Here is a 72,089-nt window from a genome sequence, read left to right on the forward strand (position 1 = left end):
GTATGTATCTGGTAGAACCACTCTGTCAGCTCCTACAAAGCTTTCATATCATTTACAGTCCATAGCAGCTTGGTTTGATAGCTCATGTCTCACACTTAACATCAAGAAAACTGTGTCTGTTTGCTTTTCTTCCAAAGCTCGGTCCTCATCAGAAGCCAAGGAGTTAAACCGAAAGATAAATGGACAATGTATTGAGCAGGCTCCAGAAGTAAAATCTCTCTGCCTTGTATTAGATTCCCACCTAAAATTTGACAAGCATGTGAAAACGGTGAGCAGAATCGCAAAAGCAAACTTACAGACATTTAAGCTTATCAGAGACTGTATCATTCTACGCTGCTAATAGCTTTATGCATTCTATGATTTTTCACATAATAGTTATTGTGTAACCTCCTGGTCACCAGCAGCATCTTCAACAATCAAGCCTCTGATGATGATATATAATAAAGCCATAAACATTTTAGACAGGAAGCCGATAAGATCACATCACTATGATATTCCAAAAGAATTAAATATGTGAAGCTTTGATCATTTTATTAAATTTGCTCATCTTAAACTCGTCCATAAATGCTTACATCATCAGGCTCCTCAGGTGCTCAGTGACCTCGTGGTTCCACTTAGAGTACCAGGCTCTGTAACACCTGGAGCATCTAATGGAGATTGTAAGGTGTCCTTTCATAAATTATCACTTGGACGAAGCGTTTTTTCTGTTCAGGGTCTCAATATGTGGAATGCCTTACCTGCAGAGCTCAAACTGGACCCTGACTGGGAGCATTTAAAACTTAAACTGAAACCGTTTTTGAAGCTGGCTCAGTCGTGTAGTCATGTTTGATTTTGTGCTTCCTGTTTAATTGTAGGATATTTTGTATCCTGTATTGTTATATCTGTTTTATGGTTGAGTCTGTTTTGTTCCGTCTCTTGTGCATTTGCCGTTTATTTTATATATTTTAAAGGCCCATCGAGGGACGGGCACTGCAAATTAGCTACTAAAGGCTGTAGTGTGTGGCATCAGTTTACTTGCTTCATACTTGTTCTTATACAAATAAACATTAAATAAATAAATAAATGTTTGCTCTCCAGTCTGCTGGCCAGTTGTACCATCATGGCTGATCCCAGTAAATGCCCGCCTGCACCAAGAATGGGGAATTAATTTACAAATGTACACTGATGGGTCAAAGCACCCAGACAGCAGGAAAGTGGCATTTGGTGTTTTCATACCCGAGTTAGGATTTGAAAAGGGTTGCAGGATTCCAGCTCACGTGTCAGTTTTCACAGCAGAGATGATGGCAGTACTATTGGCACTTAGGTGGGGTGAGGATAACAAACAAGGGCATTCAATCATATGCAACGATTCAGCTGTCATGAGTTATTCCAGTCTAGTTATGGTTTTGATTTGTATTTCGGTGTTCAGTTATTATTTCTTGTTTTACCTTGTCACTTTGTCTATTGTCATGAGTTCTCATTGTTTAGTTTTGTATTTAGTTTATTCTGTGTTCTGGTCACAATTTAGTCTTGCTTAGTTTTTCACTTGTGTCTCTTTGGTTAGATCATTTTCTGTTTTACTTTGACATCTTGTCTCTTGTGATATCCACTCCCTGCCCTTGTTTGTTTCCCGCTTTTGTGCGCCTTGCCCTTATTGTTTTCACCTGTGTCTAATTAGCCATTTAGCTTTTGTGCTCCCTTGTCTCGGTGTCAGTTTGTCGTCGTCTTTATCCCGAATCCTTGTCAGTCATCCTGTTTCACAAACCTGAACCTGGACTTTCTTGTGGCTCCCTATGTTTCTGTTGGATTTTTGGTTTTACCTTTCAGTTGGATATTTTTGTTGGATTTGTACCTGGACTGTTTCAAAGTAAGCTTTTGTTTGTTGCCGTTTTGTTAATTAAACTTTTAGTTTTGTCTGCACCTTGGGTCCCCTCCCTTTTTGTTTAAGTCCAAACCATGACATCAGTAGCAGTATTAACAATAAAAGAAACCAAATCCAAATCTAGACCTGATTTACTCTCAGAAGTCGTTAAGATTTTGTTCAGAATTCACAGAGCAGGGTGTGAGGTGGGTTTTCTTTGGGTTCCAGCACATATGGGTGTGGAGGGTAATGAGGTGGGAGATGAATTAGCAAAAAAGGCAGCACAGGAGGAAAGAATAGAAATCACTTTACACAATGGAATATACTGAAATCATAAATAAGTCAGCAAAAGAAATGTGGCAGAGCACATGGGGAAAGGGAGGCTTTATTTTGCAATACAAAGCACAGTGGGAAAAGGAAAATGCGCTTTTAAATGTAAAGGGAAAGATTCAGTTGTTATACATCCAGGTTGAGGCTTGGGCATTCTGGGCTGAGGAGTGGGTTGGCTTAGATTGCTCACTCTCTTCAACTGTTCAGAGAACATGGGAGCAGCTCAACCTGGACAACTATAATGAAGAAACTGATGGACCATCTGCACAGTATTGGATTATAAGAAAATATAAGTAACTGAAAGACTTAAATAATAAACAGTAGAGGGCAGCGATATGCCATTGATGCGTCTAGTCTGCCTTACCCGAAGAAGAAGAACAGACTGCAAGAACTCACGTCGTGAAATGCCAGAGAGTAGTCCTGACAGTTTGATAATCATAAGTGTAAGCTAACAAGCTATTCTTTGAATACGAGTCCAAACGGTGAACGAGAAAGAGACAGCTTTCTGTCGAGTTATTAACAGTTGAAAGTCCCGTAAAATACACATGTTGTTGTTGGTAGTCTGATGAGAGATATAGCCTACAAAACTTGCTGTTTAAGTCCAGATGCTGCTGATAAAAACCAATCAATGTTGTTTTGTAACGTATTTGTCAAACTTTGGTGTGTGTTTTATAATTGGTTTATGATGCTAAAAAGATCACTAATGCTAAGCGCTAGCTAACACTAATTAGATTGCTTACCGCTAGCTTAAGCTAACATCATTTATTCGTTAAAGTTAAAAAATTGTATTAATTGCATACAAGACCCTGCACGGCCTGGCTCCTGTGTACATAGCAGAACTATTGAACCCTTATTCTAGCGGCCGGCCTCTCTGTTCTTCGGATCAAGGCCTTTTATCAGTTCCTCAATCACACTTCAAATACAGAGGTGATCGTGCATTTGAAGTTGCAGCCCCTAAACTCTGGAACAGTCTACCCCAGAACGTTCGGTCTGCCAAATCGGTGGTCAGTTTTAACGACTGCAGTACTTGCCTCCTCAAGGCTGCTGACACCGTGGCTGATGGTTTCTCCTCTCTCAACAGGTACAGATCTCTGCACTGGATATGCCACCACGAGACATTATGTTTCACCACACTATCACGTTTCAGATGTGGGCTTCCTGACACGAACAACGAGTTGCCCGCCTGTGTCTGCCCTCTACAATATTTGCAGAACATGGCATTGTTTTCCACCTCTACCCATGGGAACATTTTAAGCCAATTCACATTAAATTTATATGTCCTCCCTCCACCGGCTCAGGTGGTCTTTGAAGTGACAGCGGGGGACACGGTAGCTTGGTTAACGTTGTTCCCAGCCACCCTGCCGTTACTAGCTGCAATGCTAACGTCAATATTAGCCGCCTCACTTAAGCCTTGCGAAGGCTCGTTAGTTGAAACCATAAAATCTATGGTTGAACTTTGCACTTCCCCCTTGCCCGATTCCTCCTTCTCCTCTTCTCCTTTTCGCCCAAAATAAAAGTGAATGAGCTTCATTTATAGTGTCTACAAAATAACATCAACTCCTATCACACCCCTTCTTTTCTGATTTGAATGACAGATCGCAAACCAACGTATATAGGTGTATACTGCCACCTACTGTATCGGAATGTAACATCAGGGCTTTACATACTTTAGGGTTAAAGAAACTAACAAAAAACAAACAAAACAGAACAAAAATTCACTATATCTTACAATTTAATCCTGTATTTTTAAAGAAAAATAAAAGCCTTGCAGCATTCTCCCATTACATCTACCTTCTTATATATACTATCGTATTATCGATACTACTTTTTGCAGCGTTCACCTTTCACTTGACACGGCTGCGTCATCACTTTTAAATGATTAGCAGGGGGGAAAAGATTAAGTTGGTGGTCATCTTTACTCGCACACTCACACACACCTATTTTTAGGGCAAATGAGAGAAACACTCGCACCGTAGAGCTCTGAGAGACGCTGTGTACGTGTGTCCCGTAGTGTCATTTTCACACAGAAACACAGCAGGCCGAAATGCACTGGCTGGTCTCCGCTGTGCACCTGATATCTCGTGCACATGGGACACCTTCTCGTGAGCACCAGAAACTTTTTTACTTAGGGGCTCCATACACTGCAGCCTTTTCTCTTGGAATTATTTGATATCCTCCCAAGGACAAAAAGATTACAGCTGCATACACAGTACATGTAACTATTTATTGAAAACAAATACACTCAACATAAATTGCATTTAAGAACAAAACAGACTTTGCTTTTTGATCATGTCAAAATAAATTATTTACATAAATACATTTCACAGTTTTAAACCCATTTGTCATTTGCACAGTTGGCATTCCCTGTTGGGACACTTGAGTTTCCTTGGTTTGGAAAACAAAACGTGTAATGCCTTTGTGTATGGGTATGCTTCAGGGGCAGGTCCATATATCGAGATCCTGAGGCATGCAGTCAGGTGCTCTCCTTTATGCAAGTTTGTTTCTATTTCAGGTCAAAACTGATTTAAGGAACGAGCTCAACCATTGAATACAACCATTATGAAACACGGCACAAGATAAAATTTACACCTCGTGCTCTCTTGCATGGTTGAAAATCACTTACCCTGTTCATTGCTGAAAAGTCTTGCTCGCTGTTAACGGTGGAGACAGGGATGACCAGGGCCACTGCAGCCAGACGACTCAGACCGGGGTAGATGTCTCATTAAATTCGCTGGCCAACTGTTGCATTATCTCTCCTTGGTTTTTGTCTTTCCAGGACAGAAAAGAGTAGACAACTAAATACAGAACCATTTAAAATGAAGTATGAATTATGCCCATATTAGCTTGGAATCCTGCTTTCCTGAGAAATCACATCCCCTTCAAATTGATTTTAGAGTGAAGTTTGGAGATCATTTTTGGAACAAACACAGAAATTACATCAATACATGCCTGAGTCATGTTTAAAATAACTGTTATTATTTACATTACAATTAGGTAATTATGTATGATCAAACTACTTGTACAGGATGGACAACTGAGGCATCCTGTCCAGGGAGGAATTTCCCGGTAAGGGTCTGCAGGTGAGCAATGTTGGTCGCGTCATCCAAGGTTAGGTGCCAATACATTTTTTGCAGCAAAATAAGGACAAATAATTAATTGAAAGTTATGGTGAAAATGTATGCACGTACATCTCTATGGAATTTGGTCCACTGCTCCTCCCGAGGCCGCTCCTGTGCTTCTCACCCTCTCCTGCTCCTCTCCTCCTCATGGGTGATATTTAAGGACCCTAGTCCATCCGGGTCATCAAGGCCTTGATGAAAGCAGGATAGTAGTGACCCAGGGGTTGGGGTGCCACCTGCCTCCATGATGCTCCTCAATGCTGCGATTGTGACAGGTACCTAAATGGAAAACACAAAAACAAAACAAACACAGCCATATGAGGATCATAGTTACTATGAGAGAATTCTCCTAAATCAAAATGCATCTGGACGCTCTCTGATGTGCAGAAAATTGACGTCTGCCTTCTGGAACACCTTGGACAGCCGTTCAAGGAGGCGATATTTTTAATGTCAGCCACCAGACATCCTTTACTTCCTAGAAGTAGAATATAGTTGAGTACCAAATAATAAGATTATAAAACTGTAAGCTCTTGAATACAAAAACCAGTTGAGAGCACACCTTTATTTTCAAGTCACTTGTGCCAAGGACGGTGGCTGCTGACCTCAGTGCTGCTGTTTGATTGGCACTGTTGCAGAAGTACAAATCGAGTTCCTGGAGATGGTCTCTGAATGTACTTGACCTCTTGAGATGAGCAGCGCATGCTTCTAAACGAGCTTGTGGAAGCTGTCAGTGAGTTGCTTTGCAACCCCATTCACCCGATCTTTGTGAAAAAGTGTCAAATAATATAGCAATATTTTCATACAGTGTACAATATTTATTAGTAATAAATTCAATACCTGTCAATACTGCTGCACCATCGGTTCTAAGACCACACAGTCTGTCTGTTGGGAGCTCCTTTTTCTGGATGATGTCCTTTGCAGCAGCAAGAACCGTGTCAGCTTTGTCATCCTCCAGGGATACCATGTCGAGGAACTGGTTAAACACTCGTCCCTCTTTGTCCAGGTATCTGAAATAAAGTGCTCTTCATTGGCACATGATCTTTTTTTTTATTCACTTTTCAACAGCTCCCATATTCATACCTGATTTGTATATCGAGCTGTCGGCTTATGGAGACATCCATGGTTTCATCTATTTCCAGGCTAATGGCTTGAGATGACTTCATATCCTCCTGGAGTGGCTCCTCAATTAACCTTGCCAGGATCTCCAGCATCCTGTCTACTGTTCTGTGTACTGTGGGATCTGTAATTGTTTCTCTGATCCTCCTTTGGAATTAAGAATTCATTATTTACGATCTACATCTTTCGTAATTGCCCATTTTCAAACATCAGCTCACAACTTGTGGGGTAAGTTGACCAACCAACCGTTTATTTGTCATGATTTGACCAAACTTTCAGGAAGCGTCCATCACTTTTATCAGTCTGTGATGGAGAGACACACACGGAAGAAGGCTTTATATTTTTGACACACATATCAGTTAAATGATATCAGTTACAAAAAAAGTGTTGTAGTTGGTGATTTTGCCAGCATATAAAACCATGTTTAGCTAAAGAGTAACTTTTTTTTCCAAAATGGTGGCTATGCGGTAAGGTGAGCTTCAGTGTAGTGAAGCTTCATTTAATGTAGAGTAACTGTTAGCTTAGATCACTACATTTTTAACTTAGCTTGCCAGAAGGGCTGCACGATTAATCGTTTAACCATTGCAAATGTGATGTGCGCATGTGCAATAGTCACATCATAGGACGTGTGACTGTGAAGCTGAACAAACGAAAAGATATTGCAATGTCAGTTTTTTCCAATATCGTGCAGCCCTACTTGCCAACCAAAACAGGTTTCACAGTCAGACCCTTTGTGGATGTTAACCTCTGCAGCCCGGCTGATGTCACTTGTTCTTGATCCCTGCTGTATGAATGGAGACTAATGAAGAGTTCTAGGTGAATGAAAAATGAGACATAGACTCTTAAGCTCTGTCTCATTAGCGTGCGTCTGCATGGAAGCTTGATTGTGTGCAGTTTAAAAGCGCGCAGGTGTCAAGTATGTGTCATGACTCGTATTAAAGCACGCAGCAGAGAAGCAGCGACACCACATTGCAGGTTCAATCGATTGAGACGTGCTCTCGGACCGAGGGATGGACGGCTGATTGATCGACAGCCCTTTCACCATCTAGATTTCCACTGTGTCTCCCGCCCTCCCGCTGAATCTGTTTCTCTCACCCTCTAACACGCCAGCATCCCTCAGAAGTCAATAAAAATAAATCCTCAGTATCCATCTCCACAGTTATTTCACACAATCCTTTTGCTGTAAAGTTAAAGGAAAATGACTACTGTTGGCGTGCAACAATATGGATATTCAGATATGAACTTTAGCCCATGCATATGTTGCAGCCCATACATAGCCCAGTCACATCTGGAGGCCGCTCTCTTCCACTTTTTGAGCACTGGTAGCTTTAGAAGAGTCGTGCTCGTACAGTATAACACCAAGTAATCACACTACTGTAATGTTAATGTTACTGCTGTGGCAGGACAGCTTACTGTTCTTCGACCTAAAAGAAAGAACTCATTTCATATTTATTGTTGCTATTGCTTGACCCGCTTTAATAGCATTAAATGACTAATTCCAACAAAAACTTGACCTCAAGTCAGCAGCAGAAGAACTAGCTACGTTAAATGATAGAAATCAACCCTTGAAAAATGGTGTATTTGATATGTATTTTATAGTTTGACTCATGTCCCATCTGTTAACATGGAGGAGGCGGGCTTTATGACCTATACTGCAGCCAGTCAGCAGGGGGCGATAGAGAGGGTTTGGCTTCACTTTCAAGTAGCTGTCTGGTCTTCCTTCTTTATATACAGTTTATGCTTTTCCTTAACAGGTAATGCTACAGAAAGTCAAATCCAGGACACAAAAAATTCTGACAGCCTTGACTTAAATCTTGGATGTCCCTGAACGCACCAACACTTGTTAGTGGCTCAACAGTCTCTGTATGCAGCTGTGTCATGCTGCATTCAAGTAATTTCACAGAAACAGTAATTACCAGCTTCAACTCGTAACAGGAGTTCTTTTTTTTTTTCCTGTAAATGAATGAAATGAAATCAGTTGCTGCCTGGATGTGATGAAAACAATCTCAAACAACACCAACTTCCTCCATGTAAACAAAGGTAGAAAACAGAGCTGCTGTAACACCCAGTACTAACACTCTGTCTTTAAGGCTCCAACTTTATCGTCTCTGCTCCACTGTGACTTTAAAACCAGAAACAGGCCGACAAAGCTCCTCCCTGTTTATGACTCAACACAGACACACCAGGAAACAGGCGCACACACACACTGACACACACGCAGACAGAAGATAACTTTCACTGTGAGAAATAAAAGAGACGACTTCCACAGAGAGAGGACAGCTTCAGGAGGGAATACTGGGAAAACTGGAATACTGCCACTTCAACCAGTTACTGACTGCACACTGTACGGAGCTTTAGAAAACACACGAGTCAAAGTGAAAGTAAGTTACAGAAACTCTGTGCAGGAGGGAGTGGAGCCTCAGCAGTCTGACCTGTGTGAGCTGTCTGCCTGTCGTGAGTTTAGCTTCACTCAGAGGAAAATGGCTTCTTGTTCAGAGGAGGATCTGTGCTGTTCTGTCTGCCATGACATCTTCAAACATCCTGTCGTCCTGTCATGTAGCCACAGCTTCTGTAAAGCCTGTCTGCAGAGCTGGTGGACGGAGAAACAGGCCCAGGAGTGTCCCATGTGTAAGAGACCTTCAATGTATGAACCACCTTGTAACTTGGCGTTAAAGAACCTGTGTGAGGCCTTCTTACTGCAGAGAGATCAGAGAGCTTCATCAGACTCTGAGGCTCTCTGCAGTCTGCACTCTGAGAAACTCAGACTCTTCTGTCTGGATCATCAGCAGCCAGCGTGTGTCGTCTGCAGAGACTCTAAAAAACACTCCAACCACACATTCAGACCCATCGATGAAGCTGCTCAAGATCTCAGGGAACAACTCCAGAAATCCCTGAAGCCCTTAGAGGAGAAACTGGAGCGCTTTAAAAAAGTCAAACAAGACCGTGATGAAACAGGAAAACACATCAAGGCCCAGGCTGCAAACACAGAGGGGCAGATAAAGGAGCAGTTTAAGAAGCTTCACCAGTTTCTAGAGGAGGAAGAGGAGGCCAGAATCTCTGCACTGAGGGAGGAAGAGGAGCAGAAGAGTCAGAGGATGAAGGAGGAGATGGAGGCTGTGAGCAGAGAGATAGCAGCTCTTTCAGACACAGTCAGAGCCACAGAGGAGGAGCTGAGAGCTGCAGACGTCTCATTCCTGCTCAACTACAAGGCTGCAGTGCAAAGAGTCCAGCAGCGCCCCCTGCTGGAGGATCCACAGCTGCCCTCAGGAGCTCTGATAGATGTGGCCAAACACCTGGGCAACCTGAGCTTCAACATCTGGAACAAGATGAAGGACATGGTCTCCTACACTCCTGTGATTCTGGACCCAAACACTGCTGGTTCAGAACTCATCCTGTCTGAAGATCTGACCAGTGTGAGACGAGGAGAGAGACAGCAGCTTCCTGATAATCCAGAGAGGATTCATTATGATTTTAATCACTGCTCTGTCCTGGGCTCTGAGGGCTTCAACTCAGGGACTCACAGCTGGGACGTCGAGGTTGGACAGAACACGTGCTGGGACGTGGCTGTGTGTGAGGAGTCTACAGACAGGAAGAGAGACATTGACTCTGGATTATGGAGAATAGAGTTTTATAGTGATAAATACGGAGCATTCACCCCGTCAGGTGAACGCATTGCTCTGTCAGTGAGAGGACGGCCTCAGAGGATCAGAGTGCATCTGGACTGGGACAGAGGAAAGCTGTCATTCTCTGATCCTGACACTAACACACACATACACACCTTCACACACACTTTCACTGACAAGCTGTTTCCATACATTTGTATTTATGATTCACGTCCTCTGAAGATCTCACCAGTGAAGGTCTCTGTAACAGTGGGACAGAAAAGTCAGAGACGATGATGATGATGGAGTCAGGTGATGAACTGCTCACATGTTGTTCTTATCTTTACATAAAGTCACATTTTTACAGCTTACATGATAAACAGATGAAACTTGGCTCAGTTCAGATGACAGACGTGTATTTTCTCTCTCTCTCTTTTGTAATCAGGTTCTCAGATACTTTGTTTCATGTGCCGAGGTTTTCACAAATCTGTCGTCTTCTCAAATCAATGAAGGTGAATGGAGTTTTTATTTCTTCTGCTCCGAGTGTAAAAAATGACATTTGAACATGTCATTATGAACAGTTTGCTTTGGGGGCTTTTTAAACAGCATGTAGACAGCTTGTGTGTGATGAATTTATAGAACTGATTGTTTGCTGTGTGAAGAAATCACAACAACTCTGGAATAATTCAAGTCACAGTGATGACGTGTAATAAAGGCAGTGATCATGTTGGTGTGTGTGTGGTGTCATTAGTTAACACTTTACAGGAGAGTAAATAAACAGAAGACAGGAGTGTGTTTGGGAAATGTAGTTTTATTGTTTTGTTGTGTCATGTGTACAAACAAATGTTTCAACCAGTATGATTCAGATTCTGGGGACAATAAACATCCACCAAGGATTCAAAGTAATCTGTCCTGTAGTTTTTCAGGTATCTTGTTCTCAAACAAAGTGTTGCAAAGTGTAAAATGTGGTCCGACTGTTTGAGGAGAGATGAGGGGTCACTGATATCATAGTTTGGTTATCATGAAAACTTTAATAGTTGTCACGACATGACAAGATATGTTGCTCACTTTTGGGGAGTTGACGTGTCGGCCATCTTCATATACAGTCCATGATTTGCACATGTGACATGTCATGTTGCAGAAAGTCAAATGTAGAACAGAGAAACTTTAATTCTGACAGACCTGACTTAAATCTGGGATGTCCATGCATCCCTGAATGCACCAACATTGGGAGGGTCACAACAGTCACTGTGCGCAGCTGTGCCGTGCTGTATTCAAGTCATATCACAGTTACAGTAATTACCAGTTTCTAACTTGTAACAGGAGTTCTTATTTTAATTTTTCCTGTAAATGAAATGAAATAAAATCAGTTGCTGCTTGGATGTGATGAAAACAATCTCTAACACATGATGTACTTTAGAAAATAGTCCAGAGAAAATTATCTAACTGGCAGTAAATGAGTTAAAGTCTGCAAAACCTGAGCTTTGGGTGATTTCATGTCTGTGTTGAAGAACCAACATTCCTCCATGTAAACAAAGGTAGAAAACAGAGCTGCTGTAACACCCAGTACTAACACTCTGTCTTTAAGGCTCCAACTTTATCGTCTCTGCTCCACTGTGACTTTAAAACCAGAAACAGGCCGACAAAGCTCCTCCCTGTTTATGACTCAACACAGACACACCAGGAAACAGGCGCACACACACACTGACACACACGCAGACAGAAGATAACTTTCACTGTGAGAAATAAAAGAGACGACTTCCACAGAGAGAGGACAGCTTCAGGAGGGAATACTGGGAATACTGGAATACTGCCACTTCAACCAGTTACTGACTGCACACCGTACGGAGCTTTAGAAAACACACGAGTCAAAGTGAAGTAAGTTACAGAAACTCTGTGCAGGAGGGAGTGGAGTGAAAATATCATTCACACAGGGACCTGATCAGTGCTGAGGCTTACCGGGGATGAAAATGGGTCAACGAGGGGTGAGAGGGATCCTAGGAAATCACCCCCAATCCCACGTGACAGTCACACACACTCACACAGTGATGAAACATCAAAGACCAGGGGTTGCACAGCACACAAGAAGGGGAAACCATCACCAGGGACACCACGACCACCACCTCTGGCTCTCAGCAACTGAAAAGGGACAAAGGGAAACAAGATTCGTAGGGCACCGAAATACATGCAAGCGCCCAGCTGTTCAAGACAGGCTAGCTGGGAAGAACGCTCCATTTGCCGCTGAACAATTTTGTATGTTTGTATCTCTGTGATTTCTGATGCGGGTCAATCTTCTGCACTACAGAATGTTGGGACCAGGCAGAGAGGTAAATGGAGACATTGGTTTACAGGGTTTTTTGGGGAATAAAATAAACTTTGAACAGTATCAGAGTAGGTGAAGGGATATGTTAGAGATGATAGCCGGCTAGTAGGCTAGAGAATGGTCATATCACGGCACAGCACTTACACGAGTAGGGTCCACAGCAGGAACCCAGCACGATGATATCTCTTGTACAAAATGTAGGCCAGGTCATCTTCAAAGGAGCAAAAGACTTACCGACACAGGCCCAGTTACGATAGATGGCCTCTCTGGTAAGTTTGTTGTTAGCAGTAGCTTCTGCTAGTAGTCGCCTTTGGAGCCTGGGGAGCTCCTTCTGTCACAGCTGCACCAAATTGGCATCCCCTTACTAACAGTAAGTACTTGTTCAAAAGAATCAGTGCTCAAAGAAGTTCCTGATGTATGAGACGGTCTCACTAATTCAACTCTGACCATCTCTTCCGCGGCCTCGGGGCTGCTAGACAGTAGATCACACACCTTTGCCTGCACAGTGAGTTTGACTTGTGAACCTCAGGTATTTATGTCTTTTTAGGAAGGATGCAGGTAAGTAACCTTGTGTGCTCCTGATGTCTGCAGGTGCAAGTCACCGCTCCAGTGAAGCCGGCATGTTACGCTTGAACTGGGACACTTTTGGGGATTCTACATGGATTCTCCACACAATGCAGTTGTAGCACATTGCAGTGAGTTAAGTGTAGGTATGAGCTCCTCCAGCTGTCATCAGTCAATTCAAGGGTCTGTGCATCTGATGGTTTGGTAAAAGCTCTGTCTTACAAGACGGCAGATATTGCCCATCTCTGTTCGTCATCGCTCAAACATTTCATAAATAGAATTCCATCTTGCACGTATTTGTGCTGGGGCAAGCTCTGAAGTTGTTGCTTTTGTTTCAAAGCTTGTGTTGCCGTTGTGCTGTAATGGAAATGAGAAATTAGGGGACTAGCAGATGCAATCATGTTGTACCCTTAAAGAGGGGAAATAGTAGTGGGATAAGAATGAGGGAAACGCAGCTTATGCTTCCGCTCGTCTGTATACAGTGAGGAAGCGGAGCGCGATCTCCCCTACTGGAACCCCAAGGCATTACCAATGGATCACAGAGCAGTTAACCCATCCATTCAAGGATCTGCACCATCATCTTTGTTCCTTCCTTGCTATTACTAGCTGTGTAGCCTTAACAAGAAATACTAGTGCACCGTAATAACTAAAAATGAAACCACATCTTATGAACAGTCAATACTGTAACAACTGAAATAAAAGGAGAATGAAATTAAATCAATTATCATTTACTTTAGTCTGACACATACAACCTGTCACAATCACATGGCTAATGTGTTAAAGTGTGAATCCATCGTTAGTCGAGAGTCCCACTCCAGCTGTCAGGTGTTTTATTTAGCCTTTATTAAACCAGATTTGTCCCACTGAGATCAAAGATCTCTTTTACAACAGAGACCTGGCCAAGAATAGCAGCAACAAGGTTTCAACAATTAAAACGTATCAACATAAAAGCACATAGATTTACTGACATTACAAATGATTAGATAACACATTAAACACACAGACAGCCTGGACTCAATACATTTGACCATTCTTTTAAACTCATTTAGTCGGACTATGTTTTGCAGTTCAAGATTCAGTCTGCAGATTGTTCCATGCAGTCAGAGCAGAGAATCTAAAGCAGGGTTGCCAGGTCTGTGTGAAAAAAACAGCCCAATGGCCAATCAAAACCAGCCCAATACTAGAACTCAAAATGTACATCTGTCAAACCATATACACTGCTTTTAAAGTGTAACAGCATTGCTATCATTGCCAAATGCATTATAAAATACAAATTAATTAAACTCAGACGGTCACAGAGGTGGGTGAGAGGAGGATGCCATCAAAACTGGCATCCATCATGGACAACTCCTCTCACCCCCGGCGATCTGGTCACACAGTAACGACAAAAAGCTTTCGTGTCATCTCCAGCCACACGTCCTATCCATTCTTTGATTCTGTTTTCACTTTACCAGTCCCTTGTGTGTAGTGCTGAATGATATGGAGTCCAGATGCACTACTGCCACCGTGTGGTAGTAGTGCATCTGAAAGCTGCATTACAATCAGGCACCGATACAAACAATGGAATAAAATATATTTTTAAGTTGAGATAATATTTGCATGAACCGTTCCGTTTTTTTATAATTTAATGAGTAATCGAGTATTCGTAATTCATGACCGATCACTACTAACATGCAACTTATAAATACATTTAGAGTTTTATAGCTGTAACCTGCATTCTTTCAAATGTATCAGTGGTGAATGACAAAGATTCATATTCAAAATGGATCTTTGTTTATATGTTGCAAGGATTGCATAAGGCTTTCTGTCTGACTTATTACAATTCTCCTTTCTGCTTAATGTAATTTTACATTTTTTATTTATATGTCAACATGAATTGGTGAGAGGTAAGATCTGTTATTGTATTGAAAAGCAGAATGGCGGGTGAAAAATTCAAAACGTGATTTTTGCTATTTTGGTGACTTTGAGTGTTATTTACTCCCTCAATAATCAAGTGAAAATACACTATAAGTGATACTTATTTATCCTTTAGTGGAATACTCGGTGGTGGTTATTTGATATGTGTTTATAAGCTAATGTCAGGATCCACTTTGGTTGATTTATAATCATTGTTCTCTTCGAGGTCAACTTCCTGGTTGAGTATGGTTCTCTCATGAACGCGTGCACATGAATGCCCCATGCTTCACCAGGTGTTAGCAATCTTAAATGTACCAAGTTGGACTTTGAGATGGGGGAGGATGTAAGGGTTTTTCTTTCTTGTCTATTCTGTCCGTGCATAATGGACACTGAGCGCGCAGTATGGAGAGCTTGGTGTCGGTCTCAGTAGTTTTTGGCCCGTGAGCGGCTGGAGTAGGAATCTCCCTGAGGTGAAGCAGGTGTGTGTGGAGGCAGCGGTGAGCTTGTCCACGTCTTCCCGCACTTCTCAGCAGGTCGGTAACAAACCGAAAGCAGTATCATGATTTAAGGAGACGAGGGAAACAAAAGCTTGCAGTCTGTCCCATTCCCAAGAATGTGTTTTCACTTTATTTGCAAACGCACTGCTTTTTCCACACTGAGTAGAAGCGTGCGTCCCTGTGTGAGTGACAAGCACAAACTCGTGTTGTGAACTCTCTGCTGTATGTCCATAATGCTCCCTCTAAATAGCAAACACAGATTGCGCCATAGACTTTAGACTTTAGACCAGGTTTTTGTTGGTCTAAGGTGCAGTCGCTTTCTGCGTCCTCCAGATGGCAACGCGCCAACTGTTTGCCTGACCACACTTCATATCAAAACCAGCACGCCCACAGGTGCTATTGGTGGCGCAAGATCACTTGCTATTTACACAACATGGGCGCTGGGCGTGAAAATGACGACTGCGCCAGGTGGAAGATAGCAATGACACTTGCACTGCACGCTTTGGTGCTTTGCGCTGGGTGAACGATAGGGCCCAAAGACTTCAACTCCCATCAGAGGATGTACCAGATCCTTGAAAGGTTGGTACCTGTACTGATGGATGAGATTCAGGTAATGATTGACCTTGGAGTCATCAAGCCCTCCACCAGTGAATGGAAAAATCCTGTGGTTCTGGTGGTGAAGAAAGATGGCAGCATCTGTTTCTGCATCAACTTCCGCAAGGTAAATGCTCAGTCAGTCTTTGATGTGTTTTCATGGCGTGCGATTCTACAGCAGTTTGTTGTAAAAACAATGTTTTTGTGTAGATGATGTGACTGTTAGAAGTCAGCCAGGAAAAGTGCAATGTGCAAAATATCTCCATGCGATCAGATGGAAGGTTCCACTCCCTCTTTTCTTCAGTGACGTGCCTTGAAGTCGAGCTGAAACAACATTTCGAGAGTATCTAGCTTCCGTATCATGACGTATTTCCGAGTGAAACAGGACGTGCAGGCGGGACATATCATTAGAGGGATTTGATTTGATCATTGAGAAGTGGGCGTAGACAGACGTTCTCCACAGCGCAGTAGCTAGCTAACTGACCGAGCGTTCTTGGTGCTCTGCGGCTAAATGTTGCAGATCGATTGGTTGAAATTGTTTGGTGCTAACTTACGTAAGCACGCGTGAAATTTAGTTTTACCGGAAGAAAAAATTATCGGACTTTGATATAAGAATACGAAGAAATGGATTTCTGTATTTTTTTTGGCCTTTATTGTCAAATAGATGCACAATATTACCAGGGGTGTGATCTAAAAGGATTAAAATGACATTTGTCATTTCACCTCGACTTCAAAGAGCATTTGCTTGTAAGTTTTGTTATTTTATTTCAGTGTTTTCTGCAAATGTGGATAAAAAAAAATTAGAATTCATGGGGCGCTGGTTTAGCTCAGTTGGTAGAGCGGGCGCCCCATAGTCCTCGTCGCACTGATCGCAGGCTCGACTCTCGGTCTGCCGATCATTTGGTGCATGTCATCCCCCACTCTCTATTCCAAACATTTCCTGTCTATCTTCAGCTGTCCTGTCACTTAAAGGCAACATTTAGAATTCATACATTTGGATCAAAAAAGAAAAGCTTGTGGATAATTTAATTTGCTAAATGTAGCTTCTAGTCATAGCATGTAATTTATGGCTATTTTTAAGTCATGAATATTGCATTTTGTGTTGTGTTTGAAAAAACAGTTTGTAACCAAAGCATTGTACATTTGTATTTATTTCAGTTTTCTAAAGAAGGAAAGAAGAGAAAAGAGAACTCAGTAAAAATCCTCAACTTTACATCTGTATTTGACAATCTTTGAATCCTGTTGTTATCTATCTGTCGGTCGTATGGAACACGCCTCAGGGACAGAATAATGTATATCCCATGCCAAGACTTGAGGACCTCATTGAGAAAGTGGGCCAGGCAAAATACATCAGCACCCTTAATTTGTGCAAAGGCTACTGGCAGGTGCCACTTACTGAAGATGCCAAGTCTCTGACAGCATTTAGAACCCCTTAAGGCCTTTGGCTATTCACCAAGATGCCCTTTGGCCTGCAGGGGCACCGGCAACCTTGCAGAGGCTGATGGACAGAGTCTTGGATGGCACAGACTCCTTTGCAGCTGCTTATTTGGATGATATTGTGATCCACAGCAGCTCCTAGTCTGACCATCCCATGCATCTAAAGGAGGTTTTGCCCCAAAAAGTGTGCCCTAGCCCAACGTGATACCAGCTATCTGGGCTACGTACTGGGAGGGGGTGTCAAATCTCCCAGAACTGCTGGTAACATCCTGATTTACAGGGTTTTTTAAATCCGTACCCTTATACCCTAAGAGTAGCTCAAACTGAAAGGCGGGGACAGATGAGGCGCTGTGTGCAGTAACAGCAGAGGTGTAGAGGTGTGTTGGAAGTAAACTCAAGGGAAGCAAGGTGAGCGGATTAAAGTAGTTTGTGAACCAACACTACAGTGTGGTACAGAATGTAGCAGACATATTTGCTATTGTTGGCTTTTAATGATCCTTCTTCTTCAACCTGTGATGTTTTTATTAATCCTGTTGTGCATCGCTTTTCTGGTTTCACACCAGTCACATGATATAAACATCATCATGTGGATTGTGGAGTAATTGCTGCCAGGATGTGATGAAAACAATCTTAAATATGATGATGATGTACTTTGGAAAATAGTCCAGAGAAAATTATCAAACTGGTGGTAAATTAGTTCAACTCAGTTTTGGATGATTTCATGAAGAACAAAGGGAGAAGAGCTGCTGTAACACCCAGTACTAACACTCTGTCTTTAAGGCTCCAACTTTATCGTCTCTGCTCCACTGTGACTTTAAAACCAGAAACAGGCCGACAAAGCTCCTCCCTGTTTATGACTCAACACAGACACACCAGGAAACAGGCGCACACACACACTGACACACACGCAGACAGAAGATAACTTTCACTGTGAGAAATAAAAGTGATGACTTCCACAGAGAGAGGACAGCTTCAGGAGGGAATACTGGGAATACTGGAATACTGCCACTTCAACCAGTTACTGACTGCACACTGTACGGAGCTTTAGAAAACACACGAGTCAAAGTGAAGTAAGTTACAGAAACTCTGTGCAGGAGGGAGTGGAGCCTCAGCAGTCTGACCTGTGTGAGCTGTCTGCCTGTCGTGAGTTTAGCTTCACTCAGAGGAAAATGGCTTCTTGTTCAGAGGAGGATCTGTGCTGTTCTGTCTGCCATGACATCTTCAAACATCCTGTCGTCCTGTCATGTAGCCACAGCTTCTGTAAAGCCTGTCTGCAGAGCTGGTGGACGGAGAAACACACCCAGGAGTGTCCCATGTGTAAGAGGAGATCTTCAAAGTTAGAACCACCTTGTAACTTGGTGTTAAAGAACCTGTGTGAGGCCTTCTTACTGCAGAGAGATCAGAGAGCTTCATCAGACTCTGAGGCTCTCTGCAGTCTGCACTCTGAGAAACTCAGACTCTTCTGTCTGGATCATCAGCAGCCAGCGTGTCTCGTCTGCAGAGACTCTAAAACACACTCCAACCACACATTCAGACCCATCGATGAAGCTGCTCAAGATCTCAGGGAACAACTCCAGAAATCCCTGAAGCCCTTAGAGGAGAAACTGGAGCGCTTTAAAAAAGTCAAACAAGACCGTGATGAAACAGGAAAACACATCAAGGCCCAGGCTGCAAACACAGAGAGGCAGATAAAGGAGCAGTTTAAGAAGCTTCACCAGTTTCTAGAGGAGGAAGAGGAGGCCAGAATCTCTGCACTGAGGGAGGAAGAGGAGCAGAAGAGTCAGAGGATGAAGGAGGAGATGGAGGCTGTGAGCAGAGAGATAGCAGCTCTTTCAGACACAGTCAGAGCCACAGAGGAGGAGCTGAGAGCTGCAGACGTCTCATTCCTGCTCAACTACAAGGCTGCAGTGCAAAGAGTCCAGCAGCGCCCCCTGCTGGAGGATCCACAGCTGCCCTCAGGAGCTCTGATAGATGTGGCCAAACACCTGGGCAACCTGAGCTTCAACATCTGGAACAAGATGAAGGACATGGTCTCCTACACTCCTGTGATTCTGGACCCAAACACTGCTGGTTCATACTTCATCCTGTCTGAAGATCTGACCAGTGTGAGAGAAGGAGAGGAGCAGCAGCTTCCTGATAATCCAGAGAGGATTGATTATTATTTTAATCACTCCTCTGTCCTGGGCTCTGAGGGCTTCAACTCAGGGACTCACAGCTGGGACGTCGAGGTTGGACAGAACATGTGCTGGGAAGTGTCTGTGTGTGAGGAGTCTGCAGACAGGAAGGGAAACATTAACTCTGGATTATGGAGAATAGAGTTTTATGATGATGAATACAGAGCATGCACCCCGTCAGATGAACACATTGCTCTGTCAGTGAGAGGACGGCCTCAGAGGATCAGAGTGCATCTGGACTGGGACAGAGGAAAGCTGTCATTCTCTGATCCTGACACTAACACACACATACACACCTTCACACACACTTTCACTGACAAGCTGTTTCCATACATTTATACTAATGATTTGCCTCCTCTGAAGATCTCACCAGTGAAGGTCTCTGTAACAGTGGGACAGTAAAGGCAGAGACGATGATGATGATGGAGTCAGGTGATGAACTGCTCACATGTTGTTCTTATCTTTACATAAAGTCACATTTTTACAGCTTACATGATAAACAGATGAAACTTGGCTCAGTTCAGATGACAGACGTGTATTTTCTCTCTCTCTCTTTTGTAATCAGGTTCTCAGATACTTTGTTTCATGTGCCGAGGTTTTCACAAATCTGTCGTCTTCTCAAATCAATGAAGGTGAATGGAGTTTTTATTTCTTCTGCTCCGAGTGTAAAAAATGACATTTGAACATGTCATTATGAACAGTTTGCTTTGGGGGCTTTTTAAACAGCATGTAGACAGCTTGTGTGTGATGAATTTATAGAACTGATTGTTTGCTGTGTGAAGAAATCACAACAACTCTGGAATAATTCAAGTCACAGTGATGACGTGTAATAAAGGCAGTGATCATGTTGGTGTGTGTGTGGTGTCATTAGTTAACACTTTACAGGAGAGGCCATGGTGTCAGTCAAATAAACAGAAGACAGGAGTGTGTTTGGGAAATGTAGTTTTATTGTTTTGTTGTGTCATGTGTACAAACAGATGTTTCAACCAGTATGATTCAGATTCTGGGGACTATAAACATCCACCAAGGATTCAAAGTAATCTGTCCTGTAGTTTTTCAGGTATCTTGTTCTCAAACAAAGTGTTGCAAAGTGTAAAATGTGGTCCGACTGTTTGAGGAGAGATGAGGGGTCACTGATATCATACTTTGGTTATCATGAAAACTTTAATAGTTGTCACGACATGACAAGATATGTTGCTCACTTTTGGGGAGTTGACGTGTCGGCCATCTTTATATACAGTCCATGATTTGCACATGTGACATGTCATGTTGCAGAAAGTCAAATGTAGAACAGAGAAACTTTAATTCTGACAGACTTGACTTAAATCTTGGATGTCCATGCGTCCCTGAATGCACCAACATTGGGAGGGTCACAACAGTCACTGTGCGCAGCTGTGCCATGCTGTATTCAAGTCATATCAACAGTAATTACCAGTTTCTAACTTGTAACAGGAGTTCTTATTTTAATTTTTCCTGTAAATGAAATGAAATAAAATCAGTTGCTGTCTGGATGTGATGAAAACAATCTCTAACACATGATGTACTTTAGAAAATAGTCCAGAGAAAATTATCTAACTGGCAGTAAACCTGAGAAAAACCTGAGCTTTGGGTGATTTCATGTTGAAGAACCAACATTCCTCCATGTAAACAAAGGTAGAAAACAGAGCTGCTGTAACACCCAGTACTAACACTCTGTCTTTAAGGCTCCAACTTTATCGTCTCTGCTCCAGTTGGACTTTAAAACCAGAAACAGGCCGACAAAGCTCCTCCCTGTTTATGACTCAACACAGACACACCAGGAAACAGGCGCACACACACACTGACACACGCAGACAGAAGATAACTTTCACTGTGAGAAATAAAAGAGACGACTTCCACAGAGAGAGGACAGCTTCAGGAGGGAATACTGGGAATACTGGAATACTGCCACTTCAACCAGTTACTGACTGCACACTGTACGGAGCTTTAGAAAACACACGAGTCAAAGTAAAGTAAGTTACAGAAACTCTGTGCAGGAGGGAGTGGAGTGAAAATATCATTCACACAGGGACCTGATCAGTGCTGAGGCTTACCGGTGATGAAAATGGGTCAACGAGGGGTGAGAGGGATCCCAGGAAATCACCCCCAATCCCACGTGACAGTCACACACACTCACACAGTGATGAAACATCAAAGACCAGGGGTTGCACAGCACACAAGAAGGGGAAACCATCACCAGGGACACCACGACCACCACCTCTGACTCTCAGCAACTGTAAAGGGACAAAGGGAAACAAGATTCGTAGGGTTACACTCAAAAGAACAGAACCAATGCGCAATCAAACGCAGAATATACAAAACTTAAGGTTGGCAGCCACTAATTTACAAATCAAGGTAACACACAGAATCATATATGCTGCCAGAAACAAGTAGTAAGCAGACATATACTGAACAAAATTATACCAAACAGTACCAAAAATAACAATGAGAAGAAATAGAAAATACTACCGGATCAAATGTAAAAAAAATTAAGGAAACACAGAACAAAATAATATCAGAAGAACAATAAACCAAAAGAAAATTGTGTTTATCGAAAGAGATAAACAAATCAAAATACCAAATTAATTCGCCCACGTGGGGAAGTTAAACATAATCCAAAATCCACACAAGGAGGAATTTAACCCCACAGTCCACTTATCCACACATTAAATAAACATGGCAGCAGTAGCAGGACAAGCAGGCAGAGGCATAGCCAATAACAATGTGAAGCAGCGCTAAACAGCGAGTCCCTGTCACACACAAGAGAGTAAATTAATATAAAGAAACTATATTAATGCTGACAACTAGAGCGAAATGGATCAACAAACTGCATGAAGCTTATAGCGATCCGTTTGTTGCCCCAGACACCTGAGGGAGAGGACTGTTGCAGGAGATCCACACCGCAAGCATCTACAAACACACACGCGTTACTAAAGCGCTTAATAAAGCAACATATTGTTAGGGTCATTTTGCACAGAAACAATGAAGCCACTGCTGACATACCTGCACCGGTAGCAGTGGGGGGAAGGGCAACCAGGAAATGGGCGGGCCTGCGCGCCAAAGAGTAAGAGGGAGACAAGAGCAACACTGCTTCCCTATTTATAGAGTGCCCTCATGAGGTGATGAGGACACAATAGAAAGCAAGAGCAACACAGACTCACACTAAGCATGGATGAGACATGTCACCCTGCTACACTTTGATACGGTTGTCTTTGATAGCGTGAAAGAGAAGGGAAATTAGGTCATCGGTGGCCTGATCAACAAGAGAAAAATGGTTGAAAAGATGAAGACAGTCATCTTCTCTATTCAGATCAAAGAGAGGAAGGGAAAGCCTCCCCCTGCCTTTCACTACCGTTGCCCAGGAGGAGCTGCCAGGTGCGGGGCTATAGTTAGGGTTGCCACCTTCCATGCAGAAAAATAAAGGACACCTATCAAAGCGGGGGCCTGTTCCTTGGGGCCACGACCACCACAGGGCCGGTGATGCGCCACTGGTGGTAAATCATAACTTAAAACATGCATGGTTTCAAGAAAGTATTAAGATTCATACTTAAAGTTTGATGTGCTTTATTACCAATGGACATTAGAAATAAGCTGAACAGATAGGGAGGAGTAGGATAAGAAATTGTTCATGAAATTGAATCATTATACGGTTTATACGTTTTTTATATAGCCTGCTGTTAATCCATTAGTATTTAAGGATGTACTTTTCCACATTGGTTAATCATAATAAGATATCATGGTTGTTTCTTTTCCTCACATGGGCACTATATTTTGATTCATGTATTAAATAAATGCTTACGTATCCGACTGTAAACCTCAACCTTAAACGAGCAGTTCACCCCTGGAAAAAGCCGCTGTCAGTCAAAGCTGGTGTTCTCTGCAATCAATACAATTAAGAATATTTTAAAGTGGCCTCAGCTGTGGAGGAAGTTGTACTGTAAAACGCTGAGCCTAACAGCCAACATAATACTTCACGCAGCTCTCACCGCCTGCTGTTCGTGCTGGCGTTCGTGAACTAGGTGCTTTTTGCCACGAAGCAGAGAAAAAGGGACAAATATGCCCCGAAGGCTTCCATAACATGATGCACTGAAATACATGCAAGCGCCCAGCTGTTCAAGACAGGCTAGCTGGGAAGAACGCTCCATTTGCCGCTGAACAATTTTGCATGTTTGTATGTGATTTCTGATGTCGGGTCAATCTTCTGGACTACAGAATGTTGGGACCAGGCAGAGAGGTAAATGGAGACATTGGTTTACAGGGTTTTTTGGGGAATAAAATAAACTTTGAACAGTATCAGAGTAGGTGAAGGGATATGTTAGAGATGATAGCCGGCTAGTAGGCTAGAGAATGCTCATATCACGGCACAGCACTTGCACGAGTAGGGTCCACAGCAGGAGCCCAGCACGATGATATCTCTTGTACAAAATGTAGGCCAGGTCATCTTCAAAGGGGCAAAAGACTCGGTTACGACAGATGGTCTCTCTGTTATGTTTGTTGTTAGCAGTAGCTTCTGTGACTTCTGTCACAGCTGCACCAAATTGGCATCCCCTTACTAACAGTGAGTACTTGTTCAAAAGAATCAGTGCTCAAAGAAGTTCCTGATGTATGAGACGGTCTCACTAATTCAACTCTGACCATCTCTTCCGCGGCCTCGGGGCTGCTAGACAGAAGATCACACACCTTTGCCCTCACAGTGAGGTTGACTTGTGAACCTCAGGTATTTATGTCTCTGGTCTGGGAAGGATGCAGGTATGCAACCTTGTGTGCTCCTGATGTCTGCAGGTGCAAGTCACCGCTCCAGTGGAGCCGGCATGTTACGCTTGAACTGGGACACTTTTGGGGATTCTACCTGGATTTCTTGGAGGTGTTTTGACTAATGAAAGGCTGTAACCAAATAAATCAGGGATATTGACACGCCAGATTCTCCACACAATGCAGTTGTAGCACATTGCAGTGAGTTAAGTGCAGGTATGAGCTCCTCCAGCTGTCATCAGTCAGTTCAAGGGTCTGTGCATCTGATTGTTTGGTAAAAGCTCTGTCTTACAAGACGGCAGATATTGCCCATCTCTGTTCGTCATCGCTCAAACATTTCATAAACAGAATTCCATCTTGCACGTATTTGTGCTGGGGCAAGCTCTGAAGTTGTTGCTTTTGTTTCAAAGCTTGTGTTGCCGTTGTGCTGTAATGGAAATGAGAAATCAGGCTAGCAGATGCAATCATGTTGTACCCTTAAAGAGGGGAAATAGTAGTGGGATAAGAATGAGGGAAACGCAGCTTATGCTTCCGCTCGTCTGTATACAGTGAGGAAGCGGAGCGCGATCTCCCCTACTGGAACCCCAAGGCATGACCAATGGATCACTGAGCAGTTAACCCATCCATTCAAGGATCTGCACCATCATCTTTGTTCCTTCTTTGCTATGACAAGCTGTGTAGCCTTAACAAGAAATACTAGTGCACCTTAATAACTAAAAATGAAACCACATCTTATGAACAGTCAATACTGTAACAACTGAAATAAAAGGAGAATGAAATAAAATCAATTATCATTTACTTTAGTCTGACACACAACCTGTCACAATCACATGGCTAATGTGTTAAAGTGTGAATCCATCGTTAGTCGAGAGTCCCACTCCAGCTGTCAGGTGTTTTATTTAGCCTTTATTAAACCAGATTTGTCCCACTGAGATCAAAGATCTCTTTTACAACAGAGACCTGGCCAAGAATAGCAGCAACAAGGTTTCAACAATTAAAATGTATCAACATAAAAGCACATAGATTTACTGACATTACAAATGATTAGATAAAACATTAAACACACAGACAGCCTGGACTCAATACATTTGACCATTCTTTTAAACTCATTGAGTGGGACTATGTTTTGCAGTTCAAGATTCAGTCTGCAGATTGTTCCATGCAGTCGGAGCAGAGAATCTAAAGCAGGGTTGCCAGGTCTGTGTGAAAAAACCAGCCCAATGGCCAATAAAAACCAGCCCAATACTAGAACTCAAAATGTACCTCTGTCAAACCATATACACTGCTTTTAAAGTCTAACAGCATTACTATCATTGCCAAATGCATTATAAAATACAGATTAATTAAACTCAGACGGTCATAGAGGAGGGTGAGAGGAGGATGCTATCAAAACTGGCATCCATCATGGACATCTCCTCTCACCCCCGGCGATCTGGGTCACACAGTAACGACAAAAAGCATTCGTGTTATCTCCAGCCACACGTCCTATCCATTCTTTGATTCTGTTTTCACTTTACCAGTCCCTTGTGTGTAGTGCTGAATGATATGGAGTCCAGATGCATTACAATCAGGCGCCGATAAAAACAATGGAATAAAATATATTTTTAAGTTGAGATAATATTTGCATGAACCGTTCCGTTTTTTTATAATTTAATGAGTAATCGAGTATTCGTAATTCATGACCGATCACTACTAACATGCAACTTATAAATACATTTGGAGTTTTATAGCTGTAACCTGCATTCTTTCAAATGTATCACTGGTGAATGACAAAGATTCATATTCAAAATGGATCTTTGTTTATATGTTGCAAGGATTGCATAAGGCTTTCTGTCTGACTTATTACAATTCTCCTTTCTGCTTAATGTAATTCTACATTTTTTATTTATATGTCAACATGAATTGGTGAGAGGTAAGATCTGTTATTGTATTGAAAAGCAGAATGGCGGGTGAAAAATTCAAAACGTGATTTTTGCTATTTTGGTGACTTTGAGTGTTATTTACTCCCTCAATAATCAAGTGAAAATACACTATAAGTGATACTTATTTATCCTTTAGTGGAATACTTGGTGGTGGTTATTTGATATGTGTTTATAAGCTAATGTTAGGATCCACTTTGGTTGATTTATAATCATTGTTCTCTTCGAGGTCAACTTCCTGGTTGAGTATGGTTCTCTCATGAACGCGCGCACATGAATGCCCCATGCTTCACCAGGTGTTAGCAGTCTTAAATGTACCAAGTTGGACTTTGAGATGGGGGAGGATGTAAGGGTTTTTCTTTCTTGTCTATTCTGTCCGTGCATAATGGACACTGAGCGCGTAGTATGGAGAGCTTGGTGTCGGTCTCAGTAGTTTTTGGCCCGTGCGCGGCTGGAGTAGGAATCTCCCTGAGGTGAAGCAGGTGTGTGGGGAGGCAGTGGTGAGCTTGTCCACCTCTTCCTGCACTTCTCAGCAGGTCGGTAACAAACCGAAAGCAGTATCATGATTTAAGGAGACGAGGGGAAGAAAAGCTTGCAGTCTGTCCCATTCCCAAGAATGTGTTTTCACTTTATTTGCAAACGCACTGCTTTTTCCACACTGAGTAGAAGCGTGCGTCCCTGTGTGAGTGACAAGCACAAACTCTCCGCTGTATGTCCATAATGCGCCCTCTAAATAGCAAACACAGATTGCGCCATAGACTTTAGACTTTAGACCAGGTTTTTGTTGGTCTAAGGTGCAGTCGCTTTCTGCATCCTCCAGATAGCAACGCGCCACCTGTTTGCCTGACCTCACCTCATATCAAAACCAGCACGCCCACAGGTGCTATTGGTGGCGCAAGATCACTTGCTATTTACACAACGTGGGCGCTGGGCGTGAAAATGACGACTGCGCCAGGTGGAAGATAGCAATGACACTTGCACTGCACGCTTTGGTGCTTTGCGCTGGGTGAACGATAGGGCCCAAAGACTTCAACTCCCATCAGAGGATGTACCAGATCCTTGAAAGGTTGGTACCTGTACTGATGGATGAGATTCAGGTAATCATTGACCTTGGAGTCATCAAGTCCTCCACCAGTGAATGGAAAAATCCTGTGGTTCTGGTGGTGAAGAAAGATGGCAGCATCTGTTTCTGCATCAACTTCCGCAAGGTAAATGCTCAGTCAGTCTTTGATGTGTTTTCATGGCATGCGATTCTACCACCTTGTGGCAGTTTGTTGTAAAAACAATGTTTTTGTGTAGATGATGTGACTGTTAGAAGTCAGCCAGGAAAAGTGCAATGTGCAAAATATCTCCATGCGATCAGATGGAAGGTTCCACTCCCTCTTTTCTTCATGCACGTGCCTTGAAGTCGAGCTGAAACAACATTTCGAGAGTATCTAGCTTCCGTATCGTGAAGTATTCCCGAGTGAAACAGGACGTGCAGGCGGGACATATCATTAGAGGGATTTGATTTGATCATTGAGAAGTGGGCGTAGACAGACGTTCTCCACAGCGCAGTAGCTAGCTAACTGACCGAGCGTTCTTGGTGCTCTGCGGCTAAATGTAGCAGATTGATTGGTTGAAATTGTTTGGTGCTAACTTACGTAAGCACATGTGAAATTTAGTTTTACCGGAAGAAAAAATGATCGGATTTTGATACAAGAATACGAAGAAATTGATTTTCTGTATTTTTTTTTTTGGCCTTTATTGTCAAATAGATGCACAATATTACCAGGGGTGTGATCTAAAAGGATTAAAATGACATGTTTCATTTCACCTCGACTTCAAAGAGCATTTGCTTGTAAGTTTTGTTATTTTATTTCTGTGTTTTCTGCAAATGTGGATATAAAAAATTTAGAATTCATGGGGCGCTGGTTTAGCTCAGTTGGTAGAGCGGGCGCCCCATATACAGAGGCCATAGTCCTCGTCGCACTGATCGCAGGCTCGACTCTCGGTCTGCTGATCATTTGGTGCATGTCATCCCCCACTCTCTATTCCAAACATTTCCTGTCTATCTTCAGCTGTCCTGTCACTTAAAGGCAACATTTAGAATTCATACATTTGGATCAAAAAAGAAAAACTTGTTGATAATTTAATTTGCTAAATGTAGCTTCTAGTTATAGCATGTAATTTATGGCTATTTTTAAGTCATGAATGTTGCATTTTGTGTTGTGTTTGAAAAAACAGTTTGTAACCAAAGCATTGTACATTTGTATTTATTTCAGTTTTCTAAAGAAGGAAAGAAGAGAAAAGAGAACTCAGTAAAAATCCTCAACTTTACATCTGTATTTGACAATCTTTGAATCCTGTTGTTATCTATCTGTCGGTCGTATGGAACACGCCTCAGGGACAGAATAATGTATATCCCATGCCAAGACTTGAGGACCTCATTGAGAAAGTGGGCCAGGCAAAATACATCAGCACCCTTAATTTGTGCAAAGGCTACTGGCAGGTGCCACTTACTGAAGATGCCAAGTCTCTGACAGCATTCAGAACCCCTTAGTTCCTTTGGCTATTCACCAAGATACCCTTTGGCCTGCAGGGGGCACCGGCAACCTTCCAGAGGCTGATGGACAGAGTCTTGGATGGCACAGACTCCTTTGCAGCTGCTTATTTGGATGATATTGTGATCCACAGCAGCTCCTAGTCTGACCATCCCATGCATCTAAAGGAGGTTTTGCCCCAAAAAGTGTGCCCTAGCCCAATGTGATACCAGCTATCTGGGCTACGTACTGGGAGGGGGTGTCAAATCTCCCAGAACTGCTGGTAACATCCTGATTTACAGGGTTTTTAAATCCGTACCATAATACCCTAAGAGTAGCTCAAACTGAAAGGCGGGGACAGATGAGGCGCTGTGTGCAGTAACAGCAGAGGTGTAGAGGTGTGTTGGAAGTAAACTCAAGGGAAGCAAGGTGAGCGGATTAAAGTAGTTTGTGAACCAACACTACAGTGTGGTACAGAATGTAGCAGACATATTTGCTATTGTTGGCTTTTAATGATCCTTCTTCTTCAACCTGTGATGTTTTTATTCATCCTGTTGTGCATCGCTTTTCTGGTTTCACACCAGTCACATGATATAAACATCATCATGTGGATTGTGGAGTAATTGCTGCCAGGATGTGATGAAAACAATCTCAAATATTATGATGATGTACTTTGGAAAATAGTCCAGACAAAATTATCCAACTGGTGGTAAATTAGTTCAACTCAGATTTGGATGATTTCATGAAGAACAAAGGTAGAAGAGCTGCTGTAACACCCAGTACTAACACTCTGTCTTTAAGGCTCCAACTTTATCGTCTCTGCTCCACTGTGACTTTAAAACCAGAAACAGGCCGACAAAGCTCCTCCCTGTTTATGACTCAACACAGGCACACCAGTAAACAGGCGCACACACAAGCTGACACACACACAGACAGAAGATAACTTTCACTGTGAGAAATAAAAGAGACGACTTCCACAGAGAGAGGACAGCTTCAGGAGGGAATACTGGGAATACTGGAATACTGCCACTTCAACCAGTTACTGACTGCACACTGTACGGAGCTTTAGAAAACACACGAGTCAAAGTAAAGTAAGTTACAGAAACTCTGTGCAGGAGGGAGTGGAGCCTCAGCAGTCTGACCTGTGTGAGCTGTCTGCCTGTCGTGAGTTTAGCTTCACTCAGAGGAAAATGGCTTCTTGTTCAGAGGAGGATCTGTGCTGTTCTGTCTGCCATGACATCTTCAAATATCCTGTCCTCCTGTCATGTAGCCACAGCTTCTGTAAAGCCTGTCTGCACAGCTGGTGGACGGAGAAACACACCCAGGAGTGTCCCATCTGTAAGAGGAGATCTTCAAAGACACTACCACCTTGTAACTTGGTGTTAAAGAACCTGTGTGAGGCCTTCTTACTGCAGGGAGATCAGAGAGCTTCATCAGACTCTGAGGCTCTCTGCAGTCTGCACTCTGAGAAACTCAGACTCTTCTGTCTGGATCATCAGCAGCCAGTGTGTGTCTTCTGCAGAGACTCTAAAAAACACTCCAACCACACATTCAGACCCATCGATGAAGCTGCTCAAGATCTCAGGGAACAACTCCAGAAATCCCTGAAGCCCTTAGAGGAGAAACTGGAGCGCTTTAAAGAAGTCAAACAAGACTGTGATGAAACAGGAAAACACATCAAGGCCCAGGCTGCAAACACAGAGAGGCAGATAAAGGAGCAGTTTAAGAAGCTTCACCAGTTTCTAGAGGAGGAAGAGGAGGCCAGAATCTCTGCACTGAGGGAGGAAGAGGAGCAGAAGAGTCAGAGGATGAAGGAGGAGATGGAGGCTGTGAGCAGAGAGATAGCAGCTCTTTCAGACACAGTCAGAGCCACAGAGGAGGAGCTGAGAGCTGCAGACGTCTCATTCCTGCTCAACTACAAGGCTGCAGTGCAAAGAGTCCAGCAGCGCCCCCTGCTGGAGGATCCACAGCTGCCCTCAGGAGCTCTGATAGATGTGGCCAAACACCTGGGCAACCTGAGCTTCAACATCTGGAACAAGATGAAGGACATGGTCTCCTACACTCCTGTGATTCTGGACCCAAACACTGCTGGTTCATGCCTCATCCTGTCTGAAGATCTGACCAGTGTGAGACGAGGAGGGAGACAGCAGCTTCCTGATAATCCAGAGAGGATTCGTTATTCCTGCTCTGTCCTGGGCTCTGAGGGCTTCAACTCAGGGACTCGCAGCTGGGACGTCGAGGTTGGACAGAACACGTACTGGGAAGTGTCTGTGTGTGAGGAGTCTGCAGACAGGAAAAGAAACATTGACTCTGGATTATGGAGAATAGTGTGTTATGATGCTGAATACACAGCATTCACCCCGTCACGTGAAGACATTGCTCTGTCAATGAGAGGACGGCCTCAGAGGATCAGAGTGCATCTGGACTGGGACAGAGGAAAGCTGTCATTCTCTGATCCTGACACTAACACACACATACACACCTTCACACACACTTTCACTGACAAGCTGTTTCCATACATTTTGACTGCAGATTCACCTCCTCTGAAGATCTCACCAGTGAAGGTCTCTGTAACAGTGGGACAGTGAAGGCAGAGACGATGATGATGATGGAGTCAGGTGATGAACTGCTCACATGTTGTTCTTATCTTTACATAAAGTCACATTTTTACAGCTTACATGATAAACAGATGAAACTTGGCTCAGTTCAGATGACAGACGTGTATTTTCTCTCTCTCTCTTTTGTAATCAGGTTCTCAGATACTTTGTTTCATGTGCCGAGGTTTTCACAAATCTGTCGTCTTCTCAAATCAATGAAGGTGAATGGAGTTTTTATTTCTTCTGCTCCGAGTGTAAAAAATGACATTTGAACATGTCATTATGAACAGTTTGCTTTGGGGGCTTTTTAAACAGCATGTAGACAGCTTGTGTGTGATGAATTTATAGAACTTTAATAATTGTAAAGACATGACAAGATCTGTTTGGGGAGTTGACGTGTCGGCTATCTTTATATACAGTCCATGATTTGCACATGTGACATGTCATGTTGCAGAAAGTCAAATGTAGAACAGAGAAACTTTAATTCTGACAGACCTGACTTAAATCTGGGATGTCCGTGCATTCCTGAATGCACCAACATTGGGAGGGTCACAATGGTCACTGTGTGCAGCTTTATCATGATGTGTTCAGAGAAACAGTAATTACCAGTTTCTAAGTTGTAACATGAGTTCATATTTTTATTTTCCTATAAATGAAATGAAATGAAATAAAATCAGTTGCCGTCTGGATGTGATGAAAACAATCTCTAACACATGATGTACTTTAACAAGATAGCCCAGAGAAAATTATTTAACTGGCAGTAAATGAGTTAAACTCTGCAAAACCTGAGCTTTGGGTGGAACAAACAGAGCTGCTGTAACACCCACTACTAACACTCCGTCTTGTAGGCTCCACCTTTATCGTCTCTACTCCAGTTGGACTTCAAACCAGAAACATCAGGGATCATAGTAGGGATATTTATGCTGAAAGAGTTGCTGTAACTTGTAAACTTCTCTAAACGTCTGGCCCAAACTTGTGTCAAATGCTTCGGGGTAGCATACACAGTAACTTCTCAATGCGGGTCAGAATTAATGGATTCTCTGTAATGTAAAAATTTAGTTAGTGTAGTGTACTTGTGCTGTCAACTCTTCTGCAGTCTGCTGAACCTCCAACAAATGTGCAAGTATGGAGCTTTATCAGCACAGGTTTTGATGTTGTTCTTGTGTTGTTCTATGATTTTGTTTTTAGATTTGATTGTTAGTCAGCTTTTTTCTCCATACAGAAGGGACGTCCACCTGACGATGCACAATCATGTTCTGTTTGACTTTCTACTGACTTCCACACTGTTTACTGTCACCCAAACCCATCACAGTTGGGGGTCACTTTGCCTGCAGATGAGTCAGGACAGAGTGGAAAATATAGAGCAATCTATTATCCAATAACACAGCTTTCATTTTCCACTTTGAGGAAACCCACCTCCTGCCTTGATTTCATTGAAATTGAACGGGCCTGTAGAAGTGCCCGACACGCACACACTGGAGTATCTAATTTTGTTGAGAGGATGACTGACAGACTCCATCATCAGCATGATAGGCCCCTGACAGCATGTCAGACACAGCTGAAATGACCCGCCCTGGGAAAATGATAATATGCTAATAACACCCTTCCAAAATAAGAGACAATTTAAGAAACAAAAAGCAGCAACAAAGACGAGAGGACAGACACTGCAGCTGTGTTTCCATCCAATGATGCGCATTTTTGAGAACTTTGGAAATGTTACAAAAACATTTAACCATTTTTTTCTTCTCCAGCTGTGTTGACATTATTAAAGCTAAGAGCCATTACTGCTGTTCAGGCTCACATTTAATCCTTTTTAGAGATCATTGTGTGCAGATATTTTACAGACAGCAGTAATGATAGATACAATCTCATTAGAATGTCTGGCAACACATTAAGCCTCAAGCAAGCCTAAAACAACTTGCGAATTTGATATTTTTTACATGTAAATGTGACATTTTCTGTCAGTCTTGATACTTTATTACATCAGATTTTGCTTTCAACTAATTGGATGGAAAAGCAGCATAAGGCGGGAGAAAGTGACGACAGAAAGCAAGAGTAAAGGATTATAAAAAGCAGGTAGTGTCTTTGTGTGTGTGTGTGTGTGTGTGTGTGTGTGTGTGTGTGTGTGTGTGTGTGTGTGTGTGTGTGTGTGTGTTAAGAGCTAAACCTCAGACAGAGAGGTGAATTTCTGCCAAGGATGGACGGGTTTATTGGCCCAAAAGGTTAAAATACCAGAATACTTTAACCAAAATGTTGATGATGTGAAATTAAAGAGATTTGTGCTGGCTCTGTTAGAAAAAAAAAACTTGTAGATGAGAAGTAAGTGTGCACGGGGAGGAAGGACACAGGAGGCAAAAACTTGGCTTTAATAACATAACAAGACCCCATTTTAAAAGACAGACAGCAGCAGTATTAATGGAGACATTCAGGTGTCAATTAACCTTATCACAGTGAATATTGTTCCAGGCTATGCTAACTCTTAGCACGTGCTTTGTTTTACAGTGCAAAACAAGGTTATTTTAGAAACATAATTAGCAGTAGGTGATCTGAAGGCAAAATGACCTAAAGGCCCATTTTTCAGCTGACTTTGGTGCTGGCCAAACAACCAACTAATGCTTTTAAGTTCAGCCAGATTCTTTAATGAATTAATTAGCAGTTGCACTTTGCTGAGTGTACATTTTAAAAACCACTACCCTCCGATTAAAAACTACGTGAGCATGATGAGAAAGAAAAGTTCCTCCATTGTGCGATAACAACCAGCTGACTGTACACCTGTAACCTTCAAATTCCACATGATCCGTCTCCGGCGCATTCAATTCAATGCTCATGATTCCACAGCACGCGCCGTGGTCCGACTCCGGCGCGTCCCAGAAGCGTGTCTCCGCTCTGCTCCGCTGAAGATATGCGTCAGGTCTATTTTTGACTGAGGCCGCTTCAAACACGCGTCAAGCTGAACAGAGCAGATCGTTCCAAACAGGAAGTCAGACACGGAAACAGCATACAGCATCCGGTCATTTCAAAATAAAACACCATGTACAGACCGGTACAGACTCCTGTTCTTCATAACAACAGCACACTGAAATATTGTAGAAAGAACACTTTTAATAAGGCAGTGTACTCAGCCATGGTAGAAGCACATACATCACAGATGAGCAGATAATCAACCTCGGAGGTGCAAACTGAACTGTTGTTTGTGTGTTGCTCTGTTTAACATTGATGTTATCGCTTGATTTCGCAATCTGTCTGTTCCATCTGCACCCAGAACCGCGGTGCAGACGGAACGCGCCGGACACAGATCCTGTGGGTTCCAGGCGTTATAGGCTGCTTACTAAACAAATCAGTAATTTGACACAAAATTTGGATATGGAAATGATTTCATTGATTTGAAAGGATTATATTTCTTCGCCTAAAAAATAGCTCCTTAGACTCAACGGTTGGAGTTGTTTCATTGGCGATAGCAAACTCTGTTACCTCGTTAGAATCAGTTAGCTGTTATAACTCACATTAAACTGAACATTTCCACTGACGATGAAGTGATACACTCTTGTGAAGACCCCACCTTGTGGTTGCGATAAGTACGTTAGCTAAATTGCGGGCTGCCATTTTAAGCTAACTTGTGTGATTTAATTTTGTCTGTAGAGGAGCGGGAGCGGGCTGGGAGATGTAACCGAGGTTCTGTCTGTCTTACCCAGCACTTACACACACACACTAGCACCACTGACTTACTGACTTCCACACTTCATAATGTTGGTTAATTTCGTTACTTGTGTTTAGTTACAACAAATGAATTATTGTTTTGAAGTAACTCCTTGTTTCTGTTATTTGTCATCGGCTCTGAGCCGGCCATGAAACTCTAAACGGGACTGAACTAGTGTAACTAAATCATACTGTGCTCCTCATCACTACCCTGCCCCGGCTATGTCGATAACAAGTTAGCCTATGGGTAAGTACACAGTGAGATACCTGCCCACTCAGTTTCTTTTAAGTTGTCTCAGGTGTTGCCAACGCATAATGGCAAATACATGTGCTTCAGCTTAATGAGAGAAAGACACAAGTCCTAATACTGGACATGATCTTTTATAATGCTGTTATTTTTAACTAGATAGTTGTATTTCCAATTCCTCTGTAAGGCCCCATTTGTAACATTTACAACTACTTATTAACTCCACGTTTCTCCATATCAGCATCATATTGTCCTCATCTGCAGAATAGGAACCTTCAAATAGGAAGGTTATTTCTAAGACCATCCTGCTGCAAAAAAGACTCAAAGCACAACATCAGTGTGGTGTATGAATGCCAGTCTGCCCAGAGAGCGAAGAGCAAGTAAAGACAATGTGAAGAAAGAGACCTAAAGAGGAAGAAAGGAGAGAGGAGATAAGGAAAGAAAGACCCCAAAAAAGAAAGCGACGAGTGAGAGGAAGAGAGAAACGTGTTTTATCACCCCAGAGGCAGCAGCTTTTCTCAGATAAGAGACGGAAAACAAGCAGCAACTGGTAATTGTTTTGCACGAGCGAGTCCCAAAGGCCTGATGGCAGGAAATCAGCATAAAAAGATAATTAAAAAGTTACTGTGAATGGCTGAGCCACTCAGCCTGTTTATTTGTGTGATGGTGAGAGTGAGAAAGCAGCAGAGACGGAGAGAAAATAGCAATCATGCCCGGGGCCAAACATATGGAGGCCGTGTTACTCACAGTCCAGGCAGTCAAATGACGGGAGCTGCAAATCTGTTGCGTAGAGCAGAAACATACAGACGAAGCTGCATCTCACCAAAGTTACCAAAGATTGTATAAATAATGGACGTAGCCACCGGGACGTCACACATTGGTTTGTCGAATGCCTTTTTCAGTTCAGCATTTTGGCCGCCGCCATGTTTGGAACCAAAAGTGACCATATTTGGATGAGAGGGTGGAGCTGGAGAGAAGTGAGTGGTTGGCAAACACCATGTTATGAAAGCTTTACAGTCTGTGCCCGTGGCTAATTTATTAGCTGGCAAATGAGTGACCATTGTTTTCCCACAGAATAAGATTTTTTTTGTTTGTTAGCTGACGAGAGTTGTGGATTAAATAGACCAAAGAAGCAAAGAGAGCTTGTTGAACGAAGCAAACTCTCTAGAAAACTCGTAGCAGATAAACTGCAAAAACAAGGTAATTAAAAGGAACAACTCATCTTTGCAGGAAAAGCCAACAACAGTCCTGCCCCCCTGCACGGGGCGCCACAAATAAATAAATGTATGACAAACAGTGAACGAGCTAACAAGCCAGATATGGTGAGCCTAGACACAGAGAACTGCTAATTAGTGCTAACATATAAATAAAAAAAATGATACTAATTTACATGAACAAATCTCCAAAAGGCTCCAACAGCACAAACACGGCCCGGCGCTCAGTCCTGCCCACGTTCAGTGACTGAATTAGCTGAGGGGACACCTAGCAGACAGCTAGCAGCTCCCACTGTCACTCAAAGAGGCCACGCCCCTAATGATGCATCACTTTAAGCCTTAATATAATGTAAACAGGTGAGATATGTAAAGATTCTCCCCGTACAGTTGTCATGAAGAGAGAAATGAGCTCTAGAGACCCAAACTGTTTTTTGTACCAGGCTGTAAACATGTTTATTTCTGCTGTGAAGTTTAACATGGGGCTCTATGGGGACTGACTCACTGCTGGAGACAGACTCAAGTGGACACGAGAGGAACTGCAGCTTTATTTATTATCAGAAAAACTTGACTTTTTGTGAAGTCACGAGACATCCAGGAAACACAATTCAAAGAGAAAACATCTTCTTAAAGCTGCAGTAGGTAAGATGGAGAAGAGAGCAGACTTTGCTTCAAAATTTGAAAGATCACAACCTCCAGGTCCCTCCCCCTCTCTCTCCGCGGCGCTCAGTCCTGCCTCCAAAGCCCTCCCCACAGAGGAGGCTGTCATGCGCGCACACGCAGGCTAGTAACCACGACAACTGAAGAAGCCATGTATATAATATGGAAACTATCGAAGCAGATACCCATCAAACCAGCAAAAATCTGTGTTTTTGCTGTGAACGGTAATCTACAGCTAATTCTATTTAACAAAACCACCAGCACTTAGTTTGCTAACAGAGACTGTGGAAAAAACAGAGCCAACTAAGCAGTAACATTTAGCAGTGAGAGCACAGGCACACAGAACTATCAGGAAGAAGTCTGAAACGGTCACACTGCCTGGACACTTCACAAATATATTTTCAGCCACACCGCCATGAAACAACGCTGAACAGCAGCCACACTGAGAACAAGCTAACGTTAGCCCGACTGCAACACCAACGTAACACAGCGTCACAGTAACCGCAGACATCTTAGCAATGTGAAACAAATACAGCAGAAATGAAGCTGGGGTAATTACCTGTCGAGCAGAGCTGTCTAACTCAGCATCTCTTTTTAATCCTCTCAGGTCCCGTAGCTCTCTCCACCTCAGAAATGCTGCTCTGATGTTTACTCTCGTTCTGTTTCTGTCTCGGTCCAACTCTTTCTTTTTAGCCTCCTTTTCCTCATTTCTCTTCTTCGGTTTAACGGTCTTTGTAGTGTAAGCCTAGTTTGTAATGGAGGGATGGGCAGTTTTTTCATTCCTGGTGGTTGTTTTTAGCCTTTGTGGACACAAACCGGCTGACGCTGCGCACACTGAAGAAATTTAGCTTGACTGTGTGAGGGTGCGCAGTGTGGTGCTGCGAACCGTGTGATTGACAGCAGCCTGAGAGATTATCTCTCTCATGAACTATTGCATGTTTAAAGTGACAGCTTGAGTAAATACGAGAAGAAGTTTGTTTTAATAATGTTACCTACTGAACCTTTAATTCACAAAATCTAGAAGCCGTAACTTTTTCTTTTTTTCATCTAACGGACTGGATTCAGGAAGAGGAGGTTAAAAAGTTTCTTTAGGCTAAACTGGCTCCTGCAGATTGTTTCCCAAAGTTTGGGAGTCTGTGAACAACAAACTCTCTGCAGTCCATCCACGACTGCTGCTGTGACACTGAGCAAAAGTGAGTTTCAGCTGCAGAAACAATAAGAGTCTATTTGTTTTGTGCACAGTGTTACTTAATAATGATGAAATATATCACATCTGTCTATATACTGTGTGTGTGTGTGTGTGTGTGTGCGTGTGTGTGTGTGTGTCTGGACAAGAGCAGCCTTGACAAAACAGGCCAGATTGCTTGAATAGGTGTTATTGCTGCACGGGAGATGTGATGTGAGCACCTCACAACACCTCCCGCCACAGCAACCCCACATCCATTTTAGAATTCACACACACACGCACACACACACACACACACGTCTCAGGGTCTGAATAAAATGGAGAGAGGGAGCCTTTCAGCAGTCGATGCTCCTCTATTCTTTGGTATGTTATTGAATTCCTGCAACCCCACCACCATCGCCAGCATTCACCTCTAATGATGGCTCTCAACACCTGTGATTGTGCAAACATTCGGAGAGAGGAGAGGAGAGGCAGACTCTCCAGTTCCTACTCCTCCTCCTCGTCTCGCTTCATCAATATGCCTGTTTTGTAGTTTCCATGCAGCAGAGATCTATCATATATTGATCATCAGCGAACCAGGGCAGGCTGTTGACATTTCAGCACTCCCCTGTGAGCAGTGAAAGAATCAGCAGAATGGACAGAGGAGTGAGAGTAGGTGATATGAAATGCTGCTGTGCAGACAGAAGCATAAGGGTTAGTTCTGCACATGGCCAGTGGAAGCTTAAAACAGAATTAAGAGTTTTCTGGAGTTTTCAGGAAGATCAGACCCTACCTGTCAGAGCATGCAACACAACTGCTGGTACAGGCTCTCGTGATATCACGCTCTGATTACTGCAACTCCCTACAGGAAGGCCTTCCTGCATGCACATTAATTCCTCTGCAGATGATCCAGAACACAGCAGCACGACTGGTCTACAATCAATCCAAAATGGCACGTCACTCCACAGTTCATATCACTCCACTGCTCATATCCCTCTACTGCTCATATCCCTCCACTGGCTCCCAGTCGCCGCTCGCATCAAATTCAGACCCTGTTGCTTGCTTACAAAACAGCAACAGTAACAGCTCCTGCCTACCTGAACACCCTCAACCAGGTCTACTGTCTCTGTCTCCTCACAGCTAGGTAGTTCCTGGTTCGAATCCCTGTGTAGACAAAGGGGGCCTTTCTGTGTGGAGTTTGCATGTTCTCCCTGTGCATGCGTCAGTTCCCTCAAGGTACTTCGGCTTCCTCCCACAGTCCAAAGACATGCTCGTTAGGTTAATTGGTGACTGAGTTTGAAAGGTTGTCTGTCTCTGTGTGTCAGCCCTCTGATACTCCTTTCTCACTGAAATTAGCATGTTGACGCAGGTTTTTCAGACCCGGGAAGACCCACTTATAGATGCCGATTGTCTCTGTTCCCATTGCCAGTGAAGTATACTCCTGTCGGTCTCTTTTCTGCTGCGTCACCATCTGACATCACAAATGCGCTTTAGACAGGGTTAGTAAACAGTGAAGATGTTACGGTGGTTAGGTCTTTATTGTATCACTCATTCAGTCTGTTTATCAAACTCTGCACCGATAAATTGGAACGATGTTGGAGCGCTGCTCGGACGGAGACGGGCGGGATTTGTAGCTGAGATGACGAGGAGTCACAGAAGTTACTGACAGAGCATAGCATCGCACCGTAAAGGGGGCGGAGATTAGCGTGTTGACACGGGTTTTGTGTTCCCATCAATGCTGATCGGAGCCGAGGCGATAATTACTCAGGTCTACTGCAGAGTCATAGGACCAGGGTCTGAATGCCGATTGTGACCTTTCCCATTAAGCAAAAAAGCGGAGTGTTAGTGGGTTTTTTGACCAGTAGGAAAAGGGCTTGACTGACTGGTTACCTGTCCAGGGTTTACTTGCCTATCGCCTAATAATAACACCTGGGATCAGATCCAGCCCCCCGCTTCAAAAGTGAACCCAATGCGGAGGAGCCTTAAACCTGCATGTTGTATGACACCAGATGACAAAAATAAGGGCACTCCTCACTTGACTTGTTACCTTATTAAACACTTCCCTCGGGAGTTTATGGTCTCTTCAGTTATCTATCTTTATTTAGTCCACTTCATATTAACAGTACAATCTATGATAACTTGTTTAAACCTTGTTTCACGCATCCCAATTATGGAGTAAATGATAACAGACTGTACTTATAAAGCATTTTTCTAGTATTCCGACCACTCAAAGTGCTTTTACACTACATGTCACATTCACACACACTGATGGCTGCTTCATAAAGTGCCCAACTGTCAATCAGTCATCACATTCACACACCACTGGATGTGCAAGGACACTTCAACATGTAGACTGGGGGAGCTGGGGATTGACTGACCTTACGATTGAAAGACGACTGACTCTACCACAGCCGCACAGTTACTGTGAAGTACCGATCCGTCTTGCTAACCAAGCTACTCCTAGCATTAATTGCTAGCTGCATTTGCTAACCCCTCTCTCCCCTTAAGCCCCACCCTACTGTCCATATATGGTCACTTCTGGCTTCAGAAAATCAACATGGTGATGACCAAAATGGCAAACATTGAAAATGTTATTGATGAATCAAATGGTCAACATCTCGGAGGCTACGTCCACCTGTTATATTTACATGTCTTTATGGTTACTGAGGTCTCACTGAATAAACTGAGTATACATCAAACTGAGAGAACACACAATATTTGAGCATGTGTGTGTTTCTGTCCTTTCAGAGCAGTATCGAATAAAGACACAAACATGTTAAAGCCTTAAAGCGCACAAAGCTTCAGACTAATGCCTGATGAGTCAGACACAGATTTCCTTTTTTTCATGTGGAAGCTGCTCTTCCATCCCTGTCAGTCCTCTGACACCGCAGCGTTCCACATGGCAGAGCAGAGCACAGCCCACGTCTCTACAAATGTACCACTCACTTTAAACACACACACCGCCTGTCGGGCTCTCAGTCACGGAGATCCCTGCAGTATGTAAAACCACGTCTCTGCACGGTGGACACACTGTGAAGACGTCTGCCGTCTGGCTTCATGTTACACTCCGCTTCACATTCGCACACAGAGACTCAGCAGCCTGGGTATCAAACCAGTGATTTTTCATGTTACAGCCAATTTGCCACCAGTCACATAAACATCACATTACTGCTGACCATTTTACAACCTACACTCAGCCTCCCAGGCAGCTGTCAGCGTACACGACACTACCACAGAGAGCATATAGACTGTGGAGAATCCATTACAACGAACATATTCACTTTATATCATCACAAAAATGATTTTATTGTTCTTTTAAAGCATGGAAATGTTCTTATAACTCTTAAATTTATGAATAAAAGTTAACCTTTGACCTTAGAAATTGTAGCTGGATATGGATGAATGACATTGAGGATATTGGGAGCTCCTGTCTCCCCCTCGCTCTCTCCTCTGCCGTGTGTGTCTCTCCCTGTCTGTCCACCTAGGCTGAAAGCTGCAGTTCCTCTCGTGTCAACTTGAGGCTGTCTCCAGCAGTGAGTCAGTCCCCATAGAGCCCCATGTTAAACTTTACAGCAGAAATAAAATGTTTACAGCCTGGTACAAAAACAGTTTGACTCTCGTTTCCTTGTTGAAAGAGCTTCGTTGTTTCACCCATCCACTCATTATCTGTCTTCCTACTACAGCATCTCCCTGATCCGCTAAACTGGCTGGTCACAGGGGTTTAATATAAATGATAGAGCATTATTTCCATTGGTTTACGTACTAAGTACATTTATCCAAAATAAAAGCCGGAAGTTTGTGTAAATTTGACAGTGCCACAGCATTTTAGTCTGTTTTCCTTCGTGGTGTACAGGTAAATACAAAGTAAGGGTCTAAAGATTTAAATAGTTTCTCACTCTCTCGGTGTTTCCTCGCTGTAAACTGACAGGATTTATGATGGTTCCCCACTATTTTTAACGCTTTTTGGGAGTTTATTAATTACAAAATCATTTATCCATCCCTTTTCTTTGTGTGCATGTGTTTTATTAACTTGTATGAAAAAGTGCTTCAAATTAAAGTGTGGTTTACTGTTACTGTCTGAAACATGATTTCCATACAGGAGGGACTGTTGATTGTCAGTGTTGTTGTTTTTTTCCATGAACCTGCTCTTTTTTTTTAACATCACGTGAATTCAACCAAACCCCAGTCAAAAAGTGAAGCGTTGTAATAAACCACTCCAAACACTCTGGAAGTTTCCGCCTGCTGTATAATCCTGCAGCAGTGACACTCCTAAAGGCTTCACATTTCTCTCCACTGACACGCCGAGAGGAACATTTCCCCGCGGATGTTAGTCTCTTCAACAGCTGGGGAGGCCGACAAGTCAATTATATCTCCAGTCATTGAAGCAGCAATTCTCTTATCAGTGACCTGTCAGCTTGGATCTGAGGGTGGGCTGTGTTTGATTAACACGCCCGTCTAATGCTGCCAACATCTGAAGTGCAGCTCGCCACACCTCCTGCAGTCAGCTGCGTCACCTCAGAGAAAAACAGGGGAAAACAGACAAGTTCACATTAGTCCCCACATGAAGTCATGTTCATGTTCATATACATCTCTCACAGTTTGGATGCACAACTCCCTGTGAACTGCTCAAAGTGTTTTTACTGCCAACGCAAAGTGATGGCGAACATTTCAGGCATTTCAGTTTATCCAGCGTTTAGTGATAAACGACTTCCAGCCAACACTTCCTTTCCCAGTGTGCTGCATTGTTTACAGTCCAGTTAGCAGCTTGAGAAGCGACCGTGTGTTCAGATCAAAGTGAAGTGAAATTCTCCCTCCAGATATGTCTGCTAAATAATTCATCTGTTTGTGCTGAGTCTCAGTTTCACTGTAAACAGTAAGTTACACAGAGGCTGCACTCTGGCTTACTTCAGCGGGATGAAGCAGATTTTCTTGTGATTGACTTTAATTAACGGCTCTTCAGTTTGCTGAAATAACAACATCATGCTGCAGGGATGTTATTCCAGTGGATCACGTTCTGACTGTTTTTCCTGCGTGCGCTGAAGCCTGCTGATACCTGATTGGTCAATACTACAAACTTACTACCAACAGAAACCAGAAAACTTCCAGTACTAAAATCTGGTCCAAAGAGATTATTCATCAGGCAAACAGTCCTTGTAGGTCTCGTACCAGAACGTTGCCAATATGTGTATTTTTGTAAGTTAGACAGTGTACTGGAGTTTGCTTATTCCTCTCCTGTGCACCTGTCTTATGATGTGCAAAGTATTTCTTTACGTTGTCTATTTGAACTTAAAATGCTTATATGTGTGTGTCTTATCAGTTTTGTTTTTTAAAACATTTGCTGAAAAAGAAATAGAAGGATTTAACATTTTTAGAGAAGAGCAGCATTGGAGCAAAGATGTGGATACATTTTGTTATAATTACAGAATAATTTTCACTCTCAGCTAAGCTGCTTTGGAGATCATTAAAAAAAAAACATACAGTTGTAATTACAGCGCCACCTTTGGGTCAATAAGTGTCATTTTTTGTGGCTGAGTTCACAGAATTTGCAGCCCACCCGCTCATATTAATTTGTTTTTGTCACAGTTTTTCCTGCGTGAACAGGAAGCACATAAAAATAATCATAGTTGTATAACTAATAATTATAATAATGAGGAGAAGAAGAAGAATGGGTACATAAGCAGAAGGGCTCCTGCAGCGAACAAGGCTGCTAGTTGTCTGACAAAAAATTACAAAAGACTAAATTATATGGGAAATAAAATTTACACAACTCTGTGTAAAGAGACAAAACAATTTGAACAATACCATTAAACACATTACACATTATGACTACAGTAGGTCATCATTTTATTTTGACAAATATGTTACAGGATCAACCTTTTAAAAAGCATGTGTTTAATACAGACTGTTTAAATACTTTTAACTGCTCACAAACTGTGAACCACGTATGCAAATTAATCAAATATTCTCTCAGCATTAGAACATATATTGTACGAACAGATGAAGTTGTTTAACGGTAAATGAAGATCTAACGTTCGGTAAGCTTTAATGGCTGTTTTGCATGTACTTTTTACACGGCCCCTAACTCTGTCATCTTCTAATTTCACTTTCCTCATTCTCTTCACTTCCTTTCCTATTTCCCTTATCTCCCTCACTGACTCTCCTCATCTCCTCCCCTCGGTCCTCTTATTCCCCGCCTCCTTCTCTTTCCATTCACATCACAGCTGTAGAAAAAAAAGAGCTCTCACCTTTAATAAACATTTTGTCGTGTGCAAAGAGATGCTCATTGTCGGCGATACATAATTCAAAGGCAGAGCTCTCTGTTCTCTCGCAGCAGTATAATCTTTTATTTTACACCTCCCTCCCCCCTACTCTCCCCCGTCTCATTCCCTCTGATCCCTGCGTTCCTCCACCTTCCCTTGTCGTCCATGAAGGATTTCTTTACAAAGCCGAGCTGTGACAGAACGCTGTGTTAGCATTTAGTTTAAACGTGTGCACGAGGCCGAGCCATGCCCCGTTTTAAAGACGCAATAACGCTAATCTATTCAGCACACACACACACACACACACACACACACACACCGTGTCGTCCTGGAGGCAGATACTGTACGCTGTAATACACAGACGGTGTGTTGATAAGGGTGTCTGCTTGGCAGCTTCCACCAATATGTCTTTTTATGGTTGATATCAGTTTGTAGGGGAGGGGGAGACGGGTTTATTCACTGAGAATCTCTCTGCAGAAAAAGAAAGCAGAAGCAGGCTTACTGGTGAGGCCATGCCCGACCTTTTGTGCATCCATTTTAAAATGCAGCACACATGTCAGGTATTTCTGCATTGAATTCTCAGTCCCCCAACGTGCACTGGGACTACAAAAAACCCCAGTTAAAATCTGTCTGCAAGGAATCATTTTGTTGCTGTTGTCCTCTAAACAGAAAAAAAGCTGTTCATCATCTGGGAAGGAGAGTGGTTTGTGGGATGGAAACACTGTTTGACAAACATGGCCGATAGCGCCACTTGGTCTCAGCCATAGAATGAATATGAGGAGTGGCCGTAGCTGTTTCGAGGCATCATGTTGGTTTAGAGGAGCCAGAAGTGACCATAGCTGTGTCTCAAACCTTCCTTTGAAGGAGGCGGTCTACGGAGGATGAGTCATACATAGTATGTGTAGATGCCGAACTGAAATGAGAAGGCCTGGTCTACAGAGGATTTCCTGTTTGCGTCACCAGCTGTTCCCTCCCTTACATTGTGCATCACAAAACTGTCGCCAAGCAACAGGTAGCTAATATTCAAGGCCCTTTTCATTTTTTAATATTTGTATCACGAGCTATTCTACTTGAAACCAAAAACTGTTCCATTTAAAGTGTATTCCTCGGCCGTTTAAGAGTATGCAGTGTTGTGGCAGAGTCATCTTTGCCTGAGTCGAAAGTAAAGGACTCAGTCATTTGGTCCAAGTCTCATGCAAGTCTCGAGCCATTTTCTCTTGGGCAAGTCAAGTCAAGTCAAGTCACTTTTTTTCCACCCAAGATCCAGCACTCTTACCTGTAGTATCCGGTCTTTATAAAGAGAAAAGACAAGGTGTTAGCAGCTCGTCTAATAATGATATTATTGTTCAATTTATATAACCTGTTCCTAAAAAGTATGACAGTGAATTGTATCTGTATTATCTTGGCACAGACGCAGCCATGATGATGGTCTGCTCTGAGACCGTATTGAGTAGTAACGAGTACGACTGATGAGGCTTCTCTTTGGGGGCTTTGATGTTGCGTGTTGCCATAGCAAGGAGTTCAATCATGACAATCACATACGGGCAGCTTTTTGTGTCGTCCAATCACGATTCCCAGTTTGCACTGCGTACATATTTGATAGTTAGAAACTTGACAACATTGAATTTGATCATTTTATATTTAACAGCTAACATTTAAACGTCAAGTCAAGTTGCAAGTCATCAACACAGTGAGTCGACTCGAGTCCCAGTCATCATGACTCGAGTCCACATCTCTGCAAGAGAGAAGGAGGACCATTTTCTCATAGATAGATAGAAGTCAGATTTCATATTTCTAACAGTGGAGTCGCCCCCTGCTGGACACTGGAATAATGCAGTGTTAAGGCACTTGGTTAAGCATTGGTTTCACTTGAAACCAAGAGGCTACGTCCGCTTTATGCATCCTGCGCCTCAAACCAGCTGGGGCTGCAACGTTATATCACCCGACTTTTGCCTACATTGTCGGATTGTAGTTCTGAAAATGACTAAAATAGTTTGACTCTGAGCAGAATCATACCTCAATGTGACAGAGAACCAATAGTCATTAAAACACATTGATTAGTTGTGGTCAGAGAGGAGCTTTCACAGATGGAGCTCACTGACTGGATAAAATGTGACTCTCCTGGCCGTGTGCCGCTCATTGTGCCGGTTTCATTGAGAGTAATGGCTCGACGTCAGGGAAAACAGAACAATAAGCATTTCTCTGCTGTTCAGACAGATCCATAATAACAGCTGTGACCTCTGCCGGTCCCACGCGTCCGCTCTGTGCAGACCCCCCTCCACCTGTACCTCTGTTAACGCTCCTCGCCTTCAACCGACCAATCAGGCTCCAGGGCTCCCTTAGAGGGGTTAATGAATCAGGATGAGCGTGGCGACTCACGGATGCCTCTAGGGTTACCGAGCGACTGTGTCATCTGTGAGCACCAGTGATGTCATTAGAGACGCAGTCAGCCCGGAGAGCAGCCGCAGCCTTCCTGCTCAGAATCAAACACTCATTTTACTGTTTACAACCGGCAGGGAGAAAAGGGGTTGCTTTAAATGTGTGTGTGTTCAGGAGGAGGTGTGTGTGAGTGTGTGATTGTTCATGCATGTGGAAGTGGGTGTTGCAACCTGGCTTCCTTGTTTGGTTGTCTGTTGATGTGAATCTTTGTTTTGTTTATTTGATGGTGTTAAATGATCGGTCATACCCACGCTGCTACTGAATGATAATCAAGAAGATTTTGTTTGAACGTGTGTCTGTCCGTGTGTGTGTGTGTTGTGTGTGTCCTCTCTAGGCACCCGCAGCTGGAGTGTTACCTGTGGTGCCACAGTGCCCCCTGCAGGAGGAGATCACCTTTATCTTGTCATGTGCAGCAATGTAAAATCAGAACACTGATTCCTGTTTGAAGGTTTCGATGCTTCCTTGTTTTAAATTGCATCAGCTCCAGTCTCTGCTCTATACTTAATACAGTCCATTTCTCAGGATTTTATCTCGATTTTTAATTTTATCATTTAACATCTATCTATTTATGTTTCCTATACTTACCTTTTCCCTATATGTCTATCAGAGCAACCGTAATGCCTGGATTTCCCCCTGTGGAATAAATAGAGTAGTTCTGATTCTGATCATTTTGATCAATTTAAACAGGATTATGTAAAAGAGATTGTGTTTAACCCCCTGCACATTTTTACACCAATTTAAGACACACTTAAAGGTGTAATAAGTAAGTAAGGATAAGTAGGATTTTTCCATGCATTTTGTCAACAACACATTCAAACTGGGCCCCTCCTCCTGGGCTCTTCATCACCAGAAGCTCACTCTCACTCACGCCCACCCTGCCGAGCTAACGCCGACAGCATCACGGTTACCTTTGCGCTAGCATGCTAACGCCGGTTAGCTTGTCCTACCTGGTTTGAGACACCTACCTGTCCAACAGAAAGAAGGCCAACTCTGCATCGCTCTTTCGCCATGTCCGCCGGTCTGAATGGGGCCCAGCTGCTTATTTGATTCACTCCCACACTCACCTGTACGCTGTGATTGGCTCAGGGAACCACAACAGCGCCCCTCCTGAAAACGTCCCGTGTAAAGCAAAACAACAGAATAGATGTATTATAATATATATATATATATAATATATAAAAGTCCATATTTTATATTCCTAGGAAAATCCTACTTGTTATACCTTTAATGTCATGTAATGATCATAAGATTTCATGACAGGAAAGATGAGACGAGCCTTTGCTTTCTTATGCAAAAGGATGACAGGTGTAGCTTTTACAGTTTTTATATGAGATCGATTCTTAAAATATTTCTGCAAAAAGTAATAGATTGAGTCAAACCCCTCACCTCCTGTAGCTCTGGTGGTAAATACGTAATTAAGCAACCGTCTTTCCACCTGACAGAAAACATCATTAGGTGTTTGTGTCCCCCGTGAATATCACTCCAATATTTACTCTCCTTCCAGTTCTGGTTTTGGTCTCCACCAACTCCAAATATCTCTCAGGCTGCTTTCACACCTAAAGTCTGTTTGTTTGGTCCCAATCAAAGACCAATTTTTTTACAATGTTGCATTTTGCCTCAAGTTTGGTTTGTGTTCACACAGCAGCTTTTGATGTGCGAGGAAACTGCTTTCTGATTGGTCAGATTTTCCACGTGGGAAAACTCCCTGAAGTAAACAAAGAGAGAGAGAGAGCTCACCCCTGTTCATCCATTGGATGAAACATTTTTTACCCTTGTGTTCTTCGACAAGCATTTGTGAAATTGTTTGGTCAGCCCATATTTCTATCAGAGCCCTCACCTCGTCGCTCCCCAACATCTGTCCTCTACTCATCTTGCTGCCCGGCTGTCTTTGCATGTGTCAACATCCGTTAACAACCCACTGTGTTTTGGTTTGCTTCCTGTATCAGGTCCTACTTTAAATCCAATTATGTTCTCACCTGAATCAAACCAGACCGTGGTTCATTTGGAAACGGACCAAGTCCCGTCTTTTGTGGCGGTCCATGGCCCGGTGGTTTGGTCTGCACCACAGTTCGAATGCGTGTTCTCACCTGTTCAAACAAACCGCACTTTGAGAGTAAAGTATGAAACTCCAGACCAAAGCTGTCAGGTGTGAATGCACCCTTAAACTGCCCAATGCTCCCTGTGTTCACCAGCTAGTCTTTAACTGTGTCTGTCTGCTGTTTGCTGCTGAGCAGGTAGAGTACAGTGGGTTTATCTGAGCTTTGTCTCTGTAATCAGCTGCGAGCTGCTGGAAGCAGACCTGATGGGAACAGTCAGTGTGGAACAAAACTGCAAAGTTACAGGAAGTAAAACCAGAACGCTGAACTTAGATGTTTAAATGCTCATAAATCTCTTCCACACACACTTATTTGTCATCAGTATTGCTCATATTGATCAGTGTAGCTTTGAAGGTATCAATGTGTGACACTGACTATAAGAAGTCAAAGTTGCTCTTGGTTTCATAAGCGAAGAAATACAGACCTTCTGTCTTGATTTATTCCCTCAGTAAACATTTTCCCAATGAGTTCATGATGTTCATTCAGTCAATTATGCTTCGAAGGAGAGTCACAGAGTCCATAAAGCAGAATATTCTTCAGGGCGGGGCTACCTGTGATTGACAAGTAGCTAACGTCACAATCTGTCTTCCAGGATTGAGGTGAAGCAGCGTCACTTCTGGGTCGACGGTACACCTCTCCGACCTCTTCCGTCCCCCCATGATGGGAAACATCATGAAGAATTGCATCGTCCTGTGATTTATAGTGTTTTTGTCACACAATAATGCTGCTTTTTTTTTTTGCTTGATTTTCCCGAATTTCCCCCCAGGAACTCCTGCTTCTCTAAATGACAGCTGCTCCAACATACACAGGAGAAACCTACTATAGTTGGATGACCTCCTGTCTCATGTTCACCGCCTTTTTTAACCCTCTATGAGTCCTCTGACCAGCTATAATCATTCATAATCATATCATAGGCTGCTCTAAATATTCAACAATGAAGAAAAGCAGAAAAACAAACGTACAGAGTCAAAGGTGATCTAGCTGCATCAGCGTAAACTTGCAGGTTTCACAACGGAAGTATTTAAAGATACAATCTTGAAGATTTCATTTTCATGCTCTTGAGCACCTCCCACTGGCAATAATCGATAATAGTGAGAGCACTCTTCCCACTTTAACCAGACTACTACGGCTGGATCCCTTTGTCATGGCTCTTCGCTGACAGTCGCTTTCCTTTTTAGACTGTTTGCTTTCATCTGAGCGTCAAGTTTGTTTCTTGTTTCTTTGGATTTTTACTTATTGTTGAAGTTGTATCTGTAGTCATCCATCTTTTCTTTGTTTGTTCAGCCATAGTAGATTACTGTTTACTCAAAACGCGTCACTAACTGGGCGCCGCTTGTGACACTGTGTCGCTGCAGACACCCAGTCCTGAATAATACTTTATACTGCAAATGCAAAGGCTTTCATCAGTGGGCCATAGGCTCAATCACTATTGTGTTACCTCATTCAGAGATAGGTAGTGACTTGACAGACATTTATTTACATGAAAAAGTTTGAGATTGTTTCTTTAAAGTTTGAACCAGTCTTTGTCTGAAGTAGCCCTCACAGTCTTAAACATTTGAACCTACATAGTGCTGTGTGCGGTATATTACCAAACAAATTGGCAGTAAATCAAACCACCAGACAGACTGCCTCACAGTACACCAGGGGTACGTTGGGGTACCTGCAGATCTGGGGCCCTTGCACCATGGGCTCCCGTCACTTGGTGATCCAGCTTTGGATACACGGAAGAAAAATGGGATGTATCTTTATTTCATACTGTAAACCTTTGCACACACTGGGCAATATCTTACACCATCCTGCACAAACTGTACAGCTGTTTAATTACATGCAGAAATAGATACATTGTACATATTTTATATAGTGAGATATTTCATATCTTTACGTATCTGTTTATTTTAGTTTCTTGACTGTTGGCGGGGCTGCACGGTGGTGCAGTGGTTATTACCATCGCCTCACAGCTAGAAGGTTTCTAGTTCAAGTCCCGGTTCTGACATAGTGGGCCTTTCTGTGTGGAGTCTGCACGATCTCCCTGTGCATGTGAGCTGTCTCCGGGTACTCTGGCTTCCTCCCACAGTCCAAAGACATGCTCATTAGGCTCATTGGTGACTCTAAATTGCCCGTAGGTGTGAGTGTGAAAGGTTGTCTGTCTCTGTGTGACAGCCCTGTGATTGTCAGGTGATCAGTAACCCCGCCTCTCGCCCAATGACAGCTGGGATAGGCTCCAGCCCACCACGACCCTGAACAGCATCAGTGTTATAGATAATTGATGGATGGATTGTTGGTGTTCTGTAGTTTTCTTGCTCTGTATCTTTTTATACAGTTTCAACATTTATTTGCACCAAAACACCAAGAGAATTCCTTGTATTTGTAAACATATACACAGCATATGTAAGCATATAATAAAAGGTTCAGATGAAACAATTCTTGGTGTTTAAAGAGCGAATGATAGTGAAAAGCATTGTGAGAATGAAGGTTTGAATTCAGAGATCGAGCCACAGCACTCTGCAACACCAGCCATTTTCCACCTGATGATGATGACAGGAGCGAGCTAAGTGAGAGAGGTATAAGAGATATCATTGCTGTCTTTAACCCACAGGTTTCACAGCCTTAGCGGCGCTAACACGATAGCACAACAATCACTAGCGGTGCTCTGAGTGTCTCTCTTTGTTCTCTTGTTTAATGAGTGGAACAGTCTGCTACTTACCTCCTCATGAGTTAATCAATAGTCTGCTAAAAGACGGTCCCATTTAGCAAGGTGACTGCTAAAGGTAACAAACTATTGATCTGCCCTAATGAGCCGCGCCAAACTTTATAAACAAAAAGGAGGGCAACGGCTGCCTCCTCTTATACACAGTTTAAACAGCAATAATAAAGATATCAGGACAGAATGAGGGGTAATTGGTAGAGAAGTGTAGAATAGAAAAAGTAATGTTTGTTTGCAAACTCTGTGCTTTCACACATGCAAGTAAAGAAGGAGAGCATCAAGGTTTAAGGGCAGGTTTTAGCTTCATTTCTTTGTTAGAAACAGTCTGATGTGAAGGAAAATATACTCATTTATTTATGCCAGATAAAAAGAATTATATGGTGAGTTAAAAATGCTTTGCTATCCATATCATAGAGATGGCCGTATTGGTTCTATAAGTAGTGTTGGTTAGAGCTCTATTATTATGGAACTAAACTTCCCCCACTGATGCTCAGATCATCAACGGTCCACATTAAACTCTAAAGCTGAAAAGAGAGATTCACTCTCGACAATACTGGGCCAAAGCACAAAGAAAACACTAGGTGTAAACCAATGACTGTGAATAAAGATGGCGCATCTCCATGTCCTCTAGTTGTACAAAAGTTAAGCTAAAATACCCCGCCACTTCCTCTACCCAAAACACACCTTAACCTTGTGGCCTTGACGTGTTGGAGCCCTCAGGTGGGCTCAGTCTGCAGCAGAACAGCTTCTTGTGTTGGTCTGCAGCAGATATTCACGGTTATGGAAAGTTCAATGACTGTAGTGTTAGTGTTAGTTACGTCTCCACTCGCTGTTCCTCCTCTACTCTGCTACTCGGGACAAGAACGCTGCAGGAGCCCCGTTTGTCAACAGAGCTGTCAATCATGAGGTCACACACCCTTTTTTATAACATCAAATAACTAATTAAAAGTAAACTTGTCAGAAAAATGAACACTTGGACGTAAATCATCATGATAATAACTAACTATAATGACAGAAACCATGTTTGAGAAAAATGCATTTGAAGTGTATTTTGATTTTATAGTTTGACTCATGTCGTATCTGTTAACATGGAGGAGACTCATTTCAGATTTTTTGGATGTAAAAAGTTATGTACACAATCCCTTGATTATCAATTGATTTTAAAGTATTACCTCCAGCAGATGCTGTTAAGCACAGCCATTTTCTAGTTTCAAGAGAAAAACTATCGTGCTTGAGTCGTAGTGTGGAAACAACATGGACATATAAAGATAATCCAGGTCACTCTTAAAGAAACTAGCCATGTACCTGCTAGTCATGTTATTGTTCCAACTTGAGGTGGTGCTCGTGAACTTTCCCAGTCAGGAATTCTTTCAGGTGTTTGATTCTTTCAACACAGGTCAGGATACACAACCATATCAACGTCTACATCATGTGATTTTCACTTTAATCTTAATTTAAAATAATAATCTCAAAGATTTTCATTAAAATAAATGTCTGTTAAGTCACTATCTATTGCCTAATGAGGTAACACAATGGTGATTGAGCCTATGACCCACTGATGAAAGCCTTTGCATTTGCAGTATTACAGACTGGGTGTCTGTGGCGACTTTCGTGAAAAAAATCCCAAGCGGAGCCCAGTTAGTGAAGTGTTTTCCATCAGCCAGCAGTGGTTGGTCTGCCAGAGAGGGTAGGCGGAGCTAAGCGGCTGCTTTTCTGGTCTCTGCAAGTGTTGCGAGTAAACAGTAATCTAAGATGGCTGAACAAACAAAGATCGATGACTACAGATACAACTTCAACAATAAGTGACAATCCAAAGAAAAAGAAACAAACTCGACGCTCAGATGAAGCAAACAGTCTAAAAAGGAAAGCGACCGTCAGCCAGGAAAATCAAGAGTTACAACCGGTGCCAACCGTGGACGTCACACATGCAACACTGTCTGGATATCTGGGAAGTGTGCTCCAGCAATAACTGTTTATCGCCATAGGTGCCGCCAAAGAGAACGAAACTGAGATCTTCGAGATTATAACTTTAAGGGGGAGTGTATTTCTACCTTTTCTTCGGTAGAAAGGTCATAGCAAACACTTAGAAGTGCATTACTGCCACTAACTGGACTGCAGTAGAACAGGAGGATAAGAAAAGTTCAACTTAGATTTGTTTAAAGGGCCAAGAAAAAACATTGCTTGCAAACCACTAATTACTTAATTTATGTTTTCAAAATCTCATATCTCTTTAATTAATTTGACACAGCATTATCTCACTCTTTTGTATAGCATTCATCTCTTTTCACCTTCCTCTCATGCTCCTTTCCTTCTGCTCACCTTCCTTTCTTAAAGCACACAGTATCTCACACTGCCCCCACCAAAAATACAATCATCCCCTCTTATCAGTGCTGCCACATGCTCTCCATTTTTCTCTCCCCGGTCTCTCCAGCTCAGCTCTTCTCTGAAGCTGGTCTCTCACAAAAACACACTGGCCTCCTTTTTCATAAATCAATAGGGGAGATTTGGGTGACAAACCTGCAGCCACTGAGCGCGCTGTGGGAACACAGAATCACAAAGTTCAGATGTTTAAGGCGGCACATACGCAGTTTAGACACAGGCAAACACACTAAGTGACATGTTTTACTGCCCTACAGATGCTTTGAAGCAATAAAGTAAATTAAAACTTAAAGGTATAGTAAGTGCGAGAACACGCCCACCCCGCCGAGCTAACACCGACAGCATCACGGTTACCGTTCCGCTAGCATGCTGACCGCTGGTTAGCTTTGTGCTAGCTTTCTAACTGCCAGTTACCATTATGCTACCATGCTAACCACCGGTTAGCTTTGCACTTAGCTTGTCCTACCTGGTTTGAGGCACCTACCTGTCCAACAGAAAGAAGGACAACTCTGCATCGCTCTTTCTCCATGTTCGCCGGTCTGAATGGGGCCCAGTTGCTAATTTGAACCACTCCCACACTCACCTGTACGCTGTGATTGGCTCATGGAACCACAACAGCGCCCCTCCTGAAAACGTCCCGAGCAAAGCAAAACAACAGAATAGATGCAAAGGGAAGGGTCTCACAAGGGTCTGCACACACACTCACCAACACACATAGAGGGCCAATAGGTGATGATTTATATTATATTATATTTGTAAAAGTCTATATTTTATTTATCTTGTAAAATCCTAATTATTATACCTTTAGATCTATTTTACTTGTGCCCTCAAAATGTTTACACAATAATCTGAACTCTCTCCTCAATACTGGAATTACTTAAGGTTTTAAGCTTCAATGCATTGGATGGAAATTAAAGATCTTTTTTTGCATCATTGCTCGCCTTCCTCTGTGTATTCGTCATACGTCAGACCGAAAACAACATGAAAGAGAAATCAACAGACAGACAGAGAAACTGCAGCGTGGAGAAGAGGCGTCGAGTGAATGTGATGTCTTTGAGCGACAGACCAGCAGAGAGACATTCCCAATCCAACTTTTTTACACACTTTTTTTTTAAAGATAATTTTTGGGGGCTTTTTTCCTTTATTTATAGGGCAGTTGAAGAGAGGCAGATAATGTGGGGAGTAGAGAGCAGGGGATGACATGCACCAAATGGTCGGCATACCGGGAGTTGAACCTGCGATCATTGCGTCAAGAACTGCAGCCTCTGCACATGGGGCGCCCGTCCCACCAACCGAGCCAAACCGACGCCCCAATGATTTAGTTTAATAGTCTCCAAATATGAGGTGAGCTGCAGAGGTGGACATGAAAGTCTGTTCATCAGTGGTGAACCGACACACAGACTGACATTCCAGTCCATGCCACTAACATGTCAGCACACTGATAAGATTAGTATAAAACTACGTTGTATAAAATAAGAATAAGATAGATGCCTTTTGCTACATTAAGATTTGCTCTGACAAAAAATACTCTTATACATGTTATATTTGTAGTTATGATGCAGACGTTAAGATTCTGTGTTTAAAGAAGAAAATGATTCTCCGGCAGAGCTTCTTTTTCTCCGTTGATCACTCTCTTGTGCTTACGTTTACCTTGAGGGCCAGGCTTTTAAATGATGAGCGAATGAAAGTGGTCGAAAATGCATCAATTCTGAAATAAACAACAATAATAGCAGTACTTATCAAACTCAAACCACGGCCATTAGTCCTGTCGGACGGGTGCAGCCAGAACCACCTTCACCCATCAGTGCCCTGCAATCAATTTCATTATCTGACTGTTGTTGTCTGGCATCTCCCTGCCCGGTCCTCGGCAACTTGTTTACTTTTTGCATGCCCTCCCTCGCTCCCTCCCACCCTCCCTCCCACCTGCCCGCCGCCTGTAGTTGTCTGCAAATCTCTCTCTCTGCCTTCAAATCAACCTCTCCTCCTCTCCCAGCCTCCTGCAGCCCCACCAACCCTGCTCTTTTCACTAATGTCTGCTCTCGCTCCTTTCATGGTCAGACGAGCTCAGAGTGGAGAGAGGCTCCTGATTTCAAAGCCAGCACTCCTCCTCTTTACTCCATCCATCCCTCCATCTCTCCGTCCATCTGTCTGGGGCCGTCTCAGAACACAAAGGCACAAACCATCAGGGGAGCCAGACATAGAGTGCCATACAACTGATAATGTGCTCTATGTTGTTACTGTTGATTGTGTGGCAGCCATTTTGTTTACATTTTATGACAAGGAATGGCAGATTTCTGTTTGTAGAGATGAATAAGAAGCTAAATCGTCGTCAGATGACGCTGATGGGAGTTGGGATCACGTTCCGCCTGCTTTTATTCTCCACACGGACTGTTTTTTCCTGCATACACGGACTGTTTTTTCCTGCATACGCCGCAGCCTGCTGATACGTGATTGGTCAATACTACTCGGACTACAAGCGTGCTACAAACAGAAACTAGAACACTTCTCATGCTAAAAACCCACCCCAGCAAGCAGGGAACGTTCCCATAACATTTGCTAACATTACCTACGAGTTCTAATTACGTTTGAAAGAAAACATATATCTAATATTCAAAGAACATTTTAAGGATGTTTATCATTTCAAATAAAGTTCTTGTAACGTCAAAACTTAAACTAAGACAAAACGTTTTAACTGCAACATTGTGAAGATGTTTACAGGATGTTAGTACGGCCTGAACTATCAGAACGTGATTTATAAAACGTTCCTGAAATGTGATTTGAACGTTCTCACTGCAACTTTCTGAAAGTGTTTTCAGAGAACGTTCTCCTGCTATTAAAACGAACATTCTTGGAACCAAATAAAAACTTGCCGCTCAAAACATTACCAGAACATCGCACGTGACACTCTCAGAACATTATTAGGACAAAACATTTCTGGATGGGACGCCTCTGCCTACGGATTCTCGTTTTTATGTAGAATCCGTAAACAGATTTAGAAATAGATTTTAGATTTTTCACAAAACACGCATGTAGCTCACTGTGGCCACAAACACGCACACCACATAGAGGCCAATACATGAAACATAGTGATGGAGCGTCTCTCTTAATGAGAGTCTGTCTCCACTTTAAGAGAGACGCTGCACACGCTTACACATGACGCATAGCAGTGTTACTTTGTTGATCATCAGAGACCTTTAAAGAACCTCTTTGTAGTGTGTGTGTGTGTGTGTGTGTGTGTGTGTGTGTGTGTGTGTGTGCGTGTGCGTGTGCGTGTGTGTGTGTGTAAATAACTGTGTTGAGCTTGGACAAAATGAACTCATACCCACTAAGTCTGCCAGGAACCTGGGTGTCACAACTGACGACCAGCTCACCTTTAAGGTTCATGCGGCCTCGATTGCCCGGTCATGTCGATTTGCCCTGTACAACATGAGGAGGATCAGACCCTACCTGTCAGAGCATGCAACACAGCTGCTGGTACAGGCTCTCGTGATATCACACATTGATTACTGCAACTCCCTACTGGCAGGCCTTCCTGCATGCACATTCAAACCTCAGCAAATTATCCAGAACACAGCAGCACAACTGATCTTCAATCTACCCAAAATGGCACATCACTGCATTGTTCATATCCCTCCACTGTTCATATCCCTCCACTGGCTCCCAGTCGCCGCTCACATCAAATTCAAACCCTGTTGCTCGCTTACAAAACAGCAACAAAAACGTCTCCTGCCTACCTGTACTCCCTCATCCAGGTCTACACTCTGTCCCGCCCACTACGCTCTGCCAATGAAAGGCGCCTGGTACTCCCATCACAACAGGGCCCTAAGTCTCTAACTAGACTCTTCTCCTCAGTCGTCCCCAGGTGGTGGAACGAGCTACCAAACTCCATTCGGTCTGCAGAGTCCCTTTCACCTTCAAGAAGAAGCTAAAGACCCAGCTCTCTATGAACACCTCTGACCTTAATGATATTGATGCTGTTGATGATGATGATGATGAGGACAAAACCGTCTGCTAAATGAAATTGTAACATTGTGTGTGTGTTTTAGAGACAGTTTGGTATCGGGAGCTACCTGCTGAAGGTGGAGCAGGCAAGGGACGATGCAAGTATGAGCATATTCTCATCTTCCAACTGGGTAATAGTCAAATGACTTCGGGGCCAAACACAATAAAATGGACAATAAACCTTAAAAAACAAACAATTATGAGGCTCAAGCTGCAAATTGTTTTAAGATAACACAGTTATTACAGGTCCAGATTAAAAGGGCTGAGTTTTGTTCCCAGTCTGGCCACATGTTGTGTAATGAGAGGAGAGGGCCGTGATCCAGACAGACAGACAGTAATAATAAGCTGTTTTCAATCATGCCGTCCAATTTAGGCTGTACTGCTATTACCAAGTCCTTCATACACGCACACATACACACACACACAGACTTTTCTTTCTCAGAGAAATTGTTGTCTTTCCCCGACAGTAAAGCGAGAATCCAACAGACAGAAAGCAATGAGAGCAGGAGGATGGAGGAGAGGAGGGAGGGCAGATGTAGGTTTCATAAAGCGGAGGGAGGCAGAGTGATGGAGCAAATTGATCAGGTTACATCTGGACATAAAGTCCTCCAAATCAAATAAAAAGCCCGCGAGGCTGTTTTCTCTTTCACTTTCTGGGACCTGCGCCCAAAGATGGCCTCATTTCATTTCAGTAAATATCTCGACTGTTCCCACTCGCACTTTATCGCTTCACAAAGCACACACACACACACACACACACACACACACACACACACACACACACACACTGTGCTGTTTTTTCTGTCTTTCAAACACACCGTCATTACGCCACCATCACAGAGCTGAAACAGAGCTGTGTGCCGCCAAATGACACGGAAATAAAGGAAGGAAATGTAGCTAATTCCACTTCTACAACCGTAATGTGTTTATGTTAATCAAACAAATCATGGACAATATGATCTTGCGCCCGAACATATAAGAACCAAGCCTGTTTTTCCTCTGCAGAACGATTTGTGACTGGAGACAGAGAGTCCTTCATACAGGACACAGATCTGGGTAATCATAAAGGATCAAATCTAGAGAACTGCTTGTTCAAATGAGAAAAAAGGACTCTGAAATCAGATCCTATAATCCAGTTCTGTTTGGATCTGGATCAAACCTCCAGTATGTTTGAGTTGGTTTGGGATGATCCAAAAATAAATCCCAGCAGACGGGTGGAGTCAGCGAAGATTTCAGGAAACTTTTGGATTGGTGATACCGTATATTACTAATATTTTGTTGTATATACTGTTTGTATTAATGTGTATTTTGTACTTGATTTGTGCAAAATATTTCCATCTACTGGATCCCTCTAACAGTAGAAATTGACATAAGACTACTTGTTAAGCAGAGTAATGTGAATAACGGATTTCAGGGACATAAAATATCTGTTACGATTAAAATTCCATCAATCCATCCATCTGTCAAACAGGAACGTTTTCCAGCTCCTCTGAGGCGTTCCCAGGCCAGACGGGATATATAATCCCTCTGGGTCTGAATCTGGGTCTCCTCCAAGTTGGACGTGCCTGGAAAACATCCACAGGGAGGCGCCCAGGAGGCATCCTAACCAGATGCCCGTACCACCTCAACTGGCTCCTTTTGATGCGAAGCTCTACTTTGTTTTTGATTATATTTGTTTATATTGTGGCAAATCTGGCACCCTTTAAAGAATGACAAATTAGATATAAGTAGACTCCCTTGACTGTAAAGAAAACTTGATGACTCTCAGGCAGGTTCTGGAGTTTTAGGGACCATCTTCTTTTCGTGGATTTGTGGACATCTTTATTATTCAGAGAAGCCACTGACAGAGAGCAAGTGAGCAGCTGATGGGAAACCTGCAGGTTGAACTAATAAAAACTTGGCACTCGGATATTTCAGTGCATGGATAGCCTCTTCTTTTCCTTTATTTTAGAGCCGTCACAGGATAAACTTTGTATTTCTCACAGAGGTCCATGCAGACTGTGATCACATCTCTGAATAGCATTTTTTGGAGAATAAGATAGCGGTCATTTGCATCCTCTTCTGAGGGATACAGGTGAGTGTGGTAAGGTGTTGGCACACACATATGCACACAGCAGTTCATAGGAGGGCAACGGTACCATGAAGGAGCAGGCAGGAGACGTGGTCGAGGAAGCCGCAGGTCGGGAACCAGGAAAGCACTCCGATTATTAGTTATGTCTGGCACACCAGCACATTGTTAGCTGTTAGCATGCAGATGTCTGTTTATAGAGGTTAATAAGAAGCTAAATCATCGTCAGATCACGCTGATGGGAGCTGGGATGGCATTATGGCACATTACGTTCCTCCTGCTTTTGCTCTCCACACAGACTGTTTTTCCTGCTGATACGTGATTGGTCAGTATTACTCGGACTACAAGCATACAACAAACGGAAACCAGAACACTTCCCTTCACTAAAATCCTCGTCATCCTCGTTTTTATTTTACATTAAGCAGTGGTGGACAAAGTACACAACTTTATTAGTTGAGTCAAAGATCATCCTGGTCAAATATTACGAGTGAGAGTTGCTCAGTCAGATTATTACTTCAGTTAAAGTATGGGAGTACTTGCTTTTAATAATACTTAGGTATTAAAAGTACTTTTTTGTAGTGTAGTTACAGAGCGAGAGAGTAAACAGAGCGAACATTTAAAACAATAAGAATCATTCTTTATTTCAAAAACCTCAAACACGGGCTTAAGATACGGCCATGGAAAAATGCCCCAAAAACAATCTTTAATTAAAAAAAAGTTTAACAGGATCATAATGCAAACTAGTTAGCCAACTAGCGACCTGTCGCTAGGCGACAGCAGCGGCGTTTGGTGACACAAGGGTAGACCAGACCGTCTCATTTCAGTTCGGCTTTAAGGGTCTACACAGGCCACAAATGGAGCATCCTCCGTGGACCGCCTCCTTTGACGGCTGCAGCCCGTGGATTGGGACACAGCTGACGTCAGAGTTTTCGTTTTGTTTACATCTGCTTTCTCGTGATCACATGAGACTGTACGAGATCACGTGAGATGACACGTTGCTCCCTCTGGTACGCAGAATAATTAATATAAGTAATATCTTGAAGTGAGTGATGCTCCATTATTTTCATGTCTTGTTTCTTTATGTTTGAGATTAGAGAGAAGAATATCTGTGAAGTCTCTCCTTATGTTGGTGATACATGGACATCAGGAAGAGTTTGTATCAGCGGAGATTAAATCCAACACAAAGAAGACCCCGAAGCAGGTCCAGAACATGCTCTCACTTTTTGGATTTGTGCGACAGAATCATAATCTTTACATTTTCTGTCTCTCCTCGCCGGTGTCATTTCTTCTCTCCCGTCCTCCTCTCCTCTTCTCTCAGTTTTTCTTCCACACCTTCTCTTGATCCCCTTCCTCTTCTGGACCGGGCTCTGCTGACTCATCGGTGCAGCGTTACTCGTCTGCACGTATTGATATTCCCTTACCAAAATGAGTGTGTGCAAAGTGATTGACGGCGGTGATTCCCCGCAGACAGAATAAAGCTGCATTTATCGACATAAATCCATCTTTTGAATTGCAAATACAGCCCACTCCCCAGATTTACGGCGATAATTCAGCGCAGAAAACGGCTTATTTTTTCACCCTGTTTTTACCATCACAGTAAATAAAATGGAAATCTATTTCAACAGGGGAATGGGTTTGGGTGTAACACAGATGTGTAAATGATAGCTCACTGTTGCGGTGTCGAGACATATTGAAAGTCATAGGCAATATGCAGTTAGGCCTGAAAGTCCACACTGGTTGTCTTTCATGAACTGTGATTTAGATTTGTTCACTTTTTCCAGCTTCATGTAGCTTTAGAGTGAAAAAAAAGGAGTGAAAATCCTCCTCTGCCTCCTCTTCACATTTCTCCTCTTTCTGTCGGACTCCTGCTCGCTGGAGGTGGTGCTGGTCCTGCGGGCGGTGAGGAAGCTCCAGCTCGGTTTTCACCCCACAGGAGAGCTGCCACCAGGGGCTGATAGATGGTGAGGAGGCTGCTCTCTGTGGGACTCCCTGGATCTACCCTGCAGCTCCTCCTCTTCCTCTCACTCCCTGCTGCTGGGCCGGGACAGAGACTAACTCCCTGCATCAGGCTCCACGCACACACTCAAACACACACTTTGGAATAGAAATGTTCACTTCACACTTTGATCAGCCTGCAGCTCAGTCACCCCCTCCTGATACTGTGAAGAAAGTAGTCCTCTGAGCGGCTTTGGTCAGGCGACTGATTCTTTATTAATGATGCTTTTTTTAAAACCTGGTAAAGAATCCAGTTTGGTTCTTTGTATGTTTGAAGTCTTTAGAGACCCGTAAAGTGTACATATGTGGAGCTTTTTCTGCTGCTGAAGCTTCTAAAAATACTGACGTTTGGTTATTTTGAATTTTTCATTATTTATGAGCCAAGACCTTATTTGTATATATTTTGGGGTATACATGTCAAACAGGTACAAAAAAATGGAATTGCTGCAGTAGACTGATTCAGTCTGCAGTTGCAAAACAGGCTGTCATGGCTGCAACATAATCCTTGATGGGTCAAAGTGCGTCCACTAAAAGTTCTTGTTGTTTCCGACAGGCTCAGATTGTTCCTCTAAGTGTCTGACAACATTACAGAAAGGATCCCTACAGAGAGAGACCTTTTTGTTACAGAGGAAGATGATTTTTTTTTAACCGCAAACAGACGTTGCATCGCTCTCTGCAAACACACCGGACTCCATTGACAAAAGTATACATTTAGCTTGCAGAACACAGCAGTTCTGTTCTACTGCTGCCTGGACTGGTTAGTTGATGTTTTGTTTCGTTGTGGTTTAGGTATTTTAAATTATTATTTTCGATCCAACACAATATTTGTATGACAAAAAATACTATCCATAAAACAATCCATCGATCCAAGCAGCAGCCAGTAACTTCTTTGCTCTGCAGGGTAAAATTGCTGTTTTTGTCAATGGAGTCTGGTGTGTTTGCAGAGAGCGATGTAACGTCTGTTTGTGGTTAAAAAAACATCTTCCTCTGTAACAAAAAGGTCTCTCTCTGTAGGGATCCTTTCTGTAATGTTGTCAGACGAAAAATCTGAGCCTGTCAGTGGGAACAACAAGCTTGATATAATGTGTTAAAATTGGAGATGTGTATTCCTACTTTTCAATTGAAAGCTTGCAGGGACATCACACAGTAGCATTACAGTGAAATACCTAATTGTGGCCACTGAAAGACATAGCATGCTGTATTTTCTTAGCTGGTGAATGTATTTGTTAAATACAAAAAAACAACATGAGAATAAGAAAGCTGAGTGGTTGTTGGAAGCCTGACCCTCAAATTCCACAGGAATGCGTCTCTGGCGTGTTTGCTGTACACGGCGACCTCCGGAGTTGATCGCGCCGGGTCTAATTCTGACGGAGGCCGCTTCAAGCACGCATCAATCTGAACAGAGAAGATCGTTCTAAACAGGAAGTCATACACGAAAACAGCATCCAGCATCCAGTCATTTCAAAATAAAACACCATGAACAAACCGGTACAGACTTCTGGTGTGATAATGTAGTTCTGCCGCTATCTTGTGATCTCGCGAATCGAGCTGCTTGGGCCAGCACTCCGCTGCACTGCGGACCAGACACGCTTCCTGTGGGCGAGGGCAAACGTTGTCTAATGGACCAGAACCGCGGTGCAGACAGAACGCGCCAGACACGGATCCTGTGGGACCGAGGCGTGAGCTGAGACCACAAAGCAGCATATGTCCTTTAAAGGCTTTTTGTTTGTTACTTATCCCTCTTGTTCCCCAGATTATATCTCTGACACAGCCACAAAAAGTGCTGATGGGTTTCAACCCCCTTTGTGAATTCAGTTTCCTCTCCTGAGGAAGTCCCTTTTGTTTTTAATGACTGTAAATAAATGAATTCTTCAAACCAAAGAAACGACAAAAAGGAAACTAACGATGAGTTATCCAGATTTCTGATGTGAGTTTCGTAACAAACAGAAGGATTCAGTCTAGTGGTAATAGAATTTTACACTACTGAATGCGAAGTGACTCCAGAACAGTTATAATGTGAACTGAAATACAAAAACTGACCATCAGAATAAATTAAAAATAAAGTGTGGGGTGATTTATCATACATGAAAGAACAGGCCAATCTATAGCAAGTGACTCACCTGCATTCTCTGGCTATTTTAAACGTCTTCCTATACGTCCTTTACTATGATCATACTATGTGAAAGTAAAGGGAAGATTAGGGACCAGAAACCACACACACATCTATATTTTCTTAGATTCTTTGGTTAAAGAGGAATAGATGTCTATTTAATCTTCAAAACCACCAAATCCACTGAAAAAGCAGACTTGTAAGTCAATAACATCTCATTTTATTTGTATAGCAGCAAATCTTAACCAAAGTTATCTCAAGACACTTTGCAACAAGAGCATGTCAAGGACGCATTCTTTTTATATTATTTAGAGACCCAACATGAATCACCAGGAGCAGCACTTAGCAGCATTCAGCACATTGGCAAGGAAAACAGGCAGAAACCTCAATCAGAACCAGGCTCATGTTGAACAGACATCTGCCTCGACCGGATGGGCCGAAAGTGGGGTAAAGGGAGATGCAGGATAGAGACCTGGAAGCACAGTGTTCTAGAGGGGTAATATGGCACTATGAGCTCTTTAAGATATAATGGTGCCTGATCATTAAGAGCTTTGTAAGTTAAGGCCACTTCAGATCAATGATTCGCAACAAGACTGGATGCAACTGCCGAAAGAATCCCCCGACATCTGACCGTAAACATTCTAAAACTGGGCCGTTCACATCAAAGCAACGCAGCTGACCGTCTCCGTAGCAACAACGCACTGACATACCCCACGACTTCTGCGTTAATATTATAAAGTTAATTTATACTATAAAGTTAGTATTAGGTCCAAGTTACATGAACTAACTTGCTGGATTTCTGTTATCGTTATAAAAAGAACTGGATGAGAGTGACATGAGAGTTTGGAAAGAGAGGATCTGGAGCCGTCTTTGGCGACTGCAGCACCAGAGACAGGGTGCCTACGCCAACTTATGCTGTTTCCTGATTGGCTGAAGTGAAATAGCGACATCGTTCTGTTCTAAAACTGCATTTGGAGATTTGCCAAGTCAAATCTTTTGCAACTCCATGCAATGGCTTCAGACGCTCTGCAACTAACCAGTTCACACCGCTGCAATTTTCTCTGCAACATTCTAAAACTGTTTTGTGGCGTTGCGATCACTGATCTGAACTGGGCTGAAGAAGAAGGATTTTAAACTGTATCTAGATTTTGCAGGAAGCCAGTGCAGAGAGGTTAATACAGGAGACGAATGAACTCCTCTCCTAGTTTTTGTAAGTACACGTGGTACAGCATTTTGCACCAGCTGAAGAGTCAATAGAGATTTATTAGAGCAGCCTGATAATAACGAATTACAGTAATCCAGCCTAGAAGTAACGAATGCATGGACTTGTTCTTCTGCATTGTGTTGAGACAGGATGTGTCTGATTTTTGTTGCGAAGGTGAAAGAAGGCTGTCCTTGAAATGTGTTGTATGTGGGAGATGAAGGACTGATCAAACAGAGCTCCCAGATTTCTAAATGTTTGTTCATGTTATTGTGGTGTGTTTAAATGGTTAATTCCGATCCAACACGAACACACAAAAACGAATGGCGGCGGTAGACAAGCAACCACCGTGTTCGTCAAGGTAAAAATGACTGTTTTTGTCAATGGAGTCTGGTGTCTTTGAAGAGAGTGATGTAATGTCTGTTTCTGGTTTTTAAAGAAAAATCCTCTTCCTCTGTAACAAAAAGGTCCGTCTCTGTAGGAATCCTTTCTGTATTGCTGTCAGACACTAACAGCCTGTCAGTTGAAAAAAGAACTTTTAGAGGACGTACGTGCCGCCCAAGGATTGCATTGCAGGAAGTGCAGCATGTTGTGCAGATGGCGGCTAAAGCAACCTTCTGCAGCAAATCCCAAACTTTTTTTATCCCTGCTCCTCGTTTTGACCCCATTTAGACTTTGCTGTTGACTAACTATAAGGTCGTGTTTCGGCCTGGAAGCTGAACCTGACAGCCGCCACAAATGCCTCTCAGGCCTTCTTCACTGCGTCTGTGCACCTGTCACAGCTGACAGGTCGTCTAACCAATGATTCCTCTCAGCATTTCTGCCTCTGTGTGTCAAAATCCTGTTAAAAAGTGTGTTTATTGATCAACTTAGGCATCATTAAGCCGGCGGGGTGAGGAGCAGCGAATGACAAAGCCAGCTCGTTAGGCGAACCAAAGAGGCAGTGTAGGTGAGATACAATATGAAGCTGCAGCAGATTAATGGAACATCAAAACTGTGCTCGGAGGTGATGCTGCGCTCTGATCAGAGGGAACATTTCTTCTCATCAGAGCGGGAGGAATTTGTGAAACCGCTGAGCTCTCAGATCTAAAGAGTATAATGATGCTTTAGCCAGGGGATAATGGACCGCGCAGTTCAAAACTTCTAACAGGGGTCCAATACCAAGAAATGAGACATGAGCACCGCAAATCACCTGTTATTTTTCATCGCTATTCTCGGTGACTGTGAGCCGTTTCATGTCCCACTCACCCAGATGGTAGGGATGATAATTGGTGCTCCAAACTTAATGCAGGCTTTTTGCAGTTGTTATTTCAGCGGTGTTTAAGCCGCAGCGTTCACCCCCACAACAAAGGCAGAGCCACGAGGAGCAGACTAACACGCACCGCTGTCCTGGGAGCGAGGGGGGATATGTTTTAAGAGCACAAACACGCATTATTCATCCCAACACAGCATAATAACTTTAATCCACCTCCTATACACAAGAGTGCTCATTAACTCCATTTCCACAGAGACTATTTGAGTGACTAAAACACATTAGCACCACAAACAACGATCAAAACACCCCATTTATCTTTGTCTACCCGTCACCCGTCCCACAATGCAATCTGATAAACACGCAGGCAAACAATAGAACAAAGAACACACGAGGGAAAGCAGGACATCACTCCCAAACACCTGCCAAGAGGAGATAAACAAGTCTTCTCTTTTTTTTGTATTCACAGGATTATCTGGGTTATTAGTTTTCCTTCACGGTTAAATGACTGTCGGCTCATCTGACAGACAGGATGAGTAAATGAAAGAGGATCCTACTGAGACGGCGTACACGATGTGACAGAATGCAGCCTTACGTTCCGTGGTCATGTCCAGGTGACAACATGATGACTACAGATACAACTAGAACTACAAACCATGCTGCCGCCATCCAGGACATTTGAAACAGGTTAAATCACACCTCCATGTCGAGTGACTTCTTAACTCAAGAGAGTAGTTCTGGAGTTTTTGCCGTTTGGTCTAATGGTGGTCAAATGATTTTGGATGAAATACAGCTTTAAATGAACGTAAACTGAGAGGTAAAGATCTGAGGGTGGCAGTAATGCAACATCGTCTATGCCAAGTGGCGTAAAGACCTCAAAGAAGGAGAGGAAGGATGAAGACAAAGAAGACGATGAAGAAAAAAAAAGATGACGATGATGAAGAGGACGACAAAGTAGAAGAAGATGACAAAAACAATGAAGAAGACAACGAAGAACACGAAGAAGATGTAGAAGAATAAGAAGACGACTATGAAGAAAAAGGAGAAGACAAAGAAGGCGATGAAAAAAGATGACGACGAAGAAGATGACAAAGTAGAAGATGATAAAGCAGACGAAGAAGAAGACAACAAAGAAGACGGCAAAGAAGGTTACGTAGAAGATGAAGACGTAAAAGAAGATGAAGGATAAGGAGGACAATGAAGAAGAGGACGAAGAATACAACGAAGATGAAGAAGAAGGCAACTTAGAAGATGACGAAGACGTAAAAGACGAAGACCACTAGATGAGGAAGAAGATGATGAAGAAGAAGAAGGTAAATCAAGTCAGATGACGAAGACCAACGTGTCCATGAACACATCTTTAAGTTGTGAAGACTTTACAACTTCACGTGGTTTCAATCAGGATTGGTGGTGGATGAAGTACCTGAAAGCCATACTTGAGTAAAAGAGTGTAATTAACTTTATTATTGTAAGAACTCAGTCTGAGCCGTCCGATCTCACTTTTATCTCGTCCTGACTTCACAGAGATTTCAGGGCTTGTGTCCATGTAGCATTTTATTACGTCAGAAAAGCTCTGTCAGCGTGTTGGATTGAAAATAAACTAATATCATCCCTTTGCGTTATTTTAAAGCCTTCATTCAGTCTTTCCCCAGTTTGTCCCTCACAGGCCACCTTACTCCCACACTGAAGAACGAGTGCTTTTATTTATTAATCATGTACCTGTTTAAGATTCAGCTGTCTGTCCTTGTTCTCCTCATCCCCTGCTGAGACAGAACAACACACACACACACACACACACACACACACAGCGAGGGAGAGATACTGTACCTGCTCTACCTACAGACACATGAAAGCATTCATCCATTCATCTGCTGTCACTGACGCCTTTCAGTCAGGCCCTGTCGCTGATGTGTCGCTCCACATCAGCTGTACATCCTTTAACTTGATTTAAAGGAGGCAGAAGCTCAGAATGACACTAGACAGAGATGCTATCGTTCAAATATACCTCATTTATAGACAGTAACACATATATTACACCCACATGCAGACTAACAACAGTTAAGATGTCAAAAATGTGTTTTCTTTAGAAAAGGTGGCGGGGGATAGTGAACAGGTCATCTCAGATTCTACATAAAAATTCAAAATCTGTAGGCGAGAGATTTTAAACCGGGAAGTATCATCAGGCTTTCATGTATGGAGGAAACACACTCATCTGACAACGATTTAGCTTCTAATTAATCTCTACAAACAGACATCTGCATGCTAACAGCTAACAATCTGTTCTAGGTCTAACATTCAACTTGAGACAAATAAAACCTGCTTGACGCTGTGTCACAAAAGCCGTTCAGCGTTTAGATTTCCTGACTTCCTCGAATGCATCATAAACGATGGCTCCGCCCTCTGTTCAAGAAACGTCTCATGTTAAAGTAGTTTTCTTCTCCTCTTGAGGACAGACCTGACAAAGCTTCATGTTGACTTGTTACTAATATCCGTCACGATGTTGTTATCTCAGCAAACTTAAAAGCCGTTAATTAAAGTCAATCACAAGAAAATCGGTTTCTGTTTGGGCTTCATCCCGCTGAAGTAAGCCAGAGTGCAGCCTCTGTGTAACTTACTGTTTACAGTGAAACTGAGACTCAGCACAGACAGATGAACGGGCGCTCCTCCTGGGGATGGGATGAACCAAGAGATGACAGCGTTTATTTAGCAGACATATCTGGAGGGAGAATTTCACTTCACTTTGATCTGAGCACACGGTCGCTTCTCAAGCTGCTAACTGGACTGTAAACAATGCAGAAAAGGCAGACTTGAATGGAAGTCATTTGTCACTAAACACCGGCTAAACCAAAATGCCTGAAATGTTCGCCATCACTCCCAGAGGATAAATTGTCGCCAGAAGATAGCCGATGGGTTCCAGGGAAGGTAGATGGTGGGGGTCATGGGCTGGGGAGTGATGGAGTCATCCAGCAGGAAGTTAGCTGGCAGACGGGCTTGGTAAGTTGCTGTGCAGGTTGGCAAAATGGAGGTCCTGGGGACAGGGAGAACAGGTGTAAATCACGGCGGCAGGCCGGCAGGCAAACAAACAGGCTAGAAAAAGGCACTAGAGGTGGATTTGCAGGACATAAACAAACCGTGTGTGGTGCTCCGGCAGGGACTGACTGTCAGTGCAGGGTTCTTGTAAGAGGTGGTGGCTCACAGGCACATGTTTTTTTCAGAAGTCTTCTACTACTAAACATCGCTGTGGTTGTTCTTGTGGTTAGATTAAGCTTGGAATTAGAGGTCTTCACGGGTCAGAAATTCTGGGTCCAAACCCTAATAGACCCGTAATTGTCCAACCCGTAACCAAATAGAGCCGTCTATTATTTGAAAGCTGGGACCCGAACTGAGTTATGTCAGACCCGACCCCGGCCAGGCGAAACAGACCCGATCAGCACCGACTTCACAGCTGATTACTATTAACGAGTTACCGTTAGTCAGCTGTCAAAACAAACCTTTTTGTCCTACCTGTGTGACGCAGCCTTCTCCCCTGTGACTGGCTGTGCATATAATCCATCCCCCGCCAAGAAAGTTCATAAAGCACATCCATGTTTTCTGTTATCCATGCTGTGTTGATAAAAACAGAGATATAAATCCACTAGTTATTTCAGATTATAAGTCTTGCTTTTCACAGCAAAAACTTGCTGTCACGCAGACGGAAGACAAATGCACGGCTCGCTAAGAAGCCACACACACTTGTGAACTTGTGACCTCAGAAATGATGTTTCTTGAATATAAAAGTAAATATTGGACAGAAATGTCACATCGTACAACCATAGATAAGTTTCCGTGATAAAGGGTGAAAAAATGTTCTATAAATAAGGGACCACAAATGTTCTTCTACAGATGTAATTTTTAAAGAACAGGGTGTTTACTCACTCTCTCAGCAGGGCAGCTTTTATAAAACTCAATGAACCTGTTTTATTTCAGATACTTTAAAATTTCAGTGAGCACATTCTGTTATTTGTGCACTTTAGTCAAATCTAACCCGAAGGTTTCTCGTTGTATTGAAGGTTTTGGTTTCCTCCCACTTCAGAGTAATTTTTTTATTATCTGCATTAGGAAGGTTTTATTTTCAGGGTCACAGAAACAGGCTGTCATAAAAACAGTTTAAGCACAAGGTCCCTGTGAGTACCAAGGACGAGCTGATTGTGTTTGGGACGGATAAAGACGTTTTGGAAGGATCTCTTAACATTTTGAGTGAGGACATTTTAGATTTTTATCCATGAACTATATTTCATTTGTCGAATTAAAAGACAGCCGAGTATCCCATGATTCTCCTCCGCGTTGAGTGTTAGTTTAGATGATTCAGCGCCCTCTGTGTTTTCTGTTCTGTTCCTGCTCCAATATCCTGTCCACACCGATTTTCACTTTATCTCAAGGTCCCTCAGAACTATTTCTTTATAAAAAACTGTTCAATCTATCAACTGCCTGGTAAGTCTATCTGACATAATGTGTATCTATAACTTATGCTTATTAACGGTGTGTCTGTCAAGAATCCAGAGAGCAACTGAAAGCACCAATACTTATGTAATTAACTAACATAAGCTCAGTTTGTATGTTATCTCGGTTATCATGCAAGTGTTTCATGCAACAAAGTGTTTCGTTCATCAATGTGTCCTCATCCTGGGGTGGTCCACACAGCCTGGCTTTCTTTGCATTAACCAACTCGACAAAACCTGAACCCACAGTCAGAGATAACAATCAATGTTAATGTCAATGTTAAACAGAGCAACACAAACAAAAGTTCAGTTTGCACCTCCGAGGTTGATGATCTGCTCATCTGGAGATCATTCTGTGATTTTTGTGCTTCTACCATGGCTGAGTACACTACATAACTGAAAGTGTTCTTTTTTCAAGATTTCAGTGTGTTGTTGTTATGAAAACGGATTAAAAGAGAGTCTGTACCGGTCTGAACATGGTGTTTTACTTTGAAATGATCGGATGCTCTATGCTGTTTTTGTGTGTGACTTTCCTATTTTTGGTCGAAAATAGACTCGGCGCGTATCTTTAGCGGAGCAGAGCGGAGAGACACACACGGAACGCGCCTGAGACGGATCCTGTGGAATTTGAGGGTTAATAAGGGAAGGTGGGAACAGCAATTAGGCAGTGTTCATTGTGGCAGTTAGTTTAGATTTAGTCTAAATGCTTATTACTCACACTTTAGTCTTTTTTTTTGTCTGCCTATATAGTTTTAGTCAATGACAACACAAAACATTTTAGTTCATTTTTTGTCAAAACATTTTCTCTCTTGAGAGAATATGACAG

General features: G+C 42.8%; 3 protein-coding genes across 4 annotated transcripts; all 3 read left to right on the forward strand.

Moving 5' to 3' along the window:
* Positions 1–8,595: 8,595 nt before the first annotated feature.
* On the forward strand, positions 8,596–20,382 carry LOC138598166 (zinc-binding protein A33-like). Its single transcript, XM_069669878.1, has 2 exons — positions 8,596–10,828; positions 20,328–20,382. Exon 1 carries the CDS (start codon positions 8,886–8,888, stop codon positions 10,302–10,304), a length of 1,419 nt encoding a protein of 472 aa, XP_069525979.1. The 5' UTR covers positions 8,596–8,885; the 3' UTR covers positions 10,305–10,828; positions 20,328–20,382.
* On the forward strand, positions 15,193–20,376 carry LOC138598167 (E3 ubiquitin-protein ligase TRIM39-like). Of its 2 annotated transcripts, XM_069669880.1 has the most exons (2): positions 15,193–15,219; positions 18,506–20,376. In XM_069669880.1, exons 1-2 carry the CDS (start codon positions 15,193–15,195, stop codon positions 19,892–19,894), a joined length of 1,416 nt encoding a protein of 471 aa, XP_069525981.1. In that variant the 3' UTR covers positions 19,895–20,376. The 2 variants fall into 2 exon arrangements, with proteins under 2 accessions (XP_069525981.1, XP_069525980.1); XM_069669879.1 differs by lacking the exon at positions 15,193–15,219 and having other exon boundaries at positions 18,419–20,376.
* A 9,250-nt stretch (positions 20,383–29,632) lies between the features above and the next one.
* Positions 29,633–31,977, forward strand: LOC138598137 (zinc-binding protein A33-like). The gene has a single exon (XM_069669837.1). It carries the CDS (start codon positions 29,894–29,896, stop codon positions 31,289–31,291), a length of 1,398 nt encoding a protein of 465 aa, XP_069525938.1. The 5' UTR covers positions 29,633–29,893; the 3' UTR covers positions 31,292–31,977.
* Positions 31,978–72,089: the final 40,112 nt, after the last annotated feature.

Source organism: Semicossyphus pulcher, unplaced genomic scaffold (genome assembly GCF_022749685.1).
Source record: "Semicossyphus pulcher isolate SPU_LCO1_2020_fin unplaced genomic scaffold, fSemPul1.0.p SCAF_2, whole genome shotgun sequence".
Taxonomy (NCBI): Eukaryota; Metazoa; Chordata; class Actinopteri; order Labriformes; family Labridae; genus Semicossyphus; species Semicossyphus pulcher.

Bases quoted from the DNA above. Each gene is read 5' to 3' on its own strand.
- LOC138598137 (XM_069669837.1), top strand. From the start codon at position 29,894: ATGGCTTCTTGTTCAGAGGAGGATCTGTGCTGTTCTGTCTGCCATGAC.
- LOC138598167 (XM_069669880.1), top strand. From the start codon at position 15,193: ATGGAGAGCTTGGTGTCGGTCTCAGTA. The intron at 15,220-18,505 runs GTTTTTGGCCCG...TCTTGTTCAGAG, and splicing joins GCTTGGTGTCGGTCTCAGTA to GAGGATCTGTGCTGTTCTGT.
- LOC138598166 (XM_069669878.1), top strand. From the start codon at position 8,886: ATGGCTTCTTGTTCAGAGGAGGATCTGTGCTGTTCTGTCTGCCATGAC.